Raw genomic sequence first — 69,059 nt, 5'->3', positions numbered from 1 at the left:
CGGTCTGTCCCGGGATCTCCCTGCACCAGGCCGAGCTGCGCCCGGGGCGCGTCCACTGTTCCTGCGAAGCGCCCGCACCACCCTCTCCGGGGAGGTTTACAGTCGCACTGCCGTCCCGGCCTCCGGGAGCCCCGCCGCTCGCCGCAGGCATCTTACGGGCTCACACCGCCTGCGTCTGGGCCACTGTGAAAAATTAGCAACAGAGACAAGCCCGCGAGTCGGTGCGCCGCGCGCGCCCGTGGGCTCGGGGAGGATGCCTGGGACCGCGGGGACGCGCGGCCCTGCTGCGCCCGCCCCGCGCCGCCCCGCCCCGCCCCGCGCCCACTGGGTCCAGGCCCGCGGGCCCAGGGGAAGCGGGGGGCTCCGGGCGCGCGGCCGAGGGACCGGAGATCCGGGCGCGGCGCCCTTGCGGGGACTGCGGGCCGGGTGTCACCGCCTAGCAACAGCCAGCCAATCACCTCCCGGCTCGGCCATTTTACGCAGAGGCCCCGCCCCCGCGGCGCCGAGGGGCGGGGAGAAGGTGGGCGGTGCGCGGGAGCCAATCCGCTGGCCGCCTCCCACCCCGAGCCCTCCCATAGGCCGAGAGCCCGGGGCGTAAGGCGGGGCCGAGTACGTGACGCGGGAGGCAGGCAGGAGGCGGGCGTCCGCTCTGTCCGCTGGGCCGGGCGCTGGGGGGCTGCAGGAGCGGCGGCGAGGGCACCGAGGGCACCGGGGCGGCTGCGGTCCGGCTCGGCCATGGCGGGAGCGCTGGTGCGGAAGGCGGCGGACTATGTCCGGAGCAAGGATTTCCGGGACTACCTCATGAGGTGACGAACGCGGGCCCAGCGCCGAGCGCCCCCGGAGGCCGCGCCCGCGCCGGGTTGAGGGGCGCGAGCGGGCGGGCGGGGGAGGGGCTCCGGGCCGCGGGGCGGGGGCAGCGGGACGGGGGCTCGGGACCGCGGGGCCGCGGGGCTGGGGGGAGCGGGGCGGGGGGTAGTGCGGGGCGGGGGCTCGGGACCGCGGGGCTGGGGGGAGCGGGGCTGGGGTTCTGGACAGCGGGGCGGCGGGTTCCGGACGGGGCGAGGGTTCCGGACAGCGGGGTGGGGGTTCCGGACAGCGGGGTGGGGGTTCCGGACAGCGGGGTGGGGGTTCCGGACGGGGCGAGGGGGCTCCGGGGCCGGGGAGGAGGGCTCCGGGCAGCGACGGGGCAGTTTCCTGGCCCAGTGGGGCGGGCGCTCCGCTCCTCAGCACCTGCCCGCCAGGTGTGTCAGGTATGCCCGGTGTGCCCCGGTGTGCCAGGTGTGCCCGGCGTGCCAGGTGTGCCAGGTGTGCCAAGGTGTGCCGTGGCCACGCCCGGGAGGCGCGGGGCGCCTGGCCCCTGGAGCTTCGCCCGCTGCGGGAGGTGCCCGCCGAGGCGGAGGCGGGAACCGCGCGCGGGGGCTGCGCGCCGGTCAGCTCGCCCTGGGCGCTCCCCGCGGACGGCGCGTCGGGGGAGCGGAGCCGGCCGCCCGGAGGACGCGCTGCGGGGCTCGCCGCCCTGTTCCCGCGGTCGCCGCCCCGGAGCCCGGGGCGTTCGCGGCCGAGAGTCCCGAGGACGCGCCTCCGTATTTTATTTCACCTGTGACCTTCAGATGCCGGCTTTTATTTCAAGACGCTTAAAGTAACTTTGAAGCAGTTTAAGCCGTTTATTTCGGAGTCTAATTTTTAGGTAGTTCTCTGTGTGTGATTTTAAACCCGGGCAGGTGTCGGGCTGCGTGGCGTTTCCGTTGTCACAGTGGTTGAGCGGTAGGGGGCTGCCCGGGGAGAGGCCCGGGGTGACCCCCACGGGCGCAGCTACAGGCCCCTGGCTTTGGCCAGTGTAACCAGGGCTGCTGCTACTTTTAATCCTGCGGCGCATCGGGTTCTCCGGTTGGAAAGTCTGAGCAAAGCAGTAATACAAGGCCGTGCCTTAGTCCCTGGTGACGGTCCCCCTGAATGTCACCGGAGCTTGTATCCTGTGCTCTCCTGTGCAATGCGCCTTCTAGTCCTTAGGTGCAGCCCAGGGCAACCTCCTTTGGTATAACTGAGCATAAAGCTTTGGGACCATATCCATACAGCAAGTGTGCTAGTTACTACCTGGCGCTCTGCTGCATAGGGCGAGTTTGTTAGGTATATGTTCCAGGAAGAGAGCTAGCCCTGCTTTTCTAAATTTATATGTATTTTTGCTGCTAGGTAGGTTTCTGAGAGCCAGGCTTTTCAATAGAATACGTAGGTACATGGCCTAAGCTGTATCCCAGTATTAACTTCAGGGAGCATTAATGCTTGTGTACCTTTCCCCTCCCTTTTACTTTAATTGAATTAAGGTTTGACTCGTTAGTTTTTTAAGGGAACTTGTTTTCCCTGCCATTCTTGGCAACAGTGGGATTTCACATTATGGCTACCAATCATTTTTATGTAGGACTTTTGGATCGAGCAGCGTAGGAAGGTAGGAATTTTGTTTTTTGTATCCCTTTGTATTTGTACTAAAGTCACCTGTTGTAAAATAGGGTAGAATCTGAACAATTCAAGGAGAGAGTCCTGAATTGAAAACTAAATGATCTTCAAGGTGACATTGTAGATTTTAAGCACTTCATTTTTTAAAATATTTTTGTAGGGAAAGAAAAATGCACTGTTGCTAATATATGGTTCAATAAAAGGCCTGTGTTCAGACCCTGAGCCAAGATGTGGTAAGGAGAGGGACTAGCGGCTGTCCTACTGGCTGCGCCCTCTGACCTGGTAAGGTCACTGCCTCTGGGACAGTGCTGTGCTCCGTTTGGACAGTCTGGGACATAATTTATTAGGCTTTTTGCTTTTGATATTTCATAATAGGACCTATTTGAAGTCTGTTTAGCACTGTCAACAAGTAATTTCATGCTGTTAACTAAGTGCTGTAAACTAGAACCTCTGCAGTCTCTGGATCAAAACCTCCAGAAGTGTCGTTTGGGTGTGAGTGTCTCCATAGAGATTTTATCATTGTATTTCAATAACTCTTTTAGTAGATACACTTTAAGATGTTGCCTAAACGGAACAATTAACCCATATTCTGGCAATAAGAATTGCCATTTCAGAAATGAAAGTAATTCACTATAAAATTTTGGATATGTTTTAAGTGTTGTGAAGCTTAACATCAAAAGGTTTTACTGTTCACTCATTCAACAAATATTTTTTGAAAGCCTTGTAAATGGAAGGCATTTTAGGTTCCAGGGTTTCAGTAGTAAACAAAACAAAATTACATGGCTCTTTTTAGGGGCTTTATTCTGGCAGTAACCTATTAGTAAATGAAAATGGAAAGTTTATTGTTAACAGATTTCTGCAGCATGGTGCTTCTCTCCAACTTGTCATTTTCAAAGAAACGGTCCCTTTAAGCCTGTGATGTGTAATTTGAGAGCCACAAGCCACAGAGGGCAGCCAAGCACCTGAACTGTGGCTCATCCAGACCAAGAGGTGCCGTGAGCATCAACACACACCGGGCCTCGAAAACTTGCTACAAAATAGAACATAGGATAGTTTATTAATAAGTTTTCACTGGCTATGTGTTCAGATTAAAGTACTTTTGATATGTTGGAATAAATGAACGTAATAAAGTTAACTTCTGTTTTCCTTTTAGAAATTTAAAGTTGCACATGCAACTCCTGTTGGTGACTTACACAGTATTTCTATGGGAGCACTCTAAGGATTACCTTACTTTTTATAAAATCAGGGTTTGACTTTATTAGGCCCAAGTTGTTACTGGAATATCACGAGACTGATGTAAGGGAAAGGGATGCCTATTGGGCGTCTGCTACGGGACCGAGCAGCGTGAAGTTGGAGTAGCCAATGGAACCAAACCTTTGAAAGCATCTCATCTTCTCTTCTCTTTTTTTTCTTTTCATGTCCCCCTGTCTGAACCTCGGTGATGTCTCACAAAATAGCACGGTAAGAAAGTCGTTCCTATTTTCAGCCTTAGCAGATTTCTACATTAACAAAGTTATGGACAGCAGGCCGGGCTGCCTTTGCCTGACTCGCCACCATGACGGTGAGCCTATGGGCCAAGTGCACTCCTGGTGTCCTGGTGATTGTCCTGGTCCACTCCAGGGTGAAGGCCTCTGCGGGACCCATGCCACTTGGGCCTTACTGACCACAGTAAACACAGGGCCCGACCACTGACGAACTGGAGACAGAGACTGCAAACCAAGAGATAGGCCATGTTGCTCCTCGTGTGTGAATGTGCTTTTATCCAAGTTAAGAATTATAGTGGAATAAAAGTATTTTCCTATGTAATCCAAAATGTTCATTTTTTTCTTTCAAATATTAATCATGACATTCCTCATTTTTCTAGACATTGGCTAGTGAATATGTAATAGAGTACAGACCAAAGGTACTTCAAAAAGGGAAAGGAGAACCTTGCACTACATAGAAAGCGTGCATTAAACTCCTAAGGTAGATATCCTAGTAATACTGTTGAAGTTATTTTTACCTACTTTTTAAGAAGTCACTTTAAGCATAGGTCTCAGTCTCAGTGCACATCCAGTTTTTCCCTGTTGCACACAACCCTGACTCTCTCACACTAAAACCTGCAGTACCAGCATTTGATGGAAATCCCCCAGGGCACCTGGAGTTTTCAGGTGGTGCATGGTCTCTACTTGGTCCCCATTGTGAGAGAGGATGCACATGGAGTAGACCTCAAGACCATCAGGCAGGCAGAGCAGCGGAAAGAGATTATGGGGAAAAGTGAAAATAGACCGTAGTGGAAAAAGACTAATCAAAAAAGGAGGAAAGGAAGAGCCCTGGAATAAGAAGCGTGAAAATGGAGTGACCCCAGGAAAGGATGGGAAGAAGGAGGGAAGGGGGTGGTGAGGGAGGCACACCCTCCTCGCAGAGGCCCAGTGCCTGCGGAAGGTGCTCCCCTCATCCAGAGACAGGAGGTGTTTGCGTTCCAGTGGGGTTTCTCATTCTGGTCACATCCAGCCCAAAGACGAGGGGACTGGTGAGCCACCCAGAACCTCAGATTCTTTATGCCACCTGTCTGGTCCACAGGGTTTACTCTGCAGATGTCAAACCCTCTGTACTCACCATGCTGGCCACGTTGGAGCTCTGACAGTTTACAGTGTTGAGGGCCTGGGCCTCATGCTTACAGTTAAGCTTGTTAAGTCAACATTTCAAGATATTCTTATATCGTGCCCAGTGTGCTTCTATATAGTTTTTTTGTTTTTCCTTGGTTTCCCACTTCTTACGGAATTTTGTGATTTTAATTACTGGTCAATATTAAAAATGCAAGCTCCAAACATGTATTTTGCAGTCTAAGTTTATCTCGAATGCTGACAGGCAGAAGTTAGCACTCTTAAATGTTCTGATACCTAAAAAGAGTGGTTAACCAACAGTGTGTGGTTTCTTTCACATTTTAAAGTATTTGTAAGTTGTACGTTGATAAAACAAATGTTAATTTTATGGAAAAGCCACCGCACTTATTTCAGCCTCAGAAATTAAGTTGGACGTTGCTGCTGTTAAACATAGACAGCTTAGTATTGGTTTCCTGGGGTGTTTGTGTAGTTGCAAAATGAAAAACTGTTGGTTCATTTTTAAAATATAAGTTGTTGCTATTACTTTAAAAGCATTTTCTAATCTTAATTTCTTAATATCTAGGGTTCTGAGTGTAGATTTCCAGGTTGTCTGATCTTAAAATAGCTCATATGAGCCAAAACAATTTTCCCACATCAAATAAAGTCCCTTTCTTCAGAAAAAGTATCCAGTTTAGGGTCTGTACTTTAAGCGATGTCAAATATCTTACTGAAAATTTGAAAAAAAAAAGTTATGACAGATTTAAACATTAAATTGTAGAGAATAGCTACCATAGGTTTTAAGTCACGGCAATCGTGAGTTAGTCTTGTTCTGCAGTTCTGTGAATCAACAGAGGTTACTTAGCTGTGAGCCAAAAGGAGGTCAGGACCATGGCAAACTGCCAAATCCTTCCTGACTTTGGGCTCACCTTGCAAGAAGTGCTGATTGACAGGCAAACCACTGAGGGACGTAAACACGGAGATGTGTTCCCACAGTTCACACTGTAGTTCACACTAGTTTATACTGCGGTTCACACTGTGGGGAGTAGGAAACCACAGCTGCTCACAGCTCTGCCCTGAGTTCTCTCTCCCTTTTTTTCCACAGCACTTTTGGGGCCCAGTGGCCAACTGGGGTCTTCCCATTGCCGCCATCAATGACATGAAGAAGTCTCCAGAGATTATCAGTGGGCGCATGACGTTCGGTAAGTGCAGCGTTGAATACCTGGGGGACTTTCACCTGCATAGTCATAACAGCTCCTGACGCATCTCTGGTCAGTAGCTCCAGGTAGGACATCACAACATGACGTGTCAAAGGTGTCAATTCTCCATGGTGAGGAGAAACAGGCAACTGAAATACGTGTCTGGGAAGAACTGGGATCTGTTTGCCTGTCGGGCTGACTGCACCCAGTTGAAGGATGTGTCTTCTGGAACTGTGTTTGGAAATCATGTCCTTACATTGACTTGAAACCCTGATATTTGACCAGAAAACTGTTGAGGGGACTACATAGCAGCTCCTTCAGGTGATGAACTGTAAATGGTTCGATGGGACAGTAATGTGACTGGAACTCATGTCTGCCCACTCCCTCCGACACCCCCATTCTTAAATGTTCAGGTAAGGAGCAACAGCACCTGACAGGAATCAGATGCCTGATGAGCTTCCTATTCACGGGCGCATTTTAGCAGTAGTGTGTCTCTATCCAAGGCTTCAACAGAAGAGGTTCTTCTTTTGATTATAGCAGTTGAGCTGTTGATCTGGGTGGTCCCTTCCACACCAGGTCTCCTAAATTGAAATCATCGCTTCCCTTTCGCTTTGGTATTTTACAGCCCTCTGCTGTTACTCCCTGACGTTCATGAGATTTGCCTACAAGGTGCAGCCTCGCAACTGGCTCCTGTTTGCCTGCCACGCGACCAACGAGGTTGCCCAGCTCGTGCAGGGCGGGCGGCTCATCAAATACAAGTAAGCAGATGCTCGGCTCCTTTTTGTTTGGAGGGATGGGGACAGTGAAGCCCAGTCTTTTCCTAAGAGGCATTTCAGACTGTGAGTGTGCAGATGGATGGGAAACTTGATGCTGAGCAAAACTGCAGTTGTATTAGAAACAGTGACTGGGCAGTTACACAAGGCAGTGCAGACTCAAATTACTATAGCACAAAATAGGGTGTGTGTATAGAATTGTAGGTTGAACTAGATGTTATGTAAAGTGTCTTCTTAAAGCTACCCCATGCCTTGAGGCCACAGTGAAGCTGCTTCTCACTGACTTCCCTGATGTTTATTTCCAGGATGAATAAAAAGGCATCGTCATAACAACGGAAGGGGAGGGCCTGGCGCTCCAAGGGGAGGCTGTGCCAGCTGCTGAGTCACAGCCTCCATCATCGAGACACGCTGAATGCTGTTTAACCAACCAGACGACTTTCACAGGGACAGCGAGAGCCCCTGTACCTGCTGGCGCACAAGTTCTGAGTACCCCACTTCTCATAAAGAGTAGCCACAGGCAATCATTTCAGTAACCCTGCTCGTTTTATCTGCAGTCACGTGCACACTACCTATTGCCATTTACTTAATGAAAGCAGAAGAGAACAGTTTGTGACTCTGAGAACCTGAGTACTCAGAATTCTTGCCTTTTGTTTAATCACCATGAGACAACCGACAGCTGGCCACATCGGTAAAATCTCATCACCAGGGTCTAAAAAAGTATCTGTTTCCATGCAGCGTGTGTTCTGAAATGCTGTAACCTAATGGCAATAAATGATTTAAATATTTGTCAAATGAGAGTGACAAAATATCTTGTGTTTTTAAGAAACCATAGGACTGTATCCGTATGAGACAGTTACAGGATAACATGGAATTCCTTGAATGATTGAGATGGTGGGAAATGGCAGGCCGGGAGGCAGCTTCTGGAGGTACCTATAGTCCCAGCTACTCTTTCTCATGGGCGACACTAGAAAATGCACCCAAATGCTGCCCTGAAGATGCCCGGAAGTAGGACTTCGGACTGGCCCTGAAGGTGCACTGCTTCCTGTTCCCTAAGGTTCCCGGAGCGGTGATCAGAGCTGTGCCGTGTCCGGTGGGATCACAGCCCCAGATTGCACAGAAGCAGGCACTGTGCTAGTCACCAGGTACCAGTAGAGGACTGGACCTCCAGGTATGGGCACAGCCTGTTACCCAGAGTGGTCCCGGAGTTGGACAGTGACTCAGGGACCTGAGAGCAGTGTGGCCACTTTGTAAGGGCTCACAGTGCCAGTCTAGTCAGGCCATAACACTTCCCCGGGACACTAGCAGCCTCTCCGCTCTGGAGATGGTGGATGAGAGCACCAGACAAAGCTGACGTGGGGTCTGTACCCACCAGGAGCGCCAGTCCCCCATCCACCTGCGCCCTCTGAATGGTCTCTCTTATGTCACTGTTTCTTTCTCCCCCTTCAAGGTATCAGTTGACAAAGCATTTTCACAGGTGCTGTTTTCAGCTCCTCAGCCCTGGGAGGCAAGTGGGCTTGGGGCTGCTTCCATTTTATAGGGTGAGGAACTGGACAAGAAGCTGGGGGACACCTACTGATGGGGTGGCAGGAGTCCTGGGCAGGCTCCTCTTGGTCTCTCTTCTGGGATTTGCAGAGCTCGGCCTTCTAGAGACATGGGAAGTGTCTGGTCTGAGAGCAGCGCACACTTACGGTTCCCTCAGACCTGGCCCTTGAGTGCATTCTCCGAGGGCCTGGGATTACTGGTGGGGAGCACAGCTAGCAATGTAAATGCACTGGCCGTCAGAGGGTTGAAGGAACTGCTGCAGAACAAAATGTGAAAACAAGGGTTATTTGAAAGCCCAGCAATACATGCTCAAATTTTTAAACTATCACAACATTTTCTCTAAAAATCGTATTCAAAGGCTCAAAATATTTTTCATTTCAAATAATAAAGTACAGAGAGTTCGAAGACCCAGATGAGTTGCAACTGACGTCCGAGACGAAGCTGACACCGATGTCGGCACTGAAGTGCGGTGTTGGTTCCTCTGTCATAATGAATTCAGGGACAGAGGTGACGATTGTGAAGTACTTCCTGCACCACCAGAACAGGCCGGGCCAGCGGGAGTCCTGGCACTGGAGAGAGCCCCTGGCTGTACGAGGTGAGCTCTGCCAAGGGCAGGAAACTGGAGAAGTCAAGGGCCTCTTGTTTCCCAGGTCCCCTCTGGCTGCGGTTGGTTTAGGGCTGGTCCCTCCTTCCTGGTCCTCCCACTGTGCATGGTGGGAGCCCAGCTCCGCTGTTCGCACCTCAGGCTGCATTCAGTTGCTCCATCTTTTCTACGTTTTCTCTTTAGATTTCTCAGTTGTTTTCTCAGACTCGTTTGTACAGAGTGGTTACAGGCAGTCGCGAGGAAGGAGGCAGAAGCCATAACACCTGAGGTCCCGACACCTTAACATGACGTCAGGCTACATAGAAGTCACCTGATCATCTCAGAATTTCCTGTTTAAGGTCTACAGGAGGAGCCAACATCAAAACTGCATCATCAAAAGCAAAGCTCAAGTGACGTGGGCCTGGAGCACCTGGCAGGTTAGTGGCCTTGAGGAGGGTGAGGGCACCAGACCACAGAGTCCTGAGCAGAGGTGCCACCTGGTCCTCACCGTTGGACCCTGGGCAGCTGCTGGGGTGAATCTGGGCCAGGTCAGCCCACGGGACCCCAGGGTGGTCTGTTAACTGAGGAATTAACAGTAACCACAGGAAAAGCCCAGCGAGGATTCGCTGCTCCCTGAGCACGTTATTGTGAAGGCTGGTCTCAGGGCAGAGACTGGCGCAGCGGCAGGGCGCTCACCATCAGTGGTGGGGGGAAATGCCAGCTCATCTCTGTTCCTTCCTCACCAGCCAGCGCTGCCTCCAGGTGCCCGAAAGGCCCTTCGGAGGCAGGCGCGATGCTGCTGGGACTGACACCGCCTAAACTAGTCACTCCAAGGAGGCGGGCGGTTTCTAGCTCTGGTCACCGCACAGCCTGCTGTGCAGTGCAGCTTCCTCTGCTGACTAGGCCGTCACTCTCACCAAACACTGGCCCTTCCAGCAAAGCAGCTTGAGGTGCATTCTGTCCCTTCCACCCAATTCTAAAGAAATCGATTCAATAGCTATTTCAGCTGTAACTGGCTTTTTCTATTTCGAGCATGAGAGCAGACTCATGACTTTTCATAGACTTAACGTGTTCTGTGCTTGATCCTTACCTGGGATATGCCGTGTTTTTATTTTTATTTTTTAATAGTTTTATAATATGTTGCCTCTTTTTAAAATATATATATATCTTTATTGATTTCAGAGAGAGGAAGGGAGAGGAAGAGATAGAAACATCAATGATGAGAGAGTCATTGATTGGCCGCCTCCTGCTTGCCCCCTACTGGGGATCGAGCCCACAACCCGGGCCTGTGCCTGACCAGGAATCAAACTGTAGTCTCCTGGATCCTAGGTCAACGCTTAACTGCTGAGCCACACCCGGCCGGGCTTTATTGGGTTTTTAAACGGTGCTGCTTAGACCATAGTTGGGGTACACAGGCCAGTCGAGGGTCAGGAATGCACCATAGCAGTTACTTCTGGACAGATGCCCGAACATTCTCTAATCACTGAGATGACGTCTCAGCCAAACGGGCAAGCTCACTGTGATGTTAAACTAGTCTGAAAATTGTTGCACATGTGAGTGATAACTCGGCAAGTTTTATTAAAAAGCTCCCTTTTCATTTGAAAAGGAGAATTAGGCACGCCCTCTACAAAATGTGGGCACTTTTCCATGTTTTCTCTGTCTTAGCTTAGATATAGCAAGTTGGGTTAGCTCGGGCCTCAGCCCTCAGGCCAGCAGTTCTGAACGTCTGCTTCTCTCCTCTGCAGACTGTGGGCTCCTTCGGGCCCAAGGGGCACATTTGTCATAATCATAGCCCATAATGATTTCAATAGCCTTTAGGTCATTTAGGAAGTTCCCGAACTTCCTATCTGTCAGCGCTGTCCCCACGCCTTCCCCAGCAGCTAGAAGCAGGTGGCCTCCCTCTGTCTTTGAAAGTGAGCGGCTCTCTGCACTCTGTCCACCCTGCTGGCCCACAGGCCTTCACGTGAGAACGGCGTCAGTTCTGGTGGCGGCAGCTGTGATGACAGCCTCCCCAGTCTTCCCCCCAGCGTGGCGCGGGCCATGGTCCTGGCAGCATAATCTCAAAGCTCGCTCCCACACTGCATGACCGTGAGGGACATCGCAGTGTGTCGTGAACCCCTTTCCTGCTTCAGTGGGTCGGAGGAGATTCTGTTTGCCATTAAGGGCTCTCAGACAGGGAGCAGGGCGTCTTAGTCTTATGTCCACAATTCCTGATGAGAAATCAATCGGTGGCTCTAGAAGTGCTTTTTACCGTTACCACAGTGCAGTGTCTTAGGGGAGGCCCCGGGAAGGGTTCGTCACTGCCCAGGGCTCTGCAAGCTCTCAAGTTAAATGCCCTGGAGTCGGGGTATAAACATGACTGCCTCCTGAACACCTGCAGAGATAAATGTCTCACGTGGACCCACGCAGCTCCTGCTGGCAGGACACGTGACTGCGTTTGACTTCAGTGCAGTCTGGGAGGGGAGTTGGAGCAGGAGTCGCTGCGGCACAGACCGGGGAAGGAAGGAATCTGTCAGTCTGTTTAGTTTTAGTAAACAATGACATATTTGGAGTTTGTAATAAAATACATGTCAACAAAATCCGTGCCGTCAGTGTATCTGCAGGGATAACTGCTCTTCCCAGTGTGAGCTGAGGTCTCTAAGTGACACAGCCACGGGGGTGCAGGGAGAGAGTGCAGCGTGGACTTCCGGGGAGCAAGTGGCACTTCAGGGGGAACCTGGAGCCGCACACCCTGGCCCTCCTCCCTCCTGCGGGCCTGGGCTCAGCACGGCCCCTCCCCCGCTGAGACTATTTTGTGGCAAAGTTGCGCCACCTTGTGGCCTCATTGGATTAAAAAACAGGCAGGTGAGGGGCAGCTGCCCTCCACGCTCACCTACTGTTTGTCGTTAGGAATATAAAAACTTTTCAAAACACACAGCCTCCTTAGTGAGCAACCACTTACTTATCTGCTAACAGGCACGAAAAGCTAGGGCAGGAGGCTCGGGTTTCCCAGGTTTCGTGTCCGGGCAGGGCAGGCAGGGCCGACGGGCCGAGAAAGTTCTTAGACTGTAGGCGGTTGTTTTTCTGTCTGAACCGACCCCTGCTCAGGCACGATTAACAAATGACCCTGACGCAAAATAAAAAGACACCAACCCTACCCTGTAGCTGACTCCCTCCTCCATCCACATTTCTGAGTGGGAGGTGAAGGTGGTGGGCAGGGGAGACGTCTCGTCAGGAAGGCAGCCTGGGGGCTGGTGCCCCGTCTCCCACCCAGGCCGGCCAGGAGGAGTAAGTCTCTGGTCACAAAGGGTTTTGTTAATTCGGGTGTCATTTGCTCAGCTCCTAACCAGCTGTAAGACTGCAAGAATGCCACTGAATGTCCCTGGACCTTTGGTTTGTTTAAATAAATAATTTTTAAAAATTAAAAAAGATAATTTCCAGTGAACTTTTGTGGTTATAACTCTTCTCATTCACTCATGCGAAAAATATTCCTGGTGCATGTACTGCGTTATATGACTCTGCTGGATCCAGGAACCCGTGGAGAGAGGAAAAACGGTGATAAAGACTCGGGGCCTAAATTCATGCAGCTGATCCTGGAGCGAGGGGATGCGCCACCTCTTCACAGAAGAGACGGTGTCAGGGCAGGAAGACCACATCACTGGTTACCAAGCAACAATTACACGTGCAAACTCTGCTACTAGAGAAACTGTACAGGGCTGAAGGACTCCCAGGGCACCCAGCTGAAATCCTTGTAGCGTTTGGGGAAACGGCCCCTACCAACGGCCACGCAGCAACCCCGGGTACAGCTGGGCACCCACCTGGACACTTAGTGAGCTCGCCAAGCAGGTGGGCTCCAGTTGCAGCGATTCCAGAGCGAGCGCTGACAGGCTGGTTAGAGACTGGGCGCGCACACTTGGGTTAGCCTGACTTGTTTACTGTTTGTCACAAGTCATCCATTTACGTTAAGAGAAATATGAAACTCACATATGTGCCTGGACTGAGCAGTTTTTCATTTAATCATTGAGGAAATTTTATCTGAATCAATTGTATTTACTGCACTTGCCTGGGATTTTTTTCAATTCTCACCCGAGGATATTTTTTCCTTACTTTTTGGGGGGAGGAGGGAGGGTGAGAGACAGAACCATCGATGTGAGAGAGGCACATCGGTTGGTTGCCTTCAGCACGTGCCCCAACCGGGACTGGGGATCTTGCCTGCAACCGAGGTATGTGCCCTTGGCTGGAGTTGAACCTGGGAACTTTCAGGCCTTGGGCCAACACTGTAACCACTGAGCCAAACTGGCTAGGGCTTGCCTGGGATTTTTATAAGTATGTGGATGTTTTGTACAATACATTCCCCTTGTGGTGATGGGGAAACTGATGAAGGCGCACTGGTCACTGGTGGATGCTCAGTGTATTTTTTGATGTTCACATGTCCATTGCCCTGGAGTAAAGACATTGTGCAGTTCTCTCGGCCCCTAGTGAGGGCACGTGTGCACCGAGACCACAGCGCCTGCCTCCTGGGTGTGGGCCTTCACAGCAGCACGATATTCTCCTTTTTTCTTTGATTAGACAGATTGCTTAACACCAAACTGCAATTCATTTTCCCATCCAGGGAGTAGACTTTCCGTTGATTTCTTAGACTCCTGTCTTCCAGCCAGTCCCATCTCAGGGCGGGGCAGGACTTTTCTCCATCATCTGCCAGCCTGGGCCTCCTGCCACACGGGACACATACCTGTTAATTAGTTGACACCAAGACTTATTTTCTCCCCTACAACTAACCCTAGTGGTCACATGGAGGCAGTTTATGTCTCAGCATCTTCAATCTGCTATAGTCATTATTGCATCATTCTAGAAGCACCTGCGTGAGGACGGGGCTCCCTCTCTGTCCTAGTTGGACACTCCCTCCCACAGCCTCGATGGTTGTCAGAGCAGTTCTCCTGTTTCTAGAGGTGACGTCAGGAACAGACACACTGAAAAGCCACAGACAAGAATCAGGGTCTCCTTGGAAAATGAGAGGCATAATTAGAACCAGCGCTGTGTTTTTCTAAAGGTTTGGCTCCTTTCATTCCAGTCATCCCCTCTAAGCAATCATCCCTAATTTCTTTTTTTCCATCCACACCTGACAACCAGTCCTTCCCACGGGCTTGCTTCCTTCCTTCCATCCTTTGCTGTGTGGGCTCAGGTAGCTATGGCGACGGACCTGCTAATAGGCAACTGACTTGCTCACTCACAGAGCATTCTGGGGCCGGTCCTTAAGGAAGAAAAGCTACTATGTTCCTTTTTGTATCAAGATTTGCCATCAGGTCCACAGAAGTGATTCAGGCAATCTGATGGGACAGTGAACGACCAGTGATTGAATATTACTGCATCTATCCCACACTCCTGGGTTCTGCCCTCCAAGGTACTTCCAACCACACAGGGGCTCAATTCAAGTGTCATTGTCACTTGAGAGTTTGACACTTTCCACATTTCCACCAAGACTATGAAATCTTAGTGACAGGAAGAGGAAATTTAAGAGGTTCTATATCACCTTTCAAAATGGTTACAATGTTGCCATTAGGGAAGGGTTCCCACATGCCTGCACGGGGTTCCTCTAAAACCCTCCAGGAACAGAGCCCCTTTCCTCAGCTGGTGTAGGGCGGTGGCTGGGCGTGAGGTCCCTTGGGGGCAGAGCTCCGGGCAGGGGATGGAGTGCTGGCCACATTTGGGGGCAGTTACCTGCAGAAAGGACCACAGCCCCAGCTCCCATGGGCCAGTCCCGGGCAGGCAGCCTCGGCCTCGCTGACTAGCTCCTCTCTCTCAACCTGTCTTTGGCTCAGCCTGCTTCCTGCAGCCAGGTGGACACAGACCATTTCACATGGTTCAACCTTGCGTCCTCGGAAAGCGAGGGTGTCAGTTATCGTCTTGCACACGGAAAACTGAAGTTACTATACTTCAAAAGGAAAATCCTTAAGGATATTTCTAGATGTACTTTTATTAACTAGAACCATTGAGGTTTATTATTTTGCAGCACATGTTTATCATGTTTTCTGACTTTTTCAGCTAAGGACACGATAAGACCTCACTCTTTGGTATAAATAGGCCAAATGTAATCATGTTCTGCCTGACAAATGTGAGCATTGGGCTTTTATCAGAGGAAGCGTGTGCTCTGCTTTTCTAGGGGGTCTTGTAATGAGGTTAATAAACTCTCCACTGAACTCAGGAGGGCAGCCGCTGCCCCAGCTTCTTCCTGGCGAGATGCTGCCACCTTTAATTGTCAGGTTTTAGGGAACAGAGTGGGTGATGTAATAGAACAGCAGGGCTTGTCACTACCACCCCAAGTTGCAAAGCGGAGCCTGTGGCTTGGTGACCTCGCCGTGGCGCGCGTGGAAAGCGCCAGGCTCTCTGGCATCCACACTGCACGGAGGGTAAGAGGGGAAAGGCCGCCCCAGCTTGCTCGGGCCGTTCACCCGGCGCTGGCCAGGGCGCAGCGGGCGCTGCTCCGGCGGCTGCAGTTTTATGCAAAACCAGGACCATGAGCCGGCTGCTGTCCCCCAGGCGGAGGGGTTCTCGCTCAAGCTCCGGGTCGCAGGGGAGCCGCGTGAGCACCCCACGGTGTGAGTGAGGGGCCCCGCTGCTCCCGAGGCGAGGGGCCGCGTCTCCTCTCGTGGGCCTCTGGAGAGCAGGTGTGCGGTGCCGTGGGGCCAGGCTGTGCGGGGCGGGAGAGCGCGGGCCTGCTGCCCCGGCTCCTTCCTGGCGAGATGCTGCCCGCGCGGCCCATCTGTCGGCGCCGTCTCCCCGCCCCCCCCCACCCCCGGCGGTTCTCCTCAAGGCGGCCGGGGCGAGGGTCTGAGCGCAGCACGAGGACCTGACCACGTGGGTGAGCACAGCGCGAGGGCCTGAGCATGTGGGTCTGAGTGCAGCACGTGGGTGTGCATGAAGCACGTGGGCCTGAGCACGTGGGTCTGAGTGCAGCACGTGGGTCAGTGCAGCACTTGGGTGTGCATAGCACGTGGACCTGAGCACGTGGGTGTGCATGAAGCACGTGGGCCTGAGCACGTGGGTGTGAATGCAGCACGTGGGCCTGAGCACGCGGGCCTGAGCACGTGGGTGTGCATGAAGCACGTGGGCCTGAGCACGTGGGCCTGAATGCAGCACGAGGGCCTGAGCACGTGGGTGTGAATGCAGCACGAGGGCCTGAGCACGTGGGCCCGAGCGCAGCACATGGGTCTGAGCACCCCGCGGCCTGAGCACTGCGTTCGTGGGTCGGTTTCATCCACCCAGCAGCGGCCCTGCGTCTGCTGCGTCGGGACTTCAGGCGATGAGAGGCAGCGACTGTGGACACGCGAGCGCGGTGACTCGCTGCTGCTCTGCGACCCCTCGAGGCCAGTCCACCCAGCGGGCGGGCGGGGAAGCAGCGCGGCCCCGGCTCAGATTCCCACGAACCACCGCGGGAGGGCTCAGAACCCTCCGGCCGAGGAACCCCGGCGCGCATGCGCGCGCTGCCACGGCGGCGGCCGCACGGGCAGCGCTGACGCGCCGGAAGCGGGGCACCCGGATTTCCGGTCGGCCTGGGGACTTCCGGGTTCCGGGTTCTTCCGCGGGCACGGGAGGCCGGGGAGCGAGTGCGGGCCGCTGCGGCCCGGGAGCGGGGCCATGGAGAAGCTGCGGCGGGTCCTGAGCGGCGACGAGGACGAGGAGCAGGGCCTGACCGCGCAGGTGGGAGCCCGTCCGGGCCGCGGCGGCGGCGGGCCGAGCGGGGAAGGTGGGCGGGGCTGCTCTGCCCGCGCCGGGGTGCGGGGGTTCGGCCAGCTCCGGGAGGAGGGGGCGCCCCAGTTTCCGCGGAGTCTGAGCCCGAGCCCGTTTGCTGCCCGTCCTCCCTGCCGGCCAGCCCGCCCCCCCGCTGCACCCCGCTGCGCCGCGGGGGGGGCTCGGTCCTGGGAGCTGCGGAGCCCGGACCCTGAGGCCGCCGCCCCCGCTTGCCCGGGAGGTGAATGGGGGGCGGCGTCCTTTGGAGGCTGGGAGCGAAGCGAAGCCGCGTGAAGCGCCGCGAGGGGTAACGAGCCCGCGCCGGCTTTCCCACGGGGTCTAGGGAGGCGGCTTCCTCCGCGGAGTTAAAAACGGGAGTGAAACTGCGTCCTGCGAGCTCTGCCGGGCGCGCCGCGGGCCGGCCTGCCCGCCAGGGACGGGCGCTCGGAACCGGGTAGGGTTGGGGCCTCGCTCGCCCCTCCGCCCGCCCTCCCTTCCGTGTGCTTGGGCAGGACCCCGGACTAGCCGGAGGGGTCAGAGCCCGAGGCGAACCAGTTTGCAAATCATGAGGGTAACGCAGGAACCCCTAAAGGCAGGGTGTCCCCCCGAAATGTATGCACACTTCGCCCTCGAAGGGGGCCTACCACGCGACTAGTGACGTGCCAGGGGAGGAAAGGTCGGGGGGTCCCAGCCTCACGACCAACCATGTGCTGGGGGAGAGGTGACCCTGGGGTCCTTGGGGTCCCGTTTCTGCCCGTTGCTAGGCACGGGGGTGGGGGTGCTTTCTGCCCTGGTGACCTCTGCGCTCTGCACCTATCCTCCTCTGCTCCCGTCTGTCTGTCTGTCTGTCTACTGCCTACTTACTGTATCAGTTACATTTTAAAGATCATCCCGTGGAAGACGGGACACGGGGAAACACCTCCTGTTAGAAAAACAAGTACAATGTATCTGAGAGAAAATAAACTGGCCATTGCGAGCCAAGCACTGAACTTGCTAACAGTGGAGCGATTTAAACTTGTAAGAAAGTGAAACGGGCGCTTTTTCTTCTCGTGCCCGCTCCGGTCATGCGGACTCACCACGCAGAAGTCAGCCTGTCTCGGGGTACGGTTCCCGTTTTCCAGGCGCGACTGGGTCATTTCCTACGTCGTGTGCAGTCTTCAGGGTTCATTTTGTTCTGTGTGGTTAAAATATGCTTGATGGGTGTTCTTCCTAGTGGAAGGAGTGAAATTCAGATGTTTTTACAGGCAAGCTCGTTCTTTGTTTAAAATCCAGCGAACAGATGACGCTGCTAGAAACAATGTCTGAATTAAACGAAAAATTTTAAGAGATTTAAAGTGTGTTAAAAAGTGATGTGTTACTTTGACAGAATCTTTATTTAGTTATTTTTATCTACTTTTCATGCTACATAAGGATTCACAGATTAATCGACTCAGGTAAGGATGTAGCCAAAGGTATTTTGAGCTTTTGCGTGTAAACCTTTGTTTTTACTTCATTATTCTGGAAAATACACTCTTATTGTATGTTTCTAGTTTCTTGGAGCAGCTGTTCTTGATACTTTTCTGCTTACTGGGAAAATAAGTTTTAATGGTGTACTTAGCATTGCTGCATGCTGCACTGTCCTGCTGTGTAAAGTATGCAGAGTACTGCTTTTTCCCACACGGTGGTTAGAATTTGCATGACATACGGAATGTCATTGTTCTAGGATAAATGGTGGTTTGACAGATGTGTTTGTAATGCTGGTTGGGCAGATACCAAGGCTTTCATGAGCTGGTTTGGGAAGAACTCCTTACAGGGAAAGTTGTCAGTGTGTCTAATGGTAGGCACTACAGGTTGCCACCCAGGCCCCCATCATCAGGGGGTGTATCCCCCAGTGGCTGTACCCCTCTGCTCACCCTGGAGCTCCTGCAGCCACCCCCACTCCGCCCCCAGCCTCCAGACAATAAGCAACTGGCATGAGGTAGGCTCCAGAAGGCTGGCCCTGCTCAAGGCAGCACTGACCCTGAGCAGCTGGCACTGCAGCCCTGCCCTGAACTCAGCTGAAGCCTCGTCCTTGCCCAGTTCCTTCCTCTGCCCTCTCCAGCTCCCCCCACTTCGCCTGGGTTTCTCTGCTTTGCGCATAGGACACTTAAATCTAAGCAACCTAGACAGCCGCTGAGAGGTGTGGTGAGCCGCTGTACCACGACCCAGCCTCACCTGTCAACAGTTTGCCCATCTTGTTGAATCTTTGCTTCTTTTATTTACCCTGTGTTTTATAATACGTGTTATGCATCATGTCATTTCATCCATATCAGAGTGTATGTACTGCCCCAGCAGATAAGTGCTCTTTAAACATGAGCACAGCCCTGCTACCACACCTACCGAAGGTGACAGTGGTTCCTCAGGACCATCTGGTCCCAGACCATGTTCATACTTCTCTTAACAGTCATGGGGTCTTAATGTTGTTAAACGGCATTACAATATGCAGAATAACACAGAGACCCATCCACACTGTGGGTTAAAATGCAACCTGCCTTAACTTAGCATAAAGAGCCGATTGGTGTGTGGTGACTTAAGCACATGTTCTGATCCCCCGCCTCCTAAGGTCCTGGACGCCTCATCCCTGAGCTTCAACACCAGGCTGAAGTGGTTCGCCATCTGCTTTGTGAGCGGCATCTGCTTCTCCATCCTCGTGAGTGAAGATGGGATTGTGTGGTCATTTCTGCTCTGTGCCCCATGTGCCAACAAGCAGTCGCCCTATCTGGACTGCTCTCAGACTGCTTGATGGGGCCTAGTCAGTCACTGGAATAAAGGAGCAGAGACCAATACAAAGATGTAGAAATTAATATTTGGGGGGCCATGGTTTGTTAAAATAATGTCATTTAAGAAGAATCAAAAGAGCCACAGAGTCAGTCATTTAGATGTTAGTTACCTTTTTTAACTTGCCATTGGAAAGGAATGTTTAAGTAGGGAGATTCACGTATAGGACATTGTGTTGTGGCTCATTTATACGCAGATAGACACAAGATACAAATTAGTAAATAACATTGAAAATTAACATTTTAAAATGATACCATCAGAGACTATGGAGCACATCTATACTGAGAACTTACACTGTTGCACATTTGTATTACACTGTTGTGGTGCATTTCATTTGATGCCTTTGCCATGGTAAACTGAAGTAACTCTGGTGTCTTGACTCAGGGGACTGGACTGCTGTGGCTCCCAGGGGGCATAAAGCTTTTCGCAGTGTTTTACACCTTTGGAAATATTGCCGCCTTAGCCAGGTATGTGCCCGCGTCAGCTTCCCAAAATGTTTCATTTGCTATCGCCTCAAAATTTTCCTTCCTGATGAACATTTTCCTGATAGGACATGTTTCTGTAGCTCTGATGTAGGGTGGACTCAGTCACAAAATCCACATTCGTTGGGTAACTATGTGTTGACTGCTGTCGTGTGTGCCAGCTGCTATCATAGTGTTCAAGGTAGGAGTAGCTAGCATGTGGGCACTCGCTGTGTGCCAGAGTTGCTTCTACCCCCAGTTTATGAGGTGGGCACTGTTACCACCCCCGTCCAGCATTTGGGGATGTGCCTAGTGAGGGGATGAGGCAGTCTTCCCCCGACAGTTCTGCGGAGCCCCAAGTCCCTGCTCTCAGGAAGCCTGCATCCCACTCTCAGTGAGGGAGCTGGTCAGGTGACCTGCAGCCCAGCGGGAAGGTATGGACATGTGCTGTGCAGGAAGTCAGGGTGGTGATACAGAGGCATGGTGGTTGGCCTTGGGGACCCCTCTTTGAGGCTTCCTGGGTGCATCTTTGTACTGACATATGCTGGTGCAATTATCAGATTTAAGAGCTCTGCGTTTCTGTGCGCTTACCTCTATGAGGTGACTGTCTGTGTCTCCAGGAGTTTTCTGGATCAGGGTATTGTCCAGTAAATGTGCATGAGCCAAGGCCAGGCTCAGCCCGCTCTCCTGGGCTCATTCCTGTGACTGTCCAGACTGGTCTGAAGGAAGCTGACTAGCACGGCTCTGGAGGAGCTGTTAGAGGCTCTTCCCTGACGGTCACTGGTGTCCTTTTTTCATTGTTCTGCTGTGGACTGTGCCCGCAGATGAGGAGGTGGTGGTGACACTGGCACACAGTGAAAACAGCCTCGCCAGTTTGAGGTGGCTTTGGCTCCCGTGCTCACGTGGAGCTGTAAGTAGCAGTGTGGGTCACTGTGAAAAGGCATTCATGTCTGATAGAAGACTCAAGGTTCCTCTTAACATTAAGGAAAAATAAGCCAGGTTTAGTGAGAGATTGTTACTGAGTCAACTCTCAGGATGTCTTCTCTTGAGAGCGTTTGTGTAACCAGGGGTCAGTCGGCTGCCTCTCAGCTCTTCTGTTTGTCTCGAACAGCACATGCTTTTTGATGGGACCCTTCAAGCAACTCAAGAAAATGTTTGAAACCACAAGATTGCTCGCGACAGTTATTATGATTGTAAGTAAACATGAAAACATAAAAACTATTGAAGTATTTGTTGTGTTATTTTACAAGCAAGTGCCCATTTTCCTGCGAGTACTTGTCGCGTTTCTCTTGTTGTGCTTGACAATGGTGTCCTTAGGGCTGAGACTGAAGAGTTTGGGTGATGCAGCGTCCCCTACACGATCGCCTGGGTACATCCCACTTCCCATGCACCTGTCTAACGCTAGCGCTGTGCAGTTAAAGTGAAAATCCAAGCTCGCTGTGTTTTATGGTCCAGCTCTGGGAGCGTGTCTTATGGGCTGCTGTGTGTGCTCTTTGGAGGACAGGGCTGGAGGACAGGTCACTTCTGGGTCCATTTGAGTCTTCTCAGGGAGGGTTGGCATTGGTTTCAGTGGCCTATCCCCTGGCTTTGTCCCTCCCGGTTGGCTAGTTGACAAACTTCCAACAGCAGGGCTTTACTTGCAGTTCCTGTCCCTGTGCCAGCCCTTGCGGGTGGGCCCTGTCTGTGGCTGTTGGGTCGTCCCTCTTTCATTCAAGGTTCTCTGTCCTGCATTTGGGGGTCTTCACAGATGGCCGTTTGGGGTGTGATGTGCCGAGGGGACCTGAGCCCCTCTCCGCGGAGCCTCTGGTGCTCATGTGCCTGTTTGGTGTCTCTCCCAGAGTTCTTTCCCCTGAAAGCACGTTTCTGACTTGAAATGTTAGCGTAGCTAGTTTATCCTTTTAACTATTAATTTGCTTTTCAAACACAGCTAATCTTGCAGTTTCACAGGTTTGGAAACATTTTCAGCTGTGACGTGTGCCTTCTCCTTGCTTTTTATTTGTAGCCTTTTTATTTGTGTCCTTATTGAGCTTCATCATATTCTGACTTTCTCAACAGTTTTGAGTTTCCTATACTAGCTTGTATAGCAGCGTACGTATTAATGTTTAACTTACCCAGGTCACTGAGAAGTTACCTTACGCTGTTGGGCTGTGGCAGGTTGGTATTTCACTAAGATTTACGTAGGTTATTTTGTTTGGGACACCCTGAGACCGGTCTCAGTGATGTTCTCTAATGAGCACAAGGTCGGGAGGTGTTCAGACACTTAGAAACATAAAGTGTCTCCCCAGCGAGACCATTAGTTATTCACTGGTCTCATGTTAGTGATGACTTGTCAGAACATTCCTACTCGAACGCTTGGCAGGGTCTCATTTGCTGCTGACATAGGCTTGTGCCCAATAGCGAAGGTAAAGGAATACGGACACTTAGCGCCTTCTAAGTGCCAGCCACCCCCCCTCCCCGAGCGCATTACAGACATGCTCTGATGTGTTTCTCACGTGCCCCTGTAGAGCTGGTGGGTAGCTGCTGCCCTTTCAAAGGGAAGACGGCTGAGGTCTAGACAAGTAACTGTCTTAACCCAGAACACTCGGCTAGTGGGCGTCAGACTGGGATGTCGCCTATTTCTCTGTCTCCAGAGTCCTGCCTGTCTCTGTTGCTGTCACCTGCCCCCCCCTTGCAACTCCCTGCCTCCTGAGGGCACAGACATGTGGAGTGGTAACGCTGTCTCTGTGTGAACGGCATCGCAGGAGGCTCCTCATGGCATGAACTGGGTAAAGCAATCAACTGTGTCTCAGCGGCACTAAGTGCCATGTTGGTAGTGTGGTGACTGAGCATGGACGTGGTCATTCCTAAGAACAGCTTTTGTCACTAAATCACTCTTTAACATTCTTTCTGTTGACTTACTCAGCATATTATTTTCTAGGTGCTTCCATTTGCCAGGGAGCATTGCGGTCGTAGACTCTAAAGTAGAATAGCCCCTGGAGTGTGTGCATAGAGTGGGAGTCGGCTGTCTCACTGGCTTGTTCTGAGTATGTTATCCGTGCAGATGAAGGCAGGGAGTGGATGCATTCTTACTAAGCTTTGAGAGGATGCGGACTCACAGTTCTTTCTTTCCTCCCCCAGTTGTGTTTCGTGCTTACCCTGTGTGCTGCTCTCTGGGTAAGTACATTGGCCACGCCTGCTTCTCACTAACTGGGCTACCTCAAAGGAGCTCAAAGTCTGGCTTCTTAAAACCCACCAAAGACCGGCCGGGTGTGGCTCAGCGGTTGAGCATCGGCCTGGGATCCAGGCGATTGGGGTTCAATTCCCGGTCAGGGCACATGCCCAGGTTGTGGGCTCGATCAATGACTCTCTCATCATTGATGTTTCTCTCTCCCTCTCTCTCTCTCCCCCTCTCCTTTCCTCTCTCTGAAATCAATGAAGATATACTTAAAAAAAAGCACAACAAAAAACCCCCCAAAGATGTGTCCCTAAGGTAATGTGTGGTGACACCCAGTGGGTGGCTAGACTTGCCTTCGATTCCGCACCTGAAATGAGCAGAGGCGAGCTTGTCCTTCCTTGTAGCTCAGGCTCCTCCGTCAGCCCTGAGCTGGGAGAGGCCTCTGTCTGCTCGGCTAGGGCGGAGGTAGCCGCTGACGAAGGCACGTTATGGGCACAGACTGTCGAAGCCACTACACAGGAAGGGCCAGAAATCAAACCAAAACAAATGAGCAAAAACTTCCATTAGTCCCGTACCACCCGGGCGAGGCGAACAGCTTCATTATCCCTACGGAGCTCACTGTTACAGTTCAGCTCAGGTACCTGGCTCCTGGCCCTTCATGTGGACTGATGGTTTCCGGCCTGCTCCCCAGAAGGCTTTGAGGTGGCTCTTGAGCCATCGACAAAACGCCTCCGTTTAAAGGAGGGGTAGTGTGTCATGTCTTAGAAATGCTGTAGCAAAAGCGGTTCTGATTTTCCTTTTAATTTTGACGCTGTCAGGACTGAACTTTAGTTCTGTGGGAATTTACTTACAACACATTCCCATTGATAAGTGAAAGGAATATTCTTAACAATTTTTGCGTATCCCTGTGGAAAATTGGTTTCTGATTTTGGAATGGGCTAGCAGCCTGTTTGTTTATAATCAGTAGGTTAAATAAATAAATGAAGATTAAGAATGGACAAGGGATTCTAAAAATGGGTCATTTAAAAACAGTCGTGGAAACTGTTTATTATACATTACTCCAGAAGATCACAATGAAATACAGTTTTCCTTCAAAAAATAACTCACGGAAAGGAGCAAGTGAGACCAAGTAAAGTCTGTAATTCTACGTAGGATGTAAGTCTAGTAACTCCGTGGGGTTTTAAGTGTTGATTTAGGAACGTTAACATTTGCTTTAAGGACCTCACATTGCAGAGTTTTGGCATGTTCAGTTCACTGATTTAATGCCATGTATTTAGCAGTATCTAAGTTAATGGACACAGAATTTTATAAAGGAAATATACTCTATGGATAGTTAAGTTTCACATCTATTGAGTCTTAAATTTGTCATACTAAGATTTAATAAAATGGACCTATCGTCTTACATTTTTGAAGGGGAGAGTTAAACGTGGTTGTGAAAATGGTTTGAAAAATCCTTTCCTCATTATGTCTGTCTCTTGCTGTCAGTGGCACAAGAAGGGGCTGGCCTTACTATTCTGCATATTGCAGTTCCTGTCGATGACCTGGTAAGTCCTGCCCTCACAGGAAGTTACCATCCCTGAGCTGTGATGCGCACCTTATTCTGAGCCTGTGAGCCTAGGAAAGTTGTTGGGGTTTCATCTGGTGGCTGAGCATGAGCCCAGGAGGGGGCCGGCCTCCCGAGGGGTCAGATGAGTGGAGTCTGCAGTGTGTCCCATGGGACGTAGGTCGGCCTCGGGTGGCTGCAGTCAGGCAGGGAGACTTGGGGGGGGGGGGGGCCACTGGCATAGTTACACCAGGATGACTCACTGGTCTTCTGATATGTGAGCGAAAATGATAAGAAACGGAGATGACACCACATGAATCCACAGGGGCGAGGCCGTGTCACGGCTGAGCCTGGGGGAGTGGGGGTCTGCAGCTCGCTGGGCAGGTGTGTTGCAGTTCGTGCTGCTGCTGACTCCGTGGGGATCCGCAGCGATGAGCACTGAAGGTTCTGCTCTGCCTCTGCCCCTCCCAGTGTCAGTCACCCCTCCTTCCCCCTCATGCTTTGCCTTTCGTGAGCACATCCTGGCCGCCCCCAGCCCAGCTGCAGGGAAGGCCCTTCGCGTGCGATGGACTCGATGTGCCCTCCTTGCACGCTTCCCTGGGAGACTGGGAAGGCTTCCCACACGTTAGAGATTAGAGTGTTTTTCCTTTACCTTTAGAGCTTTTTGTTTTTTCCTTCCAGGAGTCAGGAACCCTCTCCCTGGTTTTGCTCTTTTCGGTCTCCTGTTTGATGGTACCCAGTCTGGGATCATCTTTTTTGGGCCTGTTTCTACCTTTCCACCAATACATGTACCGTCAACGAATGTTAAATGCCCTTATTGCCTGTTACAAAGGGACCCTGTGGAGAGGTTTCACTCTTGGTGAAATGTGAAAATTTTTAACTTGAATCCCTCAGTCGTTTCTGTAATATGTTGCTTTTTATTTCATTATCTATAATTAATGATTTGCCCCTAAGGGAGAATATGTTTATTCTCAATTGTTTGATAGTTTCTATTTAGAAAATAACTTTAGCCTGGCCAGTGTGGCTCAGTAATTGAGCATTTACCTATGATCCAGGAGATCAAGGTTCGATTCCCGGTCAGGGCATGTGCCTGGGTTGCAGGCTCCTCAGTCCCTAATGGGAGGCATGCAGGAGGCAGCCGATCAATGACTCTCATCATTGATGGTTCTCTCTCCCCCTCTTTATGAAATCAGTAAAAATATGTTTTTAAAAAGTAACTTTAAGGGGGTAGCCTTTTTATTGTAATAAGCTCAGACGTTAGCAGGCGTCAAAGTTCCTTAGAGAGCTTTGAAAACATGGAGTTTCACACTCAGGAGATGGGTGGTGTGGCCTAGTGATCTGCATTTCTAACTGGTCCTGGGCGGTGCTGTTGTGCTGGTTGGGCAGGTGTGGAGAATAACCTTGCTGTAATGTGCTGCTTTACTTTGTGGTGTTGGAACACGGCGTTGTCTAGGTTACGTTTCAACAGCTGGCCTTTCTCTTGCAGGTACAGCCTGTCCTACATCCCGTATGCGAGGTGAGCTTGTTTGAATCCCATCGGTTTCTGGTCCTCTGAGTAGCTTCACAAAAATACATCAGTTTTAGTAATTTTCACATTAAATTGTTACTTATGAGGCTGACTTTCCCCCTAAAGGAAATGATGAAAGTGTAAGTGAGGTGAGTAGGAGGAGCCTGTGTGTAAGGGCACTCAGCGCGTGTAGTGGGCAGGCTGGGACTTAACTTCTGCCTCAACCAGAACCTTTGCAGCCGTGGAACCTGGACACGGGATTCTGGATCCTTCCATGACTGCAAATGTTCAGTAAATAGGATGTGGAGACACCAGCAAAACAAATTCTACTTAAAAAAAGGAAGTTAGTGGAAAAGGGAGGTCTAACACATGGGTGCTGTTTTGAGCCAGTAGAAACATTTATTCTTTGTCAAGACCATTTATGCTTTTTCAGAGAAATGCACTTAATGTGGTCGTGGGGGGGAAGCAAGACTGATTGTAGCCTTAAATCTGAGTCAGAAACATTGTTGACACACAGCTTTGCTTCTTTGTAAAATCTGGAAACACAGGTTGTGCATGAGAAACAGCAGTTGTGTTCCTAATAAGAACAGTGAAGGAAACGGGTAGAAATTCTATTTCTATTGAATTCCAAGGGGATAATTCTTTTGAATAAACTCAAGGAAGAAAAGCCAGCTGTGGTTGAGTCCAGTGTGCAAGCTGCGGAGCAAGAGCACTGGAGTGACTTCCTTGCTTGGCCCTTTGCAGGAGGTCCCTGCCCTTTCTCAGCGAGGGGCGAGGTCGCCTAGACAGGTGCCACTCCCCGCAACGCGAGCTCACAGCCATGGCAAGGCTTCCAGAAAGGGGCCCACCCTCCCCCCAGAGTGCGGATCCTGCAGAGAGAGCAAGGTGCAGGTCGGCCCACAGGGCTCCAGCTCGGGTGCCTGCTTCTGACAGGCTTCATAAAAACAATAGGTTCCAGTAAACACAAGTATTAGTAATACTGCAGACAGAGAAAGTACTAAAGGCAAATGGATTTTATCACATGAATTTTTAAAATTCTGAGCATGCAGTTACAGTTTGTTTTTTTAAAATCCAGCCTTTTTTTTTTTAAATGAGTCCTTTTGTTTGGTTATCTTTGGTATTTAAATCTGTTTCTTTATAGTAAGATTAGTGGATGTGCTGGTAAAGGTTCCTAAAGTAAGTGTCACTTCAGAAATTAACCAGTGCGTCCAACTGCGCTCTTGATTCCAGGATGCTCAGCACAGTGAGGTGTCCGGTCCCCGAGTTCTAACGCAGATGGTCGTGCACTTGTCTGTTGGCAGAAATGTTCTCTGACAGTGGGCAGGTGGTTACGTTGTTTTCTCCTTTCCCCACCAGGGATGCCGTCCTGAAATGCTGTTCCTCCCTCCTGGGCTAAACCCCAGCAACTTCACAAAGGGGCTTGAAGTTGCTGCTGTTCTGGGTGGAACATGTTTTCCTGATACGTGGCCACTCCCTGCCCACTGCAGTGCCAGTCGGGACGCCTGTGCCCTAGTGAAGTCGCAAGCTCGATACACTGCAGGATGCTTGTAACGCTAGATTCTGTGTCATTAATACTCTTCCAGACACAGGGAGAGCTTAATCATCGCCCATTGTGAATGACTTTTAGCCAGTCTTTTAATCTTTTCTAAACAGCATTTGAGATGTGAATATTTAAGGATAAATCTGTGCTGTGCCATATAGTCAACTTTTTTGGTTCTTCTAAAATATCTAGACTTTAAAAATACTTTTTAAAAAAATACTTTAAATGTGAAAATTTTTACTTTAAACTAAAAATTGTTTATTATATGTAATAAAAATAATATATAAATCTTTACACTTTTGAAATAAACCCGTTCTTGGAAAAATAACCTTTTCTGGATCAAATTTACAATCTTTTAAGTGAGCGGCACTTTGGTGCAGTTCGGTAGAACTTGGTGTGGACTCTGGTTTCTCTGTGGAGCAGGTGTGAGCCACAGTCTCGCTGATGCTCACGGCACAGGTGTGTAGAAGATGGTAGGACTGTGCCCCAAGTGCATTTGCAGGTGTGTTGTCCAGGGTGTGCCCTGAGCACAGCAAGGGGGAAGACCAGGAGGAGGGTCTGGGTGCAGGGTGGAGGGAGCTGACAGCCAGGTCTGGGCAGGTGAGGTGACCAGCCACCAGCAACCCAGGGCTGGGGGACTGAGGCAAAGAAGAGCCTGCTTGAGGTGGAGCCGAGGTGGAGAAGCAGACAGCATGGTGGGGTTTTCACCAAAGGAGACCCTGAAAGGGACACGCAGGTCCGGCCCCACCTGGGGAACGGGCACAGTGCTGCCTCGGTGCAGAAGGAACTCGCTCCCGCAGGCCTGACCGTAGCCTTGGGGGTGGGCCTGTGCTCCGTGGAAGGCAGAACGGCCGAGCCGGCCCACTGCATCCGCAGGCTCCACGCCTGTGGATTCAACCGGCTGCGGATCCCAAATTCTTGGGACAAGAAAGGCTTCGCAGGTGCCCTGTCTGGTGTGGCTCAGGTGATTGGAACGTCCTGTGCATCAAAAGGTGGTGGCTGGGTCCCAGTCGGGGTGCACTTGGGAGGCAACCGATTGGTGTTTCTCTCTCACGTCAATGTCTCTCCCTCTCTCTAAAAAGGCATCTTCAGGTGAGGATTTTAAAAAAAAGGCTTTGGCTGACCTTTGACATCCCTCAGGCCAGGTCTCCAGTGACCAGTCTGGGGAGAGTGCATGGCAGTGGTGAACCTCACTTTCTCTTGGAAGAAATGCCCAGTTTCTGCTAGTTTCTGCTTAACCCGTCCCCAGCCTACAGACCTCAGTGTGGGGGCTCTGGAACCCCACTGCTGGGTCGCAGCTCCTCCCCACCCGCTGGAGCTGTGTGATGTTGGGGTGCCCCCGCCCCCGTTTCCCTGTGGAATGGAGAGTGACAAGCCAGGGGAGTTTGTGGACACATGGGTTCTTAGGGGACTGCCCGTCAGCACTGGGAGGCTGCCGGAGGGAGGAAGCCGAGAGAAGCCATCGCCCAGGCCACGCCCCGCTCAAGTCCCTGGGTGTCTGTCCAACTGCTGGTTCTTCCCTCTTGGGCTGTGCCCACAAGAAAAGGTGTTTGACCCCTTCCCCCCATCTCCAGTCCTCCACTCCTGGCAAAACTCCGCTGCTCCTGCGCACAGCTGGTCCCACAGCCTGGGGGAAGGCGCACGGGCGCTTTCTGGACCTGCGGAGACCTGCGGCCGAGGCGCTCAGGACACCTGAGCCGGGCGGACAGGGCCCCAGGCCCGGGTGGGAGCCGGAGGGCCTCCGAGTGACGGGGCAGCCCGAGCTGTGTCTTGAAGCTGCACCTGCACATTTCTGGAGACTGACCTGTGGGGCGTTTGGGGGTGCTGGGGGAGATCGCGGTGCTAACCTTCCCCTCCCGGCCGCCCTGAGGACGGTTTCTGGCACCGTCAGGGTCGTGCGCGCCTCCGGCCCTGCCCGCAGCCACCTCGGCTGGAACACGGGCGGGGGTGCGGCGGGGCAGCGGCGGGGGGGGGGGGGGGGGGGGCGGGGGCGTCCTGCCCGGGCACCGCTGGCTCTGGGCACACGTGGGCGCACCCACCGCTGCGTGGCTTTCGCCCGCCTGGGCCACGGCGCTGGTGGTCCCGGGAAGGGCCGGCCCCACGCGGTTTGGGGATCTCGGCGGGGTCGCTGTTCCTCGGCGCCCACACGGTCCAAGGTGCCGCAGGCGCCCCGTTTCCCCCGCGGGCGCCCTGGAGCAACGCGGCCCTGCGGGGGGGGGGGTCCCCAGCCTTCGCCGTCGGGTCTCAGCTATTCAGGGGCCTCCGACGGCTGGAGGGCGGCGTCCGTCCCGACCTGCCGCAGGGGACCGGGGACCGGGGACGCCTCCGCTGGAGCCCGGCCGCGGCCGCGGACACGCAGGCGCGTGACTGTCCAGTTTCTCCCGTGTCGTCGCCGCAGAACCAAAGCGCCTCCGTTGCTTTTTCATAGAAAACTAGGTTTTTAATTTTGAAGCGCCCGCCGCTCAGCAGGGGGCCGACGGGGTTCAAACGCAGACGCGGAGCCGAGACGCCTTTTCCCAGCCTCGCGCCCGCCCCGCAGCCGCCTTCCCCGCACGTGGGAGGCGCGGGGCCCGCGGGGGTTCAGGCCGACAAGCAGCGCGCGCCCGGGGCCGGTCCCCCCGCCGGTTCCCCCCGCCCCCCCCCCGCGGCGTCTCCCGTCTCCTGGCCGCGGGCGCCCGTCGGGTTCCAGCCCCGCGCCCCGCGCCCCGCGCCCCCTTCCTCCTGCGGGCGCGGGGCCGGGCGGAGGGAAGGAGGGGACTTGGCTCCCGGCCGGTGAGCGGGCGGCGGCGCGGACGGGGGCGGGGGGGGGGGGTAGGAGGGGAGACGAGGGGCGCCCCCCTCCCCCGCTGCCGGGTCCCGGCTCCGCGCCCGGAGGAAGGGCCGCGCGTCCTCTCCGCCGCTCCGGCTGCGCGACACGATGCCCTTCCCGCCGCCCGCCCCGGCCCCGGGCGCCCCCGGCGCGCGCCCGCCCCCCCGCAGGCCTGGAGCCCCCCGGAAGGCGGCTGTGCCCGCCTGCGCCCCGCCCGCGCCGCCCGCCCGCGAGAAGCAGCGGCCCCCGGAGGGGCCGGAGGCGCCGCTGACCCGCTCCTGGCCCTCGGCCACCCTGAGGCGGCCCCCGGCCCGGCGCGGCTCCGGCCTCAGCGCCCTGGGGCCCTCCGCGGGCTCCCCCCCGAGCCGCACCCCCGAGGCCGCGCGGCCCGTCCCGCGGCGCCACCTGGAGCAGCAGCTGCCGGCGCGGCCCCGCCGGGCCCTCCCCGCGCCCTCCGCCGACGCCCGGCGCCCGCTCGCCCCCGGCCCCCGAGCCACGGCCGCGGGTCCGCGGAGGGGCGGCGACCCCGGGGCCCAGGACGCGCGCTCCCCGAAGGGCCCCGGCCCGCGCCGCGCGCTCCCGGCGTCGCTGCTCCGCGACCGGCACCGGTACGAGGACGTGGAGCTGGAGCCCGCGGCCCCCGACGAGCGCCTGGTCCGCAGGTGCACCGAGTGGCTGCGCGGCGTGGAGTCGGCGACCGCCGCGCGCCCCCGCCCCGGGGCCCTGGACGCGCCCCCCTGAGCGCCCCCGGCCCACCCGCCCGGCGCCCACCCTGCCCCCGCTCCCTGCGCCCCGGGAGCAGAGCCCGCCGGGCCGGACGCGCTCGCCCGGCGCCCACAGCCCACCCTGGACTTGCGGCTCCACCCGGGCGACCCCGTGGGTGACACGCAGCCTCGTCCTTGGACCACCCACGTGTCCTGGGCCCCTGTGGACACAGACAGCCTCCTGCCCAGGCCACTCCCGCCCCCAGCCCGGACCGCCCCAGGACCTCTCCGTGGCCGGCAGGAGGACGGTGGGGACCAGGAGGGTCCGTCTGTGGTGGACGTGGCGGTCGGGCTGCGCTTGGGATTGTGTTTCTCCTGAACAGGACAGAGGTGCCGGGTCGGGCGGCCCCGGGACCCAGGCGCCCTGATGGCCCCGGGGGGGGGGGGGGGGGCGGGGGGCTGTGCACCTGGCGGCGGCCACAGCGCTGTTGTCAGCTCGTCCTGGGGGTGCCCTGCGCGGCACTCGCGCTGTGAGCCAGGGGCACCCCGCGGACACGCTCACACTCACACGTCCACAGCCTCCGCTGACGTCACACCCCACGCACACAGCCCGGCTCACTCTCACGCGGACGCACGGACACCCTCAGCGCACCCGCACCCCGACACGTCTCCGGCACGGCCGGGGAGCTGTGGGCGGGACCGGCGGCCTCCCCTGAAACCCGTCGTCTCCCCGCGCTGTGCTGCCAGCGAATGTCGCCTGTGCCACGTACCGAAGGCGAGTCACCAGCGGGGAGGGACGAGGCCCACTGGACGGGGAAAGCGCCCGGGAGCTGGGCGCCGGGGGCTGGGCGCCGGGGGCTGGGCGCCGGGAGCTGGGCGCCCGGAGCTGGGCCCCGGGAGCTGGGCACCCGGAGCTGAGGGTCGGTGGCACAGCTGGAAGCGGCTGGGCGGGGCAGGGCGGGGGCAGGGCCCAGGTTTTGAACCGCGCGTGAAAAGCAGTGAAAGGCGGCTTTGTGCAGCTGCACATGGTGGTTTTAAAACAGAAGATCTCTGTTTGCTGTGTGGATAAAGGGTAAAACCCCTCTGCCTTTTAGGGGCCGCCCTTCCCTGCTAACTCGGGGCCAGTTCCTGGGTACCCTCTCCTTGCATCTCACTACCTTTAACTCACATAAGGTTGCGCAGGAAAAATTTATCAGATTAGACAGGTTTATGGTAAAACAATGTGTTCCCTCAGTTTGGGGCCTGTTTTGTAAAAGCCAATGACTAATGTTTCTCTTGTCAGACTTTAGTGTGTCAGGTCTTAATTAGAGTTTGCATTGAAGCCTTACATTTTTTAAAACCAATTTTATATTTTTCTTGTGGAGATCTTGTGCTAACCCCCCCCTTAGACGATGCGTTTAACTCAGTGGGAACTGGATCTGCCCCCCGATGAGCTGCGTAAGCAAAGCCCTCCCACTGAGTGGCTGTCTTTTCTGACCCCCGAGTGCAGAGAGATCCACAGTTTCTCATTGAACTGGACCCGTTAGCACCAGAGAGGCAAAGTCAGCAGCCCTGCTGAGCTGGCGTTGAGACGTCTGTCTGTCCCCGAGGGAGCTCTGGCTGTTTCCCGGGAGAGGGCTGGGTCCTGGACGGTCACTGGCAGGCGGAGAGAGAGCTGAGTTCCCAGTGGGCAGCGTCGTAACGTGGTCTCATTTACGTAAACTGAGTGCAAGCACTAATAACTGAGGGACCCGGGTCTGTGCCCAGCGTGACAATAACGTCTTAAGGACTTTCCTACAGTAATGGACGTTGGGGAGCCCCCCTCTGCCTCTGCCTTCGTGTCTCCTGTCCTGGTGCCGTCCGGGTCTGTCTGTCTGGCCTGTCTCTGCGTCCCTGCCTCTTTGTTTTCCTCTCCCCCGTGTGACCAGCCGCAGCCCCACGCGGGTCACTGTGTTCTCACTGCCTTTGGTGCGTAGAATCCCCTGTGCCCTGTTCACCCGAGCAGCGGATCTGGGGGCGTCCATGTTGCTCGGTCGATGACTCTTAGTTAAAAAAAAAAAAGAGGCGACCATGAGGCCTATTCGTGTTGCTACTGACATCCCGAGAAAGTTTTCCGAGTTGCCGTGGTGCAATTTCTTAACATTAAATAAAAGAGGAATCCGGTGCCTGGTGTTTCTGTCTGAGGAGGGTGTAAAATCTGGCCAGGGGTCTCGGAGGCATTTCAGGTTTGTCCGAGGTGCTGTCTCTGTGGTGCCCCCACCCGGGTGTCTGGGATTGACAGGCGTCAGCAGCGGTTCTCGGGCTTGAACCGCCACCAGCAATGACCAGGATGTAAAACTCAGTGATGGTCAAATACCGTCGTAATGAGGCTGTTGGGTCGCGGTGCCCCGGGAGCTGTGCTCCACGCTCCTGAGAGCGTGCCCAGCACAGCGAGGGACGCTGGCATCTGGTTTAGGAAGCTCACGGACCCCAGAGCGCCGGTACACACTCACTAGAGTGTTTTTCTTTTGCCAAAAGTAATTTCAAAAGGGTCGGGCCCAGCAGTCAGAAGTTCAAAGGTCAATTTGGAAAATGGCCAAGACCCTTCAATAGTCGAAAGGGGAGACGCACCACTTACAGATGCAGTTTGTCCTTCAAAGATTTGGGTCCCCAGAGAAAACAGAAAAGGTGTGTGTGTGAGTCGGGAGGTGGGCACCGTGCCCTCTCTGTGCCAGCAGGACTGTTACCGCCGGGCTCCCTGCAGAGGGCCGCCCCTGGTTCCGTGCCAGTCAGATCCCCAGCGTCACCCATCGGCTGAGCGGAAGTGCAGGTGGATTCCAAGGAGGAGCCTGTGGGACTTAATTCCATGTATTTAGGGGATAACCTGGCATTTAAGATGGATTCTGTCTTGATCTGTGTTCTGAAAAAAGTGGACACCAGAAAGTCAGAACCTCTAGTCGTGTGGTTTCCCCAGAAATGGCACAATTCTGGGTGATCTGTGGGGTCTGAAATCCTAATTCTATACCTTTGCTTTTTAGACGGAAATTTCAGCCGACTGTGGTGTGTCTTTCATGTACCACGGGCAGTAAGAACACATGTGTTACAGGAGCCGCACACAAATGCCGTTACAGCGGCGAGTGCCCCGTGTGGCCCAGTTCGGACCAGTGCTGCCTCGGTCCAGATGCTGACAGGCTAAGAGGGGCTGCTGCTCCCGTGGCTGGGCCGGCGGCTGCCCGGCTGGAGACTGGGCGCCTCCCCAGTCAGGTCTGGGACAAGGTACCCACCAGGGTTAAGGGTGGCCTTTGGCCTTCGAGGCTGGTTCCCATGCTGACAGCCCTTCATCAGCAGTCTCTTATTTAAACTGTGCCTGCATCTCTGCTTCCATATAATGGTGTTAAGACGACATAGTGAGGCCTGGGAAGGATTCTGATGAGGGGGACGATGCCTGCATGTCACCAGGTTCGCTGCGTTCTCAGTGACCTCAGTCCCCATCTGGACGAGGGTGACGGGTGCTGCCCGGAGCTTGGCAGGTGCCAGCTAGCCTGGCGCGTGGCACATGGTGCTGGATGTGGTCAGTCAGCGGTGATCCCTGCCTGGCAGCCGCAGATGCGGAGCTGGCCTGGCAGAGACAGGCACGGGAGTCCTGGGACAGTGCCCGCTCTGTGCAGCCAGAGCCTCAGACAAAGGGCTCGTTTATACTTAGGTCCAGTGAGCCCCACTTTGAGTCGTCTGCGGGTGTGCGGAGAAACACCCCGAGTGGCGGTGGGGCAAACCTAAAACCTCAGGACAGATCACCTCGAATAATTGCCCGTTTGCCTTAAAGCACGGCTCTGGGGCCGACCACAGCCTGCAGCGCCCAAGGCCCGGGAGCCCCATCAAGGGGAAGATTTCATCCGAACAATGGGTCTGGAAGCCACGGGCTCCCTTCTCAGGGACGCCCAGAAAGTCTACCCACTGCTCCACAAGCAACGGAAGATTTGCCTGAGTTTTAGAAAAATGAGCTAAACTGTTTTAAGTGCCGCCCAGAAGGGAAGGGGCCGAAGCTCGTGCAGAGGAGAGGACACCCAGAGCCAAAGTGTCTGCCCCCCTGGAACCAAGGGACCCGGACGGGTGGGACCTGAACCCGGAGCCCTTCCAGAGCAAAGGTGCGCTGTCCACGAGGGCTTGGTGCTGAAGCCCCTAAATCTCACGGGAACAGGGTGCGGGACAGACCCGGCCCCCGCCTCCCGGCCGCTGGCTCTTCTGCCCCAGCCTCGCTCGGGGACCTCAGTGACCCCCTTTCCCCCTGACTGAGCTTTTCGCTCCCACTCATCGCACCTCGTATCTGACTCGTACTCTAAAATGGGACGGTCGAGGGCCTTGTCTCTGATGGGGGGCTGCTGTCGTCCCGGTTGGAGTAAAATTCAGTGTAAAAGGAAGGGCCGCAGTGTCTCCCGACCATGGGACACGGTGCCCCACCTGATGATTCTAAATACCACGCACTGTGCGCGGAGCTTCCTGCAGTGGAACACGCAGAGGCTCCCGGGGCCTGATGACTTCCAGTCCGGCTCCAGCAGCCAGACCCCGGGGAGCCGGGAGGAAGAATCTAAAAAGAGCAGTGAATTCCAGTCCGAACCAGGCAGCGGCTGGACGGGCGGAAAATGAGAATTATGGGGATGCTGGCCATGGACACTCAGCCCGTCCGTCACCAGGGCGTCAGGCTCATGTTGTGACAACCGGCTGGAGAGTCAGGAGCAGTGAGTCCAGGTGGCCGATGGGGTGAGAGGGGAGGAGAGTGAAAGACAGAGACAGCCTGAGACCGCGGAGGGACAGGAGGGGGCCCTGGGGCAAGCGGATGGGCACCCAGACGCTTCAGAGCACCTGCCCCTTGCGCGGCCACCAGGGCCCCCTGCATTGGCCCAGGAAGGACCCAGGCGACTGTGACTCTAGAGAATTAGAGATTAAAAACCCCTGGAGAGTGTGGCCTCCGCCTGTGAGGCCCCTTTATTTAAAACAGCACCTCGGGAAACAAACAGTACATTGTTTGGTATGGTTTAGATTGTTTCTTCTTGTTTTGCAAAAATAAATCTAGCAATGGGGAGCAGATGGTTATACCCCTCCAATTTCCATGAAAAGAGTCAAGAAAAAAACACGTATCACATTCTCAAATATCTCGGCAATAGCGCGGAGTTTTTGGAGTCACTGAAATGACTTTTCAGACAACCTTCTTCCGCCCCAGCTGAGTTGGCTGCTGTGCCCGGAGTGAGTGACTGTGTTGGGCCCTGGCTGCCCCTCCCCCATAGTTACAAACAAAAACAAAACAAAAGCCAGCCCTGGCGATTCGGTGGGGCCTGGGCATCCGCTGAAAGCACCCGGGTGACTGTGATGCGTGCCCGGCGGTGGGGACCGCTGACTGCACCTGTACTTCCTGCCGGCCCTCCGTGGAGTCTCCACGCGCCAGCAGCCCGGCGCCCACAGGTGCTGGTCCCCTTCCTTGGGGACCTCGCGGAGGGACCCTGGTCTTCACCCGAAGGATCTGACTGATGCGGGACCGATAAAGGTGCAGGACAATCATTTCTTCTTTCCTCTTTTTGTCTTTCCAGTAAGTTTTTCAAGGAAAAGAGTTAACAGTCTTAGGATTTCAAAGTCTCCCGAAGGGATTCACCTCAAACTTCAGCCAAGTTTCTGGGGAGGTTTCCTCCGGTTTGGAGGCTTATGCGCACTGTCAGAAGGATTTCTCTAGAAATGCATTTCAACTTCTCTCTATTTTTGTTTGCAAAATTAAATTTATGTAATTTAAAATATTTCTAATTGTAGAATTTAGCGCTGCACACTCTTGAGTTGTAAGTAGCTGACAGCGTGGAGAGTCAGGAGGGGCCACGGCCGTTCCTATCATCACGGAAGAAAGGAAACTGCAGAGAAACACAGTCAAGGGGTCCACAGAGGAGCGGGAAGTTCATTTCAAACTGCAGAGACCCGGCTCTGTGCTGGCCTCCGTTTCCTCCTACCCCCCGTCTGCCACCCCTCCTTCCTCTGTCCCTTCTCTCTCTCCATCTCTCCCTCCCTCTCCCCCACCCCTAAGTTCCCAGAGCAGCTGTGGGCCAGAGCCTGGCCTGCAGTTCTCAGCATGGTGCTTGTAGCTCCCTGCGTGGCCTCCAGTGTTCTGGAAATCGGAACACCGGCGTTCATGGCCGCATGAAGCCTCTCTCCAGGCCTTTGCCCCATTTCTCCAACTCTCTGGCAGGGGAACTGGGTCTGTGGCTCTGGACTGCGCTGCCATGGAAACCACCTGGAATTTCGGAGGCGACCGTGGCTGGGAATCAGCACCCACACAGAGCAGAAGAAAGAAGGAGCCCCGGTAGACCGCAGCTTCCCAGGGGCGCAATGCATTTATGAGTGTTATACTAATCTCTGTTAAAAAGGTAACCACACTGTTGCAGGAACTTAGCTCCTAAAACCTTAAAACTTACAAATTGCACACTCGGGCAGTTTTTTCCAGAAAAGTTAATTACTGAAGAAAGGGAATATTCATTATGTGGTCACTTAGAGTGACCACGTGTACTCACAGTGCCTTAAGAGGCCACCTCTTGTCTCGGGAATATTTTCCTCTGAGCAGCACAGCTCATGAGAAGGCCTGGGCGCTGGTTCCCGGGGGGCCGGACAGAGGGACTGAGATGTGGAGAATCACTGTCGGCCCTGCAACAAAACTGCTGTAACCCAAGCAGCCTGGAGTCTGAGGCACGCGGACAGTCTCTGAGCACCAGGATGCAAGGCCCTCCAGCCACCTGCAGGAGGTCTAGTCACAGGGCCACGCCCTTCCTGCAGGGCACTAAGTTCCTTACCTGGTCAGGTGAGAGCAGGGGTGGGACAGGCAGACACCTGGTGACAACCAACCACCTGCACAGCAGAAAGGGGGCCTCCGTCTCCCTGGAGGTGAACTTGACCTGGTCAGGGGGTGTTGGGGGGGGGGCAGGGATGGTCGCAGGTGGCTGGTGGGCGTGTGTTAAAGCTGGAGGAATTAGGCTGCACCCAGGAGGGAGTGACCACCAGGCGAGGGAACAAGGCCTCTGTGTGGCTGAGAGCCTGGGGGGGGGGGGCTGTTCCTGGGAAGGCAGTTCCTTCCCTCTCAGCTGCATGGAAACCCAACTCCTCCCTCCTGCACTCCCCTCTCTCACCACCTTCCTCTCCCGTGAAGACCCTTATTCCTGCTCCTGGCCCATCCTGGGCCCCCAGTGAGCCTGGGAGGGAGGGGCGGGTCTGGGAGTCCCTTCAGCTGGTAGCAAGGGCATGGGTGAGAGCGGGCACCGTGGGGAAGGGGAGCCGTCCATGGGCTCTAGGACCCCAGTTACTGTGTGGACCCTGGTCACCGTCTGCTGCCCCTCCTCCTGGACGTGAGTTTGCACAGAGCAAGCTGCACAGCAGGACCTCCCTCCAGCCTGTCGCCGGGACCACGTGCTCTCAAATGCGTGGGAAAACACAATGTGAAACACGCCTTAGAGGAAAGATTTGACCCCAAATCTGACAGGCTTTAAAAAGAAATGTGTGGCTTAGGAGGTCAAGAATCCTGGGAGGTCATCTGAGAAAGCGAATGGAAAGGCCTCAGCCACCAGCATTTTCACAGGCAGAAGCTATCGCTGTGCCTTTAAATGAAAAGGCTCCAGTCTGCGCAGGTGGAGCCCCGGCCTCAGTCCACAGTCTGCGCAGGTGGAGCCCCAGCCTGAGGCCACAGTCTGCGCAGGTAGAGCCGGGGCCTCAGGCCACAGTCTGCACAGGTGGAGCCGGGGCCTCAGGCCACAGTCTGCGCAGGTGGAGCCGGGGCCTCAGGCCACAGTCTGCACAGGTGGAGCCCCGGCCTCAGGCCACAGTCTGCGCAGGTGGAGCCCCGGCCTCAGGCCACAGTCTGCGCAGGTGGAGCCCCGGCCTCAGGCCACAGTCTGCGCAGGTGGAGCCGGGGCCTCAGGCCACAGTCTGCGCAGGTGGAGCCCCGGCCTCAGGCCACAGTCTGCGCAGGTGGAGCCGGGGCTCAGGCCACAGTCTGCGCAGGTGGAGCCCCGGCCTCAGGCCACAGTCTGCGCAGGTGGAGCCCCGGCCTCAGGCCACAGTCTGCGCAGGTGGAGCCGGGCCTCAGGCCACAGTCTGCGCAGGTGGAGCCCCAGCCTCAGGCCACAGTCTGCGCAGGTGGAGCCCCGGCCTCAGGCCACAGTCTGCGCAGGTGGAGCCGGGGGCTCAGGCCACAGTCTGCGCAGGTGGAGCCGGGGGCTCAGGCCACAGTCTGCGCAGGTGGAGCCGGGGCCTCAGGCCACAGTCTGCGCAGGTGGAGCCGGGGCCTCAGGCTGCAAATTCCATCAGGGCTTTCAGGAAAAGGTCACTTTTACAAGAACGCGCGTGAAAAGTTCACGCAGCTTGGGTCATCCGCGGTCACGAAAGAGAACACGACAGACTGACAGCCCGGGAACCCGGAGCACCCGCGGGCGTCCGGGGTTTTACACGTTGCCGCGCGGGGCCAGGACGGACGCTCAGAGCGGCGGGGGCTGCGCGGCTCCCGGTTCTGCGGCGCCCCCTGGAGGCCGGCGGGGGAAGCGGCGCGGGAGCAGGTGCCTCCTCGGGAGACCTCGGCCCCTGCCCCCAGAGACCACGGACTCGCAGGACACGGGGCGTGGGGGGCGGACTGGAGGTGACCCGCAGCTCTCCGAGTTCCTCACGCAGGAGGCAGCGTTTGCAGCCCGGGCGGGGGCCTGGGGAGCCCGCGAACACCTGCTGCCCAGGGAGGAGGCGGCCCAGGTGCGGCTGGGGCTGAGTCTGTCCCCCGCGCGGTGACCGCGGCGTCGTGTCAGCGACTGAATGCGTGGTCCTTGCTGTTTGAAGTCCTCGGCTCGTGTTCTGCCTCGTGGGGCTGTGGCAGCCTCGTTAAGTCCGCGAGGCCTGCGCGTCTGTGGATTAGGCCAATGCTGTGCCCACCTCTCGGTGCCCGTGGCGGTTTAATGGGTTCAGTTGCGTGACGCACGCGGAGCCGGGCCTGAATCTGCACGCAGCTACCACGGGAAAGCTGGGGTGGTGATGGTGGGGGAGCCAGTCCCGCCAGGGCTCTGGGGCCGAGCGGCCGTGCTTGTCCCCGCAAGTGGCCCAGGCAGAGGAACTCGGTGCTGACCTCTACCTCTGACCTCACCTGGGGCAGCTGAAGTGAAACCCCCGAAAGGCTGCTGACTCATCTCTCGTTTCTGGATCTCCAGTCAGCTGGATCCCCAAATAGGCAAAATAAATAACATTTCCCTGATTTTGGTCATAGGTTAAAAAAATGCTAATGGGAGACCCATAAATTTCTTTGAAAGATGGAAACCAAAAATATCAATACTGGGAAAAGTATAGGCCAGGCTACTCAGCAGCACCACCCCCCATCCCCAAAACTTATGAAACTTACCAACATACACACACTTCTAGCATCTATCACAAGGTATGCCTACCCGCACAGGGAGAGAATGACCCGTGCACAGTGGGTTTCATCGCCGCAGTATTTGTAATGGTGCAAGACCATAACCAATGGAACCACCCATGAGTACAGGGCCGCATTAGGAATCTACAAGAGCAAAGAGGAAGCTCTCCGAGTGCCGAGACACTATGATCTCCAAAATACCACCGGGTGGAAAGTAGCGAGGGTCAGGACAAAGTAAACAGAATGCCGCATCTTGTGCACCGTAGGTGAGAAACAGAATATACGGATAGACAGTCACAAAAGAAAACAGATAAACCAGAAACTCGGGGTCAGAGGCTAACCTACAGGAAACACGTAGGAGAGAACAGCATGGCCTGAAGTGAGGTTCAATCGCAAATTCTCTAATCATCTTTGATTTTTGAACCTTGTAAATGTATCATGTAATTAACAGGGAAAAAAGGAATCCTGAACATTGGAAACTGTAATGGGTGAAGCTAACAATGTCAAATTGATACCATAACCACATAGAGGGAAAAAAATCATTTTGTGGGTTTTCAGAGCATAGTATTTTTATTACTTATGCTATTGTATGTGCTTAGTGGAATATAGTATCAGTATAAAATAAATTACAAAAAAATCTTAAACTTCACATAGTAATTTTGTTGTTAGTAATAATATTAGAATTATTGCTTTGAAACTAACTTATGAATGTTATAAGATTTTTAAAAAGTACTACTTTTTAATGTTCTTATAAACCCAGGTATTTAGTGTGAGAGAGAAAATGTGGATACAAAAAAGGGTATTTAGTGTGAAAGAGAAAATGTGGATACAAAATAAGGGCCTATGCTAAGCCTTGCAATGTTATGTTTGCCCCAGAAATATTAGTATGAAGTTATGCTTCATTTTTAAGATGTGTCCCTGGGAAGGCCTGGAAGCAATGACACCTCAGTAGCAGTGGGCAACCACTTTTGAGCGAGATTTGATCACCAAGGGTCCTTTCACTGAAAGAACATGAACTCTATGGTAGAGTGAGGTTTTCACACTCCCTGCACTCCTGACCTTTCGACTTACCTATGCAGTTCTCACATCTTTGGTGGAGAGTCTGTGTTCCCAACATTCGGCTTGGAACTGGGCCATGTGATTTTCTCCAGTTGATGGACTCTTAGCAGACACATTGGGCATGCTGTGTTTCAAACATGTTGATGGGCCAGGGCCCCTGTGCCTCAGCTGTCACTCTGGGAGGAACAGCCCCAGACTAGCCCACTGGTTAGAGAATGTGTGATCATACTGTGTATAACTCTGGAGTAAACAGTCTGAACATCTCCATGGAGTGGATGGTCCTCTAAGTGTGTATGAGGAAGAAAGGAAGCCTGGGAAGGTCAGCAGATAGGGAACAGAAGACGTAATCAAAGAATGATCTTTCTAAAATGGACTCTGACATTTCACAGCTGAGCTGTAACATGTTTTCATAAAACAGATCATTTTCTGCTATTCAAACTTATCCAGGGCATGAAGAAAGAAGCTACTCAACTTTTTGAAACATAAAAATTATTGATTTTGAAAAAGATAGTTCCCCTAAAAATAAAAAAACCTGGTCTTGTGCATATAAATTCAAAAATCCTAGGTTAATTTCTATCTATTACAATCCATCAAAATATTAAAAAAATATAAAAACAATAATATGTGACCAAGCTGGGTTTGTATTAAGACAGAAGGAGTGGTTCAATATTAGAAAATATACTACTATAACATAATTCATCATAGTATTATTTTAGGTGAGAAAATAATATGATTTTAATAAATATTTTAAAAGAAATGGATAAAATTCAAAATTTATCCTTGATTAAAAGAAACTCTACATGAATAAGAATAGAGGAATATTAACTTGATTACTGTCATGCTTGATAGTGAAAATTGAAAACTTATCCTTAATAAGATTTACAGAAGACTTCCCATCAGAAACCATGGAGGCCAGAGGAAAGTGGTATAATATTTTCAGATGTTGAAAGAGGGAACTATCAATCCAGAATCCCATGTCCAGTGAAAATATCCATCAGGAATGAATGGGAAATTAAGACTCTTTCAGATGAAGAAAAACATGGAAAATTTGTCACCAACAGACATATCCTAAAATAATTACTGAAGTTGTTTTCTGAAAAGAAAGAAAGGAAATAAAGAAGGATCTTGGAACATCCAAGAGGAAGAAAGGGCACAGTAAGAAAAAATGTGGGTGAGTAAAATAGGCTTTTCTTCTTTTACTGAGTTTTCTAAATTATGTTTGATGGTTGGAACCAAAAGTACAACACTGTCTAATATGGTTTTAAATGTACATACAGGAAATATTTAGGACAATTATTTTTATGAACAGTGGAGGGGAAGGAAGGCGGTATGGTCGCTATCCTTCACTCAGACTTGTACAAAGACCAGTGATGTGTATATAATGTGAGACCTAGAACAGCCACTAAAAACACTGTGCAAATTGATCCACTTAAAAACACTATAGTTAAATCAAAATGGAAATTTAAAAATGGTTCAGATAACCCACAGCAAGGCAGGGAAAAGGAAACAGAGAAACAAAAAAACCCAGAGACAACACAACCAATATGAAATAGGTCACTTGAATAGCCCTGTAGCTGTTAAGGAAATTGATTTTGTCATTTTAAAACTCCCCCCCAAAAAAGAAATTCCCAGATCTCTATGGCTTTACGGGAGAACTCTATCAATTAACATAAATTTTATACAATCTCTTCCAGAAAATAGGAGTGAACACCCCAACTAATTTCATGAAGTTGCTTTTAGCCTGATACCAAATCCAGAAAGAGACAGTACAAAATTAAACAAACCCCCCCCCGAAAACCAAAACAGCTACATAGCAATATCCTTCCTTAAAACAGACTAAAAAATCCTTTACAAAACATTCGCAAGTACAATGTAGCAATACGTAGACAGATAATACTCCACCTCCGAGGAGGCCTCCTTCTAGGTATGCAGGACTAGTTTGGTGTTTGCAAATCAATCAATTTAATTACATGGCTAATGATCATATCGTATCAATCCATGCAGGAAAAAAAAAAAAAAAATTGACAAAATTCAGCACCAGTTCCTGATGAAAGTTGTCAGGATAATAGGGACAGAAAGCAACCTCCTTGATAAGGCTCTATACAAAAACCACACCAGTCACACTGCACTTCAGGGGAAAAACCAAACCTTTCTTTCCCTCTGAGACTGCGAACAAGGCAGTGAGTTAGGATAAGGGACACGTGGGGTGCTGGGGGACATTCAGGGCTGGCCCAGGGAGTGACTGGGAGGAGGAGAGGGAGGCAGCCCTGTGGGTCCCTGGGCCTGACCGTCCAGCTGAGAAGCAGCAGGTGCCAAGGCCCTGGGGTCTGTGGTATGTGTGGAACAGAGAGAGGACACCAATGTGCTTGGAGGGTAGAGAGGCAGTGACAGGCCGTCAGGGGGCAGGATGGGGACACTGTGTCCTTAGGGCCCAGAGAGGACTTTGGCTGCTACTCTGGGTCAGTGAGGAGCCGCCGCAGGGTTTTAACAGCAGATGGGCATAAACGGTTTAGTTCAGTTAACAATTCCCGCCCTTCAGATCCAGTCTGATGCCCCTCAGTGCCATTGCCGCTGTGGCGGAGGTTGTCCACGGGTGAATTTAGACGGTGTTTCCTTTCCATAGAGCGTATTCCGCAGCCGGCATGTGTCGGAAATTCTCCTGTCTCCTAAAACAATACGGCAGGGCACCCTGTGAAACTGTGGGGAGACATCCCATTTGAAGAGGACCCCAGCATTGTCACAAGCAAGGCAATTCATGTTTATTAGCTGCCTGGGCAGGTGGCTGTTGGGGGCCAGACACCACTTGGGGCAGCTGGCAGGCCCCTGGTAAGTAGTGGGGGGGAGGACTTGGGGAGGGTGCAGGCACCCACAGAGGAGGGGAGAACCCCCCAGCAGGGGAGTTGTGAATAAGCTGTCATCGGTTAAGCCATGTCCCCTCGAAAGAGAATGTGACTTCTCCGGAAATAGAATCATGGAAGATGTAACTGTTAGAATGAGGCCATGCGGGAGTAGGGGTGACTTTAATCCAGTATGACCGGTGTCCTAATAAAAAGGAACATTTGGACACATACCGAGGAGGCCATGTGAGGACAGATGACGGTTTTGGGGTGTCTGATGATCTAAATTGATGCTGGGGAGCACTGGGTGTCTGGGGGTGGTCCTTGGACCAGCAGGCGGGGTGTCTCTGGGAGCTCCTTAGAAATGCGGAGGCTCAGGCCCCGCCCAGCCCTGGGGGTGGGGCTGCAAACCTGGGAGAGGCTCCAGGTGATGCTGGTGCCCACTCGGGTTCCCGAAGCCCTGCCCGGGGATCCAGGGGGTTAAATAAACACAGCCACCTGCGGACCGGGCTGTGGCACCTTCAGGAGGCTCCTTGATGTGCAGATAAACCCGGGAATCACTTTGCTCTCCACCCACCTGGAGGTCTGGCCGGGAGCCCATTCCCAGGGCCCGGGATCTCCCCCTCCCCCCCAGGGCCCCCCTGCACCTTGATGGGGGTAAAAAGACACACCCAGACCCCTCTGCGGACGGTACCGAGTGTCAAACGCGGCCACCCTCCCAGGAGGCTCATTAGCATTCTACTAATATGTGCATAAAGCGCCGTCTGAGCTCAAATACACAGCCCGGGAATCAAAGGCCAGGCTTCCCACCTTTTGCCGGCTCCCCCTGAATGGTTATTTGTTTTAAAACAACTTCCTCAGGGAATTTCCTTTCCGCAAGGAACTCCTCTCCATTTTAAAGGACAATTACCCCCGTTTCCCTCTGCGGGCAGACTTCTGAGGGACAGCCCTTAATGGGGCCCGGGACGCGCTGCGCAGCTGCTTTTAGAGCCATAGGTGAGGCTGTGGCAGATTGAGGGACTACAAAGGACCTGCGTCGGGGAATCTGTGCCGGTTCCTACCCAAGGCTTCCCCGGGGTGGGGGAGGGTGGTCACTGAGGGCGCGGACCGAGCCCCGGCGCGGGCCTTATGGACCCGGGGCTGGATTTCCTACTCAGAATGGCCCTCGGCCCTGAAGGCAGATTACAAATGGTACTGAGAGTGAACACGAGAACGCGTCAGCTTCTAATGCAGAGGTTAGAGTGCTTCATGATAGTCAGCAAATATGGATATATTTTTGATGCTTCCAAGAAGTCAAATAGGGGGTTTTTTGGACAAAAGTTTCTGTCTCTGAGGCTGATTTCTTGATGATGTTAACACCTTGAATGGACTTACTGAGTTACCTTGTTTTTCTCATGACCAAAGATATGAAACTATTAAAACCCGCCGGGCTGTGGAGTCGAAGAGACCTTGGACATGCCTGCGCCCCGTGTCTGCCCCCCAGTGAGGGACGCCCCAGAGAGGCGGCCGAGACGTGGGTGCTGCCGCCCCAGGGCTCTCAGTGCTGCGGGGATGACGCCCGCTTGGGGCGGGATTAATGGCCTTGAGCCACCCAAGCGATTGTCCCGCTGACGGAAGCGAATGGAAAGCGGGCTTGTTGTACCCGCAGTGTTGCCCAGGGCCGGGGGACAGCGAGGCCCCCCGGCTTGCACTAGTCTAACAGAGACTCAGCCTCGCGGAAAGCTCCTGCCCTCGCTCCTAAAACCACCCGCAGGCTCGGAAGTCCCCGTGAACTGGACTCAGAGGGGGTTCGGACCCAGTACTGTACGGTGTAGGCTCCCTGGGCCCTCGCCCACTGCAGCCTGTTTCCAGCTGTGTAAAGGGCTGAGGGGGAGGGGAGGGCGGGGAGATGGGCGGGACGGACCAGACACCCTGGATCTCATCTGCTACCAGGGCCCGAGATTCTCTGCCTGCCGCCTGCCGGAGGTGACCTGTGTCAGGCAGGTCACGTCACCCTCACCAGATCCCCTGTCCCTTCCTCAGGCACAGAGCTGAGGACTCAGTCTGGTGGGCAAAGGCTCTGCTTTCAATCGAATTTTAAAATGGACTTTTGAGGGATTGGGCTGGTTTTATGCAGTTACGTTTACAAGGAACATAATCAGAGTGAATTTCCCACTTAGAATGACGCACCATTTCCTTGCTCAGGTGTTTAGGGCAGGACTTTCATGGCGCCGAGAATTTCCAGAGTCGCCGCTCTTGTCCGATGAGTCACCAGCAATACAAACCTACCTGAGAGGGACGTGGTGTCATTTGGCAAAAGAAAAAAAAAACCACTTTTGTTTATTTTCCGTGGCTAAGCTAAATATATTGAGGCCTATTCCGCGGCACAGTGAAGGGCCACGTAATTGTCTTTCATCACTGCGCAGCCCTCTTTAATGCTGGAGGATCGTCAGGAGGGTGGGAGAGCTCGTGGGTTTGCGGGGAGTTACAAGGCCGGAGGAGCAGGACAGACCTTTCAGTCTGTTCAGGAAGGAAAGGGGCTCACAGGCCACGGGAGTGACGACCGTGCATCCACATGACAACATCAAGCTGTGTGTTCATTTCATTACTTACTTAGTTACATTTAGGACATGAATTTATTTTAGGCTCTCAGTAAATGTGCACTGGGTTGCATTCGTTGAAGTTTGAAGACGGATTACTTTCTCAATAGTATATTTCATTGATTTTTTGTTCTGTATTTCCATTTTGAAATTCTTTAGCCAGTCCTAGAATGTAACGACCTTTTTAAAGAAGATGTGAGGGCGAGTTTTATTGTGCCTCATTGGAATTTGTTTTTACTTCTCCATGGTTCCGTTGTTCCCTTCATTTACTTAACTGTGAAATCATTTTTATTTTCAGTGCCAGCTGACGTACATTCCTAGATTAGTCTCAGGTGTGCGCCGCAGTGATTAAGCGTCACATCGCTTACTAGGCGACCGTCCTGACAAACCTCGCACCCGCCTGGCCCCACGTGGTCACCGCTTCTGAGACCCTCTCTGCATCCCTAACCTTCGGCATTTTCATGGGACGTGTCTCGCGTGGGCCTCTCTGGGTTCCTGTTGTCTGGGACCCTCTGCGTTCCTGGGTTGTGTGCTCATTTCCTTCACCAGGTAGGAGGAGTTTCTTGTCATTGTTATTTCAAGTAGGTTTCTGTTCCTTGCTCTCTCTCCTGCCGTCCCCGAGGGGCGAATGTGGGTACAGGCTTGAAGCTGCCCCGGGGATCCCGACGCCGCCCTCGTTATTGAAAATTCTTTTTTCTTGTTGCTGTTCCGATGGGTGTTTTTGCGTCTTAAGCTCCAAATCACTGATCTGAGTCTTGGCTTCATCTACTCTACTGTTGATTCCCAGTAAATTAGTCTTCATTTAAGTTGGTAAATCCCTCATTTCTGACCAGTCCTTTTTCATGCTGTTGAAGTTCCCACTGAGTTCACTGAGCACCCTTATGACCGGTGTTTGGACTCTGCATCTAGGTTACTTGTCTCTATTTGGTTTAGCTCTTCTTCTGGAGTTTTGTTCTGTTCTTTCATTTGGGGCATATTTCTTTCTCTCCTCATTTTGGCCGCCTCCCTGTGTCTGTGGCTTTAGGTAGAGCTGCGACGCCTCCCGGGCTTGGTAGTCGCCTAGCGTAGCAAGTGTCCTGTGCACAGCCTCCCCCGTCACCCGAGCTGGGCACTCGAGGTGCCCCCTGTGTGGGCTGGGGACACCCTCCTCTTGTAGTTGAGCCTTCATTGCTGTTGGCGCATTGATGGGAGGGATTTACCACCAGGCCCATCAGCTGCAAGGACTGGCTGTGACCACTGACCTCTGACCACCGTGGAGGACCAGCTGCACAGGGGCCCACCCCACAGAGCAGGACTTGCTTCAGCGGGGCTCTGGTGCCCAATGAGTCCACCTTTTTGAGTGTGTTGCTTGTGGAGATGGTTGGGTGGTGCTTTGACATGGTCTGAAGCTGTCCACTGGGTACACTGGCTCTGGGGCCCCCTGGGAGGTGCAGGCCAAGGTCAGCTGCGGCCTGTGTTCTGTCCGGGGCCAACCAGCATGAGCTACAAAGTGATCTGTGGATGGCTGCTACTTGTGCTGGGCTTGGAGGTGCCCTGGAGAGGCCTAGCTGTGGACCAAGGCTGGCTGCCGTTAGTGTCGGGCTTGGGAGCACTTAGTGAGAGGTACAGGATACGCTGAGGCCAGATGCTGCTTGTTTGAGAGATTTTAGGAAAACCTTAAGCAAGAGCTAAGACAGGCCATTCAAATGGAAAAGCCATTGGAAACAGCTTGGGTGGGCCTGGAAGTTGGGTGGGGCGGTGTCTCAGGGAGTCATGGGGTGGGGTGAACAGCTCCAGCCAGGCTGATGGAGACTCAGATAGGGTGCCTGCCTGCCGGCTCTGTGGGGGTGGGCTCTCAGCAAAGGAACAGTGGCCTCTGCCTCTACTTCTGTCTGGGAGAAGGCTGCCCCCAGCTCTCACCCTGATGCCAGACAATTCAGTTCCTCCCCATATGTCCCGCTGCCCCAGGGCGGGAGCTCAGAGCCAGTGAGTCCGAGTAAGTCCATGTGCCTGCCCTGTAAGCAGAATGCCTGGGACTCCAGCAGCCTCGGCCTCCTTCAGCCTCAATCTCTTCTGGTTTTTACAGCCAGAAGTTGTGGGGACATCTCTTCCCGGCACTGGAACCCTGGGCTGGGGTGCCCAGGGTGGGGCTGGGACCCATCGCTCCTCAGGGGGGATTTCACAGCTGAGACATCCCTCCTGATTTTATTTTATCCGTTACACCGGCCCTTCGGTGTCTCTGCCCCTCCTACCCGGCCCCACGTTGCTGCTGCTTTAAATCCCTTTGTAGGACTTCATTCGGCTGGACTTCAGGCAGCTCTGAGTGAGGGTGGTTTTGCAGGTTAGCTGTAGTTTTGATGCGGTTGTGGGAGGAGGTGAGCACCCGTTTACCTGTGCCACCGTCTTGCCAGAAGTCGAATTGTCCCCTTCGTAAAGGCTCTAGACTAACTCACTAAGTTAATAGGTATGAACATCAAGCCAGCTGTTGACATAGCAGAGTAAAAAAGTGTAGCTCAGAATTTGGGGGCCGAGTGGGAGCTAGGGCAGCACCCCCCTCACCCCGCCTCCGAGCCTTCCCCAGGGCCCGGCTGTAGGCTTATCACCACCTGCTCCAGCCAGGCCCTGCAAACGTACGTCCAGGGCCTCGGTTCTCCGACCTTTTTAATATTTCTTCCTAGGGAGCTGCTAGTGTGGGTGCCACCAATGTTTCTCATCCACGGCAGCTGATGGGTGCTGGTTGTGAAGGGCCGTGAGTCTCGGGTTTAGGGAAAGGGCTGGGCCCAGCAGACCGCGGTGTTTTAGGGAGAGCTGGCCGCGGGACAGCGTCGCTCCCGAAGGGCCGTGGCGTATGGGGTCCTTCAGTGGGCTCAGTGGTTCCATACAGAACTTGGCAAGGCCAGGACTCTGAAGCCCGAATAGAAGACACCGGCCCCAGCCCAACCCAGGCGACACAATAGCAGTTTCGAGCCCCCACCCCCAGAAAGGAAACACTGGCTTAGGGTTTCAGGGTCCCCTGGTTTATGTCTGAAGAGGAGAGATTCTAATCTTTCGCGTTTCTGAAACCATCACTCACCTTTGTTATGGAATTAGAACCCGGTTACCTTGGTCTCTTGGAAAGTGGCGATAACTACAAGATAAAAGTAACCTAAATGTGAATAATTTAGTAGGAGCTGAGACTTGGGGGAAGTGCTAGACTTTAGCAGATTGTGATGGGTTTGAAAAGTCATCTCATTCATTATTTTCATCAAACATTTCCCAGGAGTCACTGTTCTACTAATAATTATACTCAGACATTTCTATCAACTTAGATAATCAATAAAAGTATACACATATCAGTAATGGGAAAAATGATTATAATTAAGTAATTTTTTCTGGTACCAGAAATAATTCAATGGTTTGCAAAATAATAGAAAATTCTATTTCTGTGGCCACTTTGCATGCATTAGGTCCACAACAAATATTGGTCGCATGGGCTTTGCTTACAAAACACCAAAAAAACATATTATTGCATCAAAATGGTGCTTTGTGTCAAGGAATCTAGCATACAATTTCCTGTGAACTTGAACTCAATGGAGAGACTTCTCCATGAAAAATGACAGTGTACCCCAAACAGTGATCGGAATTAAATCGAGACAGTCCCTTTCCGTGTGTTGGCATCGATATTTCCATCGCTCACAGTGGAGTGCTTTTCACTAGTCCAAGTGGCCTTAAGTCTGCATTTATTATTTTCACAAGTGGATGCGTGAGCTGTAAGCACATACGCCTACATGTATGTGTGCGTGTAGACATGTGCATCTTTTAAAGTCAAAGCTAGGAACTGTGATCTTCAAGGCCCTTTTACAGATGTGAAAAACTGAGGTCCAGAGAAGGGGTCAGGGATGCATGTCTGTTTTCTGAGCCCATCGCAGATCAGAATAGTGAGTTAAAATGGAAACAGTGGTGCCACAAAACAGTGGAAATGACCGTCTGAGGGTTGGGAAGCCAGAGAGAAGGACAACCTGGCTCCCTGTGTGGACCCAGAGAGCTCACCACAGTAAAGCACAGAAGAGTTCTGCGCGGTCCTAGGGGCAGGGGCGTCGAGCAATGTTTCGCCTTGTTTGAAGTCTCCCAAGGCCTTGGGCAGGGCCTGCCTGGGGGCCTCAGGGGCAAGGAGGAATGCACGCCAGAGGCCAAGATTCCAGAGGAAACCTGGGAAGAGGGCTCCGGAGCCCAAGGAGCACCCAGGGACAAGGGCTGGGAGCACCGAGTGGGGAAAACCCTGCCCCTTCCAGCTCACCCAGTGGGGCCACGAGCTGGGCAGGGTGGCTGTGGCAGCAGACGCTGAGGTGGCCCCAGGACTCTTGCCTCCTGACACCAGTGCCTTGGTGTAATCCCCACCCTTCAGTCACAGGGCAGGGCCTGTGACACGCTTCTAACCAGCAGCACATGGAACCAGTGTTGGCCGTCACCCCGGGAATCGTGGTCCGTATGTGATGCTGCATCTTGCCAGTCGGCACAGCCTCCCCTGGTCGGTTCCGGAGAAGCGGGCTGCTGAGGGTCCCGGAGAAAAGAAAGCGGATGCTGCCAGCGTCCTGGGGAGCGCGGCCTCGCCTGCTGCCCCATCGGACCCCCAGATGAGAACGCGGCTGCCAACCTGGAGCGCAACCTCGGGGGGCCCTGAGCCCAGGCCTGCCTACCCCCGAGACCCTGACCCAGGAGCTGCAAGACCACAAGTGTGTATTATAAGCTGCTGCAGCTGCAACTGTGACACATCGGCAAAGAGCGAACGCGTGCAGCTGAGTGGGGTGAGGCCAGTACCCCGCAAAGGTCCCAATGGCTACGTGGCTATTGTTTTTCGTTGTCATTTTTACTAATCCGAACACATCTTTAGAATATTTATAATGCAGTTCATTTATGAAGTAGATAGATGTTAAGATTTTTTTGCACATAGTTGTAATTTTTCTATATGTTTTAGCCCTCAAGTGTTAGTTGATACAGGTTAGTAGATAAAACTTAAAGACTCAGGGTGCACAAAAGGATTATTTAATATGCATCGAGCTCCACTGTTTGCCAGGTGGCTCCAGGCTTGATCTCATCCTTAAACAATCCCAGGAGGAAGGTATTGCTGCTAAATTGAGTTTACAGCTGAGAAAACTGGGGCTTGGAGAGGCTGAGAAACTTGCCCAAAGGCCGAGCTTGCATTTGCACCCAAGTTAGGTTGACCCCCAACCTACGTCCCTTCCACACATTCTGCTGTTTGTTAGGTTGTGAAACTTTAGAGAGGAGGGGGGTTCTCCCCACCCCCAGTGTTATTCACCTATTTCCTTTTACCAATATGTTTTTTAAAGGACCGTCTTTAGATGTTTTTAAGTTTTCACAATTAGTTGAACATGTGTGATAGTGGGAATGCAAACACGATTCTTTCAGGGGATCTTTTAGTATCTTTAAAAAATATTATCTGAATGTGAAGCTAATAGCTTTGGTTCTGCAGGTTGTAGCCACGATATTTTTTTTTACTGTTTCCATAAGCGTTTGCATCACAAGGACACCGCCTGGTGTGTTTATCGCGGGTATGAGGGGCCGCCGTTCGTGTTTGCTGAGCAGCTTCGCACCCGTTGCTAAAGGGAACCTTTCAGAAAGAGGAGCCTGGGTGTCAGGACCAAAAACGTTGGTTGAAAACTAAAAATAACGAATCCACGTGTTTCTAGTTCAGCCAAAAATCAATGAGATGCAGCCGTTTCCCTATTAAAGCTTCATGGAGCTCTTCCAGCTCAACACTCCGGGCTCAACGCCTGGGCGACAATGATGAAAATATACCTGGATGAAAGTATACCTGGAAAGAAAACCCCGCAGGAACCCGAAAGGGCAAAGCAGGGGTGCAGGGCCGCCCTGGGGGAAGCCGCGGCCCCCGGGCCTTTAGGACCAGAGGGACTGGTGGCACCGGCCTCAAACTTGATCACATTGTTCAGAGAGATACACTCGGGGTGACAGGAACCGTCTCCTTGCGAGGGGACGTGCCCCGGGCAAAGACGTCACAGCAGCCCTGCTGCGTCCTGGCTCGCGCCGGGGGGGCCTTGCCAGCATCCTGAGGCCAGGCCGGGGTCCCCCGAGCCACCTCCCGCCGACTTCAGAGGGTGTGCAAGCAGCTTCAAAGGCCGCCGCTGCGGCTCTGCCCGGCCCGTGTGAGGTCCGGGGCTGCAGCCGGAGGGAGGGACGGGGCGGCCCAGGCCCCAGGCCCCCGGCCCCCCGGCCCCCCGGCCCCCCGGCCCCAGGCCCCCGGCCCCCCGGCCCCCCGGCCCCCCGGCCCCAGGCCCCCCGGCCCCCCGGCCCCCCGGCCCCAGGCCCCCAGCCCCTAGCCCCCCCGACCCCAGGCCCCCGACCCCAGGCCCCCCGGCCCCAGGCCCCCGGCCCCCCCCCGGCCCCCCGGCCCCCCGGCCCCAGGCCCCCGACCCCAGGCCCCCAGGCCCCAGGCCCCCCGGCCCCCCGGCCCCCCAGCCCCAGGCCCCCGACCCCGGGCCCCCCGCCCCCCCCCGGCCCCCCGGCCCCCCGGCCCCCCAGCCCCCCAGGCCCCCGGCCCCCCGGCCCCCCGGCCCCAGGCCCCAGGCCCCCGGCCCCCCGGCCCCAGGCCCCCGGCCCCAGGCCCCCGGCCCCCCGGCCCCCCGGCCCCCGGCCCCAGGACGCGGTGCGCGGGGCTGGCCGCCGGGGGCTCTGCTGCCGGGACCCCCCGCGCGCACGGGACGCGGGACGCGCTCCTGCCCCGCCGCTGGCCCCGTCCCCCCCAGGAAAGCGGGGCCACCCCGACAGACGCGCGGGCTCTCAGGGGTCTTACTAGATGGACGGAAGGGTTAAAGCGCGGCCTCTACCCCTGCCGGACCCACCACCGCCGCTGCCCAGGACAACGTAAGGGATGGCGGGAGCCGGGGAGCCGGGGAACCCTGGGCTGCTCCCGCGGTCGGTTTGCGCGAGGGGCTGTCTCAGGGGCTGCTCGGCCCGGGGGCTGGTGCCGTGGCCCGCGGGCCAGTCGCCCAGGCTGCGCCCCGAGCGCGGCCCGGAGACGGAGCAGGTGCGGCTCTGGGGGCCCGGCCGCCCTCCCCGGGCGTCTTCCCTTTGGGGCCACTAGCTGCGGCCCCCGGGCGCCCCTGGAGGCGGGGGCGCGGGGGGCGCGGGGGCTTGGGGGTGGCCGGCGGGGCCCCGCTGCGCCCTCATTAGCGCGCTCGGCCCAGTGGCCCCCCGCTGCTGGCTGTTTACTTGTCATTTGTTGTCGCCTCCGTTCCCCAGCTGCTGCCCGGCCCCCCCCCCCCGCTCTTCTTTCCTGGGGGGGGGGCGCCCCCGCCTGTGCCCCGCGTCTCCGGGGGACCCGGCCTGGGACAGGGCGGGAGGGGCCCGGGGTCCCTGGGGCGCACCCCGCTGCCCTAGGACCCGGGTCCGACTCAAACTCGGGTGCCTCGGGCTCCCCGCTCAGCCGGCTCCCGGAGCCCCTGCCCTCGGGGCGCTGGAGGGGCGGGAGCTGGACCGAGGGGCGCCTGGCGCCCACGCCCTGCACCCCGGGGCGCCTCTGCGCCCTGGCCCGGCCCCGGGCTCACGCCAGGTCTCCATTCCCTTCGGTGCTTCTCTCTTCTGAGCGCGCGAGGGGGCCCCGGGGAAGGAGGGGCCCCCGGAGAGAGGGGGCGCCCTGGGCGTCTGAGGGGCCCTCGGTCCCCACTCAGGACGGCAGCGCCGGGTGGGGAGCTGTGAACGCTGCTGACCGGGGCTGATGTGAGCACATGCATGGCCCCAAACAGCCCAGTGCCCCCCAACATGGGACCCCCCATGTTATAAACCCTGGGCCAGTGAGAGAGTCGGGGGGTCGCTGTTTGGAAGGAGCTATTCCGGGGGCCTAGTTATATTTCCCCGGACAGGTCCTATCAGTTGGACATGTCCTGGGGGTTCCTATGAGACCAAGCGACAGTTAAAAGAGGCGGGACTCCCCTCGGCCTGTTTTCTACCAAACTGGCCAAACAGCAGTTTGTGGTCACAGGCAGCATGTTCCTGGCGACGGTCGGTCCGTGGTGTGTGGCAGTTCCGAGTCCCCACGTCACAGGGAGAAGATCAAGTTGGGATTGAATCTGAAGGAAAAGGTACCTTCATCCAAGTCCTCTGGCCCTGGAACCTGCCCCCTTCCCACCCTCCTGCCCCGAAGACTTGTGTTAACTCCTGGAATAAAAGAACGGCACCGCCCTTCAAAGAGTTGCCTTTAACTTATTCAATTTATATTTAATTTTTAAGTATAAATGAAACCCTGGATTTTGGGGACAGAGACTTCCAAAGGTGTGACCTTTTTGACGCCGGTGTCTGCTGAAGGTAACCCTTCCCCTGGCTGCGTCATTCAGGTGAGATACTCCGATGCTCAGACACGGGGCCTTCCCGTTCGAGTTACCTGCTGACAGCCTGCCACTAAAACGTCACTCTGAAGCACGTGTACTGTTCTTTTTGAAAGTGAGACACCAGGTTTGTACAAATGCATGGACCAGGTGTGGAACCTCGACGAGCGCCAGCGACTGTGAGGACCTTGGGAAGCTGGTCCAGGAGGAAGTTTGGGGAACAGCAGCTACACCAAGGCCCCAGGAAGGAAGCTTTAAAAGCTTCCACTTTCCTATCCCCCCCCTTCTGATAAATGCTTTCCCTTTTCAGCAATTGGTTCTGGGGAGCGGTAACATAATCGGCCTTACAGTGGGTTCCTATTACAAGGGAGGTGTTTTGTGAAGATTTTTAAACTGTAGTTTTAAAACTATATTGATTTTTTTTGCCCTGGCTGGCTTGGCTCAGTGGTGAGAGTGTCCGCCCTCGGACTGAGGGGTCCCAGGTTTGATTCCAGCCAAGGGCATGGACCTCGGTTGCAGGCTCGGGCCCTGGCCCTGGTCAGGGCACTTGCGGGAGGCAACCAATCGATGTGTCTCTCACTTCGATGTTTCTCTCTCTCTCTCTCTCTGAAACGCAATGGGAAAAACATCCTCCAGTGAAGATTAAAAAAATAGCTATATCGATTTTTAATATCACTTTTTAACTAAAATAAGCTCTGTAAAATAGGGCTGCCGTGTTTCTTTTCCTTCACTGTCCTCCATCAGGGATGGTCAAGAACTGCATTGAGGGTGAGGCCATTCCCTGCCCCTCTCACCAGAGTGCAGAAGCCCATTTCAGTGAACGCCGAGCATGCGAGTCCTGCTGGGAGAGACAGACTAGGACCCGTGGGAAGTAATGACAAGGGACAGAGGCCAGTGTCCCCTCAGAGTGTTGCAGGTTTGGGCACATCCGGGACCACAGCAGCCTGGAGGCGGCTGGCTTTCTGGTTTTTCCGCTTGTCCCGAGGGGTCCTGGGCCAGCGTCCAGTTTGACGCGCCCTCCAGACGGGCTGGGCAGGGCTGGGCCTTCGCACCCAGGTGCCAGGGGCGCACTGTCCCCAGCCTGCGAGATGGGGCATGTTCGGGGGCCACGGGGTCAGCCAGCTGGAGGCAGCTGCGGGTTTACTTTGTCTCGTGGGCTGTGTTCTCTGGACAGAGGAACAGATGGTCCCGTGGCTGTGGACTCAGACGTTCCACGCGACACGTCGGTCAAGACAGATCTCCCATCTTGAACTAGGAAAGTGGTTTTCTCAAATCATGTTAGAAATGCGGCGCTCCTGAGAAAACAAGTCAGGGCCCACCTGAAGCTGAGCCTCATCAGCTGGCAGAACGTGGGGGCACCAGAAGTGCTTTTCACGTTAGTGATTCCCGGTCACCCCCCCCCCCCAGCCACGTCTGTGGAAGTGTTCACTCGGGTGAGAGTGGGAAAGATCTCCATAGGCGACTTACAAGATTTTGTGGAGGTTTCAAGATGAAAATGAAAATGTAGTTCCTTTTTTAAAAAAAAATTATCTTTATTGTTGAAAGTATTACAAATGTCCCCTCCCCCCCATTGATCCCCTCCACCCTGTACCCTCCCCAGGGCCTTCACCACACTATTGTCTGTGTCCACGGGTTTTTGGTTAATTCCCCCCCCCTCCCCCCCGCCCCATCCCTTCCCTCTGAGATCTCTCTGTCTGTTCCATGCTTCTATGTCTCTGGGTCTAGTTTTTCAGTTTATTTTGTTCTTTAAATCCCACATATGAGTGAGATGTGGTTCATTTTTAAAAAGAAAGGTAAGCTGAATGGTTAGGCTCTGGAAACTTCCACAAAGGAGAGACTCAAACAGGTGTACCTGAGCCTGGGAAGATACAGCTGAAGGGTGTCTGTGGCCCCAACACTTGGGTTCTTATGCGGATTTCGTATTTATTTCATTTCCAACAAGCTCGCTTCATGTGTAGGTCCTGTTTACCCTACGTAGCTTCAGAGACAGACTAGGACCCGTGGGAAGTAGTGACAAGTCTCCTCAGTTCAGCGTGAGGGGTCTTTATTCAAATGACAGGCGAATCCTCGGTTCAGGCTGACCTTGGGTAACCTGGAAGCGTGAGAGCCTGAGTCGGTCACTGATCATTGCTTTCTGCCACCTGTGAGTGTTTTCACCGGGGACCTTTCTGTGGGACCTTCAGGTGGGTTTGGAGCCCGGAGGGTGCAGCTGGCACTGAGCTGCGAGGAAGCCCCCGGGCCTTTTATCTGGGCTGGGGTCTCGGCCCCTGTTTGGTTTGCCTGCTCGGAGGCAAACAGATCTCTGACTCAGCCTTGCTTCCCAAGGGCTGACCCAGGGAGGAGATTGTTCACGGGAAGGCGAGAAAAAATAAAACTCAAATGAGGTAAGACCTTTTATGGAAAGGGGAGGCGCCACTTGAAATTAAGTCCAAGTGAATGTAAGGAGATTTCTGTAACGATTTGTCAACAGAAAGGGCAAATACATGCGGACAGGCCCTGCTTCAGGGAATGAATGGCCCGGGAGAACACGAAAGAGAAATAGGGAATGCGGGGGACCGCGGCCGGCCTGCTGCTGATCCCGCACGTGTCTGTGGACACCTGTGGACGCCCAGTGTGTCACTTTTACAATTCTTGCCCGCATACTTTCTCACTTTCTTTCTAAAACTGTGTCGCACAGGTTTGCGATGCACGTGGGTGCATGCTGGTGGCGCTGGTGTGAGGTGTGGGCGAAATTTTACCCGAGAACCCGGCATGTGTTTAATTACTCAAACTACAAAACCCCAGGGAAGAAAGCCCGTGAAATACCGAAGCCAGGCCACGTGGATTGTGAGCAACTCGGGCTCACGCGGCTGCAGGTCCCAATTCCGTGGCCACACGTCACCTCCTAGAATCTCAGTCACACTGACCTTAGTGGCTCTCAGCAGGGAACATGGGCTTTGGCTGGTCAGGAAGGAAATGAATGTCAGTTCTGGGAATGGCCCCATTTACAGCCAAGCTCCGGCTGCCGGGCGAAGTCCATTGGGGGCACTTTTGGTTGATCCCTAAATACTCGATTCATCGCCTTATTGATTTTTCTGAATCACTGATAACTATAGGCATAGATCCGGCCTTTCCCAGACAGAATGGTCATTCTTTCTGCCATTCAGGAGCCACTGGGAAGGTCTCGGGTGAGTTGTCATTTTGCTGTAAATGGCCCCTTTGCCCGCTCCTCTGCATCCGTGTGTCACCATGAGCCCCGGCTAGAGTGGGAGGACTCCCTGGACGAGAGGGTGATGCCAGGTGCCTGTGTGCCCAGATGTGTGCCCAGCTGAGCCACCCTGGCCAGGGCCCTGTATTGTTTTTATCTAACTGCCAGACTAATTTATAAGCACACCCCGTGGGACATGGTGTGGACAGGGCCACCTGACTGCCATTGTCATGAGTACATGAGACAGAAGATACGTCCCGAGTGTTTCAGAGCTGAGGTTCGTGCTCGAAGTAAATGACTAAGGCAGGTGATAGCCAGCAGGGCGGAAGGGGACCTCACTCACACCAGGGCCTACAGTGCCCCCGAGTCAGTCGGGCCAGCGTGACCGGGCCAGCACCTGTGTGCCTGGCTGGGCCTGCTCGGTCCCTGGGCTCCTCAGAGTCGTCTCTACCTGTTAGACTGGCTGTGACCTTGGAGAGATGACTGTGGGCTCCCTCCCTGGTGGTGGTAACTATGAATTCCTACCAAGTGGGGCTTTTCCCTTTTTCTGGTTGGTAAGCGGAACACACTAGTGTTAAGATGAAAATATATCAACATGACACAGCAATAAGTATTTTCGGCCGTGGTGCACCTCCGTCCAGGGCTGAGTTATTTTCTTCAATCGGCTTTGTTTGGCCGAGGCTGCTGGGTAGGAATGTGAAGAGCTGAAAGTCAGCGAGGGCGCACTGGGCGGTGCTGTCTCTCTGCCCATCTTTTCAAATAAATAAATCCCGCACGCAGGTCACGCCACGGCCCCTTCCTCTAATTGTTTTATGTTTTTCAGAGGTGGTCGCACATCACCTGCGTCCAATACACGATTTCATTCCTCTACCGGAGGGCGGGGAGGACAGGCTGGCCGGTGGGCAGCGGGGGTGCTGGGCGCTGTCAGGTCAAACGTGACACTATTTCCACGTTTCCCGCTGTGACTGGGCCACCGTCTCTGTTCCGTGGGCAGAAAGCTCTTGCTGGGGATGTCAGCTGCGTGGCCCATCAAATACCAGAGGCATCTTTCTCATCCTGTGGTTTTTGTTGAAATAAGAGCTAAGTTCCTGCGTCTCCAGCCCCGGTGGGTGTGGCTCGGTTGGTTGGAGCGGCAGCCTGGGCACCGGGTCGCCGGTTCGATTCCGGGTCCAGCTGCAGGTGTGGGAGGCACCCGGCTGATGTTTCCCTCCCTCCCTCCCTCCCTCCCTCCCTCCCTCCCTCCCTCCCCCCCTCTCTCTCCCTCCCCCCCTTCCCCTTTCCTCTCTATGAGCATGTCCCCTGTCCTCGGGTGGGGATTAATAAAAAATAAGAACACTTTATAAAAAAAATTCACACTTCTCCACATTCCTTTTCCCCAAATTTTTTGGAACGTTTCAGGCAGCCTGCAGACCCCCTTTGCCCTCGAATTTACTCCAATAATCTTTGTTGTTTCTTATGTCTGCTTTGTACCCCCAAACTTTGCAACTTGACGGAACCCGCTGGGCCACAGAGACGTGCGGGATCGCGGCCGTGCGCGGGGCAGGGCGACATGCGGGAGCACGTGCCGCCGGGCTGCTCGCCGTGACGCGGGTTAGAAACGCCGTTTCCCCCAGTTTACGGCGTCAGTTGCCTAATCGTGGCCGGCATCAGGGTCCCTGGACCCTGTCGGCCTGCAGGTCCACTGGGCTGTCACTGCCCCCACTGGGCCCAGCGGCTGGGAAGCGTGACTGAGCCTGTGTGGCACAAATGGCGTGAATGGCCTCAGACGGGCACAAGCCAAATGGAGTCATTGGTTTTAGGCACTAACCGTGCCCTCCTCTTAGATCAAGGATCAGACTCTTACTTTTCCTCTTTCCAGGAAAACACACTCTGTTCTGTTTCTATTGAGCAAACATGGAATCAATAAAATACAGAAAATTCAAAATAAATTTCCTTTTTTTTTTAGATATTCTAGATAGGCATAAAAATCTGGGCCGATTTGTTTGCCTTAATTTCTCAAAATGTGTACACTTTCATTTACTCCCAAATATACTTAAAAGAAATATAAATTGCGTATAAAGTACAAATTCCAGGAATCGGACGTCAGCATCTGAGTAGTTTCCCAGACGGAATAATCGAGTAGAAAGGCAGCTCGTAAATTCCTCAGTGGGAACCGAGGTGGCTTCAGGGCTTGCTCCCCATAGACACTGACAATAGTCTGAAATTTTGCTTAAACCATATATTTTATTAGAAAGCACAGACATAATTTGGTGATTAAATAAAGATTCGCCTTACACCTGAAAAGCAGTTTTGTTCCCAAATGAAACGATCTTTGTGGTTTGACTGCAATTAGAAACCACGGGTCTTAAAAATGCAGATTATCCAATATATGTACATGTGTATTTTAAGCACCTGGAAGTCGGGGTTAATCGAGGTGGCCCAGTGGGGTGGCCAGGAAGACCTCTCAGAAATCAGTGATGCTGGGCACAGTTTGAATGTTCAAGGCCTTGAGGTCTCCATCAAGGAAAATATCACACGATCCACGCTAAACCAGGAACTCGGAAATAAGTTTAAAATGCATCCAAATTATACACAGCGCCCTCAGATATCGGAAACCCTGCAAACCCTCAGGACAGGAGGGGAATGAGGTACTGGGTAAGTGTGGCTTTTTCTGGCTGTTCTCCTAACCACGGTAACATCTTCTGGAAGGGGGTAGGAAGCAGTCCTTTCAGGCCGCAGGCCACGCTCAGTCTCTGGGGCACCTTCCTTCCCCCCCCCCCCCACCCCGTCCTTTCAACCACCCTTGGAAAATGTGAAAGCCACAGCCGGGGCCCTCAGCCGGCCTTTGCAGACCTCTGATCCCGGCCGTTCCCCGGGTGATTCTCCTCGCTGGACTCAAACTACAGACGGAGGAACCGCACACGCCGCGCGCCTTAGGGAGCCGGGAAGTGCCACAGCCGCCTTCTTTGGGACCTCGCGTCCTTCTGCCTAAACCACGCGCTTCGTCACGTTTCATCCTATAGCCCAAGACCCTAGTGCAGCGCCTGACCTGTGGGAGGTTCTCCGAAGGCGTTTGCGAGGAAGAGCGTTATTGAAAGGGTGCCGTCGGTTCTGAGCGATGAGGGTTTGACCTTCAGCCTTCATAGGAACGTTTCTGAGGGTCACCCCCCCAACCCCACCAGTTTTCTGTAGAGTTTAAAGTATGGAACCCAACAGGTACGACTTATGGAAACGATTAACTTGACAAGCAGCGTTAGGCGTGATGTAAACAACATTCAGGAGTAAAGGTAATTTAAGGGCACACGGTAAATTCTTGGCCGCTGGTTTTTAAACGTGCTTTTAAGTCCATTTTGTGCTTATTTGTTGGGTGTCCCCCATTATAAAGTAACATCCTTGAGGTCGCAACCAGGGTTTTTTCCTTTCTTGCATATTTTTTCTATGCGTTTCCCCTTCACTCCTCCCCCCACCCCCGTGTGATGAAGTGCTGGACACAGTGGGGGAGACAAGCGGCCGTCCCCACGCAGGCATTTGCCCTCTGGATTAGCTCTAAGACGTCCTTTCTCTTTTCCAGTCTCCTTTCTTTTGCAAAAATGCCACACTTACTTCTCCATTTCTTTGAAGAAATGCATGTATTTCTAAACCTGCCAAATAAAAACAGTATGAACGATTTAAGATGGCTTTAAATAAACCGGATTTTTTCACCTTTTCACAATATTGTCACAGAGCCATCAGGCGTGACGAGCTGCTGGTCGGCACAGTTTCGTTGCAGTCGACGGACACGCAGTCGACAGCTTTAACTTCTCCTGTCGCTGAAGAAGGAGCCGGGGTGTCGCCGTCTTACTGTTAACCCCCAGCCGAGGGCAGCAGCTGTGGAAAACGGGTGTTTCCGTCGTCTCCTGGCTTGAGGAGGAAAAGGTCCTGGTCACGTAGATTTTAGGGGCATTTTCCACAGTACCTGACACTGCTGGCATCTTATTCAACCTGGGTTCCAAGTGCCTGGGTTAATATGGCTCCCCTCTCCCCCCTTGGGGGACTTACGGGGTGGTGGACGTGTGCTGGGCAGTCGCTGGGACATCAGGGTCTGGGGGTTAGGGGACATCAGGGTCTGGGAGTTTAGGGGACATCAGGGTCTGGGGGTTTAGGGGACATCAGGGTCTGGGGGTTAGGGGACATCAGGGTCTGGGGGTTAGGGGACATCAGGGTCTGGGGGTTAGGGGACATCAGGGTCTGGGAGTTTAGGGGACATCAGGGTCTGGGGGTTAGGGGACATCAGGGTCTGGGGGTTAGGGGACATCAGGGTCTGGGGGTTAGGGGACATCAGGGTCTGGGGGTTAGGGGACATCAGGGTCTGGGGGTTAGGGGACATCAGGGTCTGGGGGTTAGGGGACATCAGGGTCTGGGGGTTAGGGGACATCAGGGTCTGGGGGTAGGGGCCATCAGGGTCTGGGAGGTTAGGGGACTGGCCTCGCCCAGCCCCACACGCAGCAGTGGGCCTCCCCGGGGAGCCGGCTGCACACCCTGACCAACAGGCGGCCCGCTGGCATCCGCCCCGCGCCCCAGCAGCTCAGCATGGGTGTCGGGAATCATTAGGGGCCTCCCGGCCGCCTCCCACACCTGGTCCTGGTTCCCTGCTGTAGTTTTATGGGCCCCGAGGAGGCAGGTTTGACGCCACGAAACACAGTCTCTGCCAACAGCTGCAGACGGGCCGCTCACCAGACAGTAAAATGTAAAGAGGGGAGGGAGAGATAACCTTTGAAGTTTACAAAAAGCATGACTTTGACCACTTCCCTTTCCTTTTAAAATGGGTGTCCCAGGTATGCGGGGAGCAGCTATCAGCGCACTTTACAAGGAAAGACCCACTTCCTCCCAGCACCTGGGGCTGCGCCTGCTCCTCAGGGCTTTGTACCCACCGGAGCCTCCCGCCTTCGGGGCGACGTCTGTGACAGGCGCAGGAGGGAGTTCTCGCCGCTGGAGGGATCCGTGAACGGGGACCCAGCCGAGCACGGAATATGCACCTTGTATGCGCGAGAGCCTGGGGTCCACGTTGAAGGTTAGGGGGTGCAGGCCGTCCTGAGCGCCCCCACTTCGCTGTGGGCCATCCAGCTTCTGTCAGAGGAGCGCTGAGGACATGAACTGAAGCTTCCGAGTTACTGTTTCCTCTTATTTTCATGCCTCGATTTTCATCTCTAATTAATACGTTTCCTTTGCACTTTGCTTTTAGTATTTTTGTTGTTTAGAAAAGAACTCCAGGATTTTAGTGGTTCTGTCACTTTTGCACAGTTTAGCGTGAACTGTCTGGAGGGGTGTGTGCATTTGTGCATACACGTGTGTGCATGTATGTGTGTGCATGTGTGTGCATGTGTGTGCATGTGTGTATGTGTGCATGTGCACCTGTGTGCATGTGTGCTCACGCGCTCAGGTATGACTCCAACGGCATTGATCTTCCGGAGGCTTTGCTGGGTCAGGGCGTTGCGTCTCCGGGTGGAACCACGCACGTGGGAAAAGCGTAAGGTCCTTTTCCGATAACGGGACACACCACGCACTTGACAGCTTTGTGGTGTCCAGATGGAAGTTCTTTCGTTTTAAGAATGTCCTTACCTTGCTGGTTAATGAAATGCAGGCAAATGGACGCATGTAGAATTTTCCATGTTAAATTCTGGAGAATTAGGATCATTATGAAAGGCCAGTATAAAATAGGGAGGCAGGGAATTTCAGCATTCCCTTTTCCTTTGAGAATTGAAGGGAAAATCATACCTGCACCTTCTCTCACTGGCTGGAAATGAGGCTAGAAGCTGACGAGGCCCTCGCAACGCTGTCACCGACTCGCTCACCCTCTCAGGGCTTCGTTGTGAGACCTCAAACCCAGCCCTGGACTTCCTGGGACTCGTTAGAGAAGCAGACACAGGGACCCGCCCGCTGCGCTCCGCGGACCCCCTCGCCCTCCCTCTTACCGTAGGGTCTTTGTTGAGCCATCGTGATGTTCACCGTGATGTCACTGGTCACAGCAGCCCTGCGTAGAGCCATCGGCTAGTGAAACACGCGACGAGCCCTCGCTGTGGCCAGAGGCGGTGTGACAGTCTGGGAACATAAAGGGAAACCAAACGTCCGGCCGGGTGCCAGGTGCCGGGCGCCTGTGCCGATGGAGAAAGAGCAGCCCACGGACGATTCCCAGATGCCGCGGAGACCCCGAGAGCTGTGCGAGGGTGCTGGGGGCACCCAGAAGGAGAGGCTGTAAGTGGGGAGCAGCGACGGCTTCCCAGTGACGCTGACCCCTGGCGGGGGGTAGCTGCTCTGTGCAGAAACCCTCACATTGGGGGCGCGGGAGGCGGGGGTCAGAAGCGGGCTCGCGAGCTGAGGCGGTGACCGGCCTTCGAGGCTGATGCTCTGAGCTGCCTTCTCACCGAAAGCAGGTCCTGAAAGCAGGTCCTCGCGCCGCCTTCAGCTCCGGCCGACGCTGCGGACCCGCAGCGAAAGCGCCGCTGACCGTCAGCACCAACACGCAGGTCAGTTTGCGTTTCTTTTAAAACTGGTCTGAAGGGAGACCGTTGTCTTCATCGGTCCACGTTTCGCGCCTCACTCACTCTCAGCCGTTTCCCGTTGTTTGCGTGGTGGGAGCACACACGTGCACACGTATGGACACTCACCCAGTTACATATATAGCTGCAGGTGTATTCCTGTGGTCATCTGGCCAACGCCTGTCCCCCGTGGTCGACTGGGAATGGCAGGGGACAGGATCCTGCCATCGGCCTCGCCACGGGCCGCTGTGGCTGCCACGAGGTCTGTACAAACTCCCAGTGAGCCGCTTGCGGATGGATGAGGGAGTGAGCCGTGAGTGTACAGCCCCCTAACAGCGTCTCACACCAAAGATGCGTTTTTACGGGCGTCTTCAATTCTAATCCTATGTGATTAACTAAAAGGAAGTAGGACCACGTCACTACGTATTCAGTGAAATGTTTCGGCATCGGGCCGACGGCCTGGAAACGAGGGGTCTGGGGAAGGGCCTCAGCCCACGCAAGGCAGGAAATTCTCTAGAGAAGAGGTTGAAGTCCCCGGGCCCCTAAACTGTCCCGAAAAACACGCTCTCCCCAAAAGCCTTAATCCTTGGTGACAAACTGTCGTGACAAACCGATCATGCCAAATTGCAGTGTATTTTTAATTGTATTAGACTTTCCCTCCCTGGAGCAGGGGGGTGGCCCCTTTGATCCCGCGGAGGGTATGCTAATGCGGGGCATTCATCTCCTGCCTGAGGAAGGAGCCAACTTGAAAGGGCCCGGGGCTGGCTCCGTCATATTTGCATCAGCTGTGTCCATTAGGGAAAAAATGTTTAAGCGAGTCTCTGGTTAATCTGAATCAACAGTTGGTTAAGATTCGGGACTTTTGTCTTTCCAGGGTCTGCAAGTGTCTTCTGCAAAGGGCTGGGCAGGGGCGGGGCCGGGGCAGGTCTTCCCACCGCTTTCTGGACCCTCTCAGTCCTGACCGGGACCTCCTCCTGGGGGTTGCTAGGACCACCCCCACCCAGCACCTCTTTCTCCCACACAGGAGACCAGCCTCTCTAAGGTGATGATTTGATAGACCCCCACCCAGCAGCCTGTTGGGCCAAGTCAGAGCCCCGAGTGGTTCTCACGCCCACACTGTTCTCTCTAAGACAGAACAGGACGGTGGTCAGCGGGGGGCTGTTCTCCGTCCGCTTCTGCTGACCTTTCCTGTGATAACAGTGACCACCAGGCCGCAGCCTTGCGGGGAGTGGGAAGAAAAGCCTGGCCTGGGGCCATCAGGGTGAAGAGAAAATCACCTCATTTCATCGCTGCTGACTGAAGTCCGTGCTGACATCGGGTCCACTCTCGGTGGGGCACATTCTATGCGTTTCGACTAATGCATAATGTCATATACGCACCGTTTTAGTATCAGACGGTATTTTTACTGCCCTAAAACTCCTCTGGGATCCACCTACTCATCCCTCCCTCCCCTCCCACCCCTGGGAGCCTCAATCTCTTTCCTGCCTCCGGAGTTTTGCGTTTTCCAGAATGTTGAGTTGGAATTCTACGGTCTGTGGCCCTTGGAGACTGGCTTCTTTCACTTAGTCATATGCATTTGGGGCTCCCCCATGTCTTTCCACATCTCGATAGTTCGCTTATTTCCAGTGACAAATAATATTCCACTGTCTGGATGGACTACAGTTCGTCTGTCCATCACCTCCTGAAGGGTAGGTTGGTTGCTTCCAAGGTTTATCAATTACGACTAAAGCTGCTACAAATACCCACATGCAGGCTTTTGTGTGGATATTAATTTTTGATTCTTTTGGGTAAATAACATGGAGCACGGCCACTGAGTTGTATGGGGGAGTGTATTTAGTTCTGTGAGACGCGCCCACCTGTCTTCCCAGGGCTGCCCTGTGGTGCGTCCCCCAGCACATGGGCCCCGGCCGGCTGGGGTGTTGCCAGGTCCCAGACCGTGGCCACTCCGACAGGCGGCTGGCACCCCGCTGTTGCTTTAATTTACCTTTCCCAGGTGACATATGCTTATTTGCCATCTGTATGTCTTCTTTGGTGAGGTGTCTGTTATGGTCTTTGGCCCAATTTAAAAATATATTTTTAATTGATTTTTAGAGAGAGAAGAAGGGAGATGGAGAGAGATATCAGCAAGAAAGAAACACCCATCAACTGCCTTCTGCAGGCCCCCTACGGGGGATGGAGCCCAAACCCAGGCATGTGCCCTGGCTGGGAATCCAACCGGTGGCCTCTGGGTGCACAGGACGACACTCAACCAGCAGAGCCGACTGGGGAGGGCGGCCCATTTTAATTGTATTGTTTTCTTATTGTTGAGTTTTAAAGGTCTCTGTATGTGTTCAATACAAGTCCTCAGATATGTTTTTGCAAATACTTTCTCCCAGTCTGTGGCTTGTCTCTTAGTCCATCAGTGTCTTTTGCAGAGCAGATGCTTTTAAATTTTAATGCAGTTCAAGTCATCATGTTTCCCTTCTTTGGCTCGTGTTTTTTTTTTTTTAGTGTAGTATCTTGAAAACTCATTGCCAGACCACGCCACCCAGATTTTCTCCTGTTTTATCTTCTAGAAGGTTTACAGTTTGAGGCCTGTGATCCACTTTGAGTTAATTTTTTGTGAAAAGTTTGAGGTCTCTATCTAGATTTTTTTGTAGATTGCTTGAGATTTTCTACATAGACAACCATGTCATCTGCAATAAAGAGTTTTATTTCTTTCCTTCAGGTCTCTGTGCCTCGTAGATTCTTTTCTTCCCTTTCGTTTATTGCACTAGACCAGCCAGTCCTGTGCGGAATGAGGGGGCTGGGAGCAGACGTCCCTGCCTTGTTCCCGGGGTTAAGGGAACAGCATCCCGCCTGACGCCGCTGAGTGTGACGCCGGCCGTGGGCTTTGTGTCAATGCTCTGTACGAGGTGGAGGCTGAACCCCTCTGTTCCCACTTTTCGGGGAGACTGACTGGATAGGATGGGGTACAGCAGTTGGTCAGATGCTCTTTCTATATCCATAGACCTTTTAGCCTGTAGACAGGGTGGTTTCCCTGGACTGATTTTGAATATTGGATCAGCCCTGCGTATCTGGACATCCTACTTGGTGGTGGTGGATTGCTAGATTCCGTTTTGTTAATATTTTGTTGAGAATTTCTGTGTCTACATTCTTGAGATAGTTATCTTTTGGGGGGGGGGCTTTGCTTTCTTTCTGTGCTTTTAGTATAAGGCATAGAAAAGCCTCCACGTTTGGGTAGAGATACTGAACGTGACTAAAGTGTCTTATTCATGGAAACATAAGACCAGCCTTGCTCCCAGCAAACCTGCGCCTACGGGCAGAAGGGACCTAACTCTCAGTGTGTGCATGCATGTGTGTGTGCACGTGCGCATGTGTGTGCATGTGTGTGCATGGGTGTGTGCCATCACTGAGCAGTGCACCCCATGCTCACCTGGGCAGGGTTTCTGGTTGCTGACTCTAGATCCCCAGGGGCTGAACCTTGCAGGCCTCTCCTCACCTGTGCAGGGAGGTAGGCATTGGCGTCCCTCGTGCCCTAAGACTGAACAGGTACCCAGTGTACACAGGTACAGAGCCCAGAGCCTGGTCTAGGTCGTGCCCTGAGTGGTGGGACTTGAACTTGGATCTTCTGGCCCCAGGTCAGGCACCCATCTCCCCCAGGATGCACAGGCTGGCCGTCGGGGCTGAGACACTGCTTCCTTTCTCTAGAGCCCCAGGGAGCAAGGTTCCCTCAGAACTGGGGTGAACTAAGGTGGGACAGCCGCTACTCCTGGGGGCTCTCCCAGCAAAGAATTCAAAGCTGCACCAGATCTGTTCAGGGTCTTCCCGCGTGTGTGACAGGGATGGGGCAGTTTCCCAGGAGACCAGAATCGTTGAGATAGAGCC

General features: G+C 54.0%; 3 protein-coding genes across 4 annotated transcripts; all 3 read left to right on the top strand.

Moving 5' to 3' along the window:
- Nucleotides 1–702: 702 nt before the first annotated feature.
- MPC1 (mitochondrial pyruvate carrier 1) lies at nt 703–7,800 on the top strand. Of its 2 annotated transcripts, XM_087817745.1 has the most exons (5): nt 703–806; nt 2,849–2,852; nt 6,139–6,235; nt 6,858–6,990; nt 7,311–7,800. In XM_087817745.1, exons 1-5 carry the CDS (start codon nt 736–738, stop codon nt 7,333–7,335), a joined length of 330 nt encoding a protein of 109 aa, XP_087673871.1. In that variant the 5' UTR covers nt 703–735; the 3' UTR covers nt 7,336–7,800. The 2 variants fall into 2 exon arrangements, with proteins under 2 accessions (XP_087673871.1, XP_016062984.1); XM_016207498.2 differs by lacking the exon at nt 703–806 and having other exon boundaries at nt 1,523–3,912.
- Nucleotides 7,801–16,726: 8,926 nt separating this feature from the next.
- On the top strand, nt 16,727–28,166 carry SFT2D1 (SFT2 domain containing 1). The gene is made up of 8 exons (XM_087817744.1): nt 16,727–16,807; nt 19,419–19,505; nt 20,018–20,100; nt 21,206–21,287; nt 23,212–23,247; nt 24,734–24,792; nt 26,278–26,307; nt 27,655–28,166. The coding sequence occupies exons 1-8, from the start codon at nt 16,745–16,747 to the stop codon at nt 27,692–27,694; spliced, it is 480 nt and encodes a 159-aa protein (XP_087673870.1). The 5' UTR covers nt 16,727–16,744; the 3' UTR covers nt 27,695–28,166.
- Nucleotides 28,167–30,755: 2,589 nt separating this feature from the next.
- Nucleotides 30,756–31,388, top strand: PRR18 (proline rich 18). Its single transcript, XM_087817789.1, has one exon. The coding sequence runs from the start codon at nt 30,756–30,758 to the stop codon at nt 31,386–31,388; it is 633 nt and encodes a 210-aa protein (XP_087673915.1).
- Nucleotides 31,389–69,059: the final 37,671 nt, after the last annotated feature.

Source organism: Miniopterus natalensis, chromosome 5 (assembly GCF_054644295.1).
Source record: "Miniopterus natalensis isolate mMinNat1 chromosome 5, mMinNat1.hap1, whole genome shotgun sequence".
NCBI lineage: Eukaryota > Metazoa > Chordata > Mammalia > Chiroptera > Miniopteridae > Miniopterus > Miniopterus natalensis.
The sequence above is the reverse complement of the archived record's forward strand: the minus strand, read 5'-3'. Positions and strand labels throughout refer to the sequence as shown.

Excerpts from the sequence above, each read along its gene's own strand:
- MPC1 (XM_087817745.1), top strand. The coding sequence starts at position 736 with ATGGCGGGAGCGCTGGTGCGGAAGGCGGCGGACTATGTCCGGAGCAAG. Across the intron at positions 6,236-6,857 it reads CAGTGGGCGCATGACGTTCG|CCCTCTGCTGTTACTCCCTG; the intron begins GTAAGTGCAGCG and ends GGTATTTTACAG. Across the intron at positions 6,991-7,310 it reads GGGCGGCTCATCAAATACAA|GATGAATAAAAAGGCATCGT; the intron begins GTAAGCAGATGC and ends GTTTATTTCCAG.
- SFT2D1 (XM_087817744.1), top strand. The coding sequence starts at position 16,745 with ATGGAGAAGCTGCGGCGGGTCCTGAGCGGCGACGAGGACGAGGAGCAG. Across the intron at positions 19,506-20,017 it reads GCATCTGCTTCTCCATCCTC|GGGACTGGACTGCTGTGGCT; the intron begins GTGAGTGAAGAT and ends GTCTTGACTCAG. Across the intron at positions 26,308-27,654 it reads TCCTACATCCCGTATGCGAG|GGATGCCGTCCTGAAATGCT; the intron begins GTGAGCTTGTTT and ends TTTCCCCACCAG.
- PRR18 (XM_087817789.1), top strand. The coding sequence starts at position 30,756 with ATGCCCTTCCCGCCGCCCGCCCCGGCCCCGGGCGCCCCCGGCGCGCGC.